The sequence below is a fragment of the Zingiber officinale genome, chromosome 8A (assembly GCF_018446385.1).
Source record: "Zingiber officinale cultivar Zhangliang chromosome 8A, Zo_v1.1, whole genome shotgun sequence".
Taxonomy (NCBI): domain Eukaryota; kingdom Viridiplantae; phylum Streptophyta; class Magnoliopsida; order Zingiberales; family Zingiberaceae; genus Zingiber; species Zingiber officinale.
This window is the reverse complement of record NC_056000.1, coordinates 31,233,167-31,305,255: the sequence shown is the minus strand read 5'-3', so window position 1 is coordinate 31,305,255 and position 72,089 is coordinate 31,233,167. Positions and strand designations below refer to the sequence as shown.

Genomic DNA, 72,089 nt, shown 5'->3' with positions numbered 1-72,089 from the left:
CCTCCAGCCGAGTCAGCAGATAAAACTTTATCTGAACTCGAAATAGTCATCTAGACTGGGTCGAAGGTGCCTCCAATGGCCTTGAGGGCGCCATGGACAAGTTGAGGGCGCCCTCAAGGCAATGAGGGCGCCTTCAAGACTGCAGGCAGCGCAGGCGCCTTCAGCACTTCGTCGAAGGCGCCTTCAGCTCGCTTTTCCAGCTCCTTTTGACTTCTTTTCTTCTTTCGAAGCTCCGATTACTTGGATTACGGCCAACCGAAATAAGGCTCACCTGAACCCAATTTTCGACCTTCTCCTCAAGCAGTCTTCCGACCCGGCTTCTCGTCCCTTGAACGCCGCGCACATTCTTCTCGTCCACCGGTGTATTCTTCCGCAGCTCTTTCATCCTTCGGACGCGCCGAGCCTGTCGGCTCCCTTCCCGTGTCGTCCTTCTCGCTGACTGCGTCTTCCGCTCGACTTCCTGTGCTCCTAAGCTCCTGCACATTTAGACACAGGAATCAAATAACAAATAGGACTTAACCTAACTTGGTTGATCACATTAAAATAACCAAGGGGTCCAATACTTATGACTTTTAGCTTTCATGTATGCCTTATATGAATGAAATGGAGTGAAAGTGAAGGAAATAAGTCAATCATACTTATTGATAATCGTCTGAACAATGAGAAGAGAAGGATGACCAAGTCGAGCATTCTAAGTTTGTTTATTTGTACATTCACCAATAAAAACTTTGATGGAAGAAGTTTGAAGATAGTAGAGACTTTTTTATGCCACCATGAAATAAGATAGTATTTGTTCTTATATCTTTTATAAGATAATGATTGTGATGAAATTCAAACATGATATTGTTGTCAAAACAAAATTGATGTGTGAAAAGTAAATTTTTGGTAATAGATGGAACATGAAAGATGTTGCACATGTGAAAAGTACGATTAGATAAATGAATATATATGTTTCCAAGATTAGCAATTTGTAAACCTGCAGCATCGCCTACTTGAACCGTATCTGAGCCATAATATGACATTACATCTGTAAAGATATTATAATCTGATGTGACATGATGTGTTGCTCTAGTGTCAATATACCATCTTGTAGATGAAAACTCTGTGGGTTTACCACAAGTAGGTAAAGATGAGAGGGCTTTAGGATATATTTGTGAAGCAGTTGATTGTCTTGAAGTTGCACCGTTGCCTACTTGTACAGCATCAAGACCATGATAGGAGGAAGCTTTTGTAAGAATGTCATAATCTGATGTAACGTGATGAGTTGCTCCAGAATTTAGATGTCATTTTCTAGCAAAATTTAAATCAAATCTCTTATAACATTGATGAGCAAAGTGACCATTCTTGAGACAAATCTGACAACGTCCTTGTCCTTGACCTTGTCCTCGTCATCGCCCACCTTGATTTCCTTGATTTTGTTGATGATGGATAGTACTATCAATCTTGTAAATCATATGTGCGGAAAGAATAAGAGAATCTAAGACCCTTTGAGATTGTAATTGTAGAAGTAACATGCAAAAAGAGCAAGATATGAAGGGTATCGGGTGACACTTGATCTATGCGAGTAGTTACGCAAGGAATAAAGCTGTCATATTGAGGCCTCAATCCTACAAGAACGTGTATTAGGAAATTTGGATCTGAAATTGGATGGCCAATCGCAACTAAATTATTGGCAATGGTCTTGATTAATTGCATATATTCATTGATAGACTTGTTTCCTCGTTGCACCGATTGTAATTGCATGCGAAGTTGAAGAACACATGATTGAGAGTGTGAAGCAAAGGTTCGAGCAAAAACTTCTCATATTTGACGAGACCTATCAAGCCCTACAATCGTAGGAAGTATAGGCTCACTAATATTTGAAATCAACCATGTCATAATTAGTTGGTCCTTCTTGCTCCATATAGCATAGTTTGAATCACCTTCTTGTGGTTTAAGAGAAGTACCATCAACAATTCTGAGTAGATCATGAACATGAAGTAGCAAAAGAAATTGTATCTTCCAAAGCATATAATTATTATTGTTAAGTTTGATAGGTAAATAAGATATGACATTCAAGATTAAGGAAGAGACTTGTATCGTAAAATGTGTTTCTATGATGGATGATGGAGAAGAAAGTTCTGACATTATATATAAAAAATAATGAATTGTGTAGTGATAACTTATCCGTGATGGATGGTGAAAAGAGGCAGGAGATTAGGAGCAAAGGAACAGCAAATTCCTTCTTTGGTCGGCAGCAACACTTGATCTAGAGGTAGGCTAGTAGCTATAGATTGTCGACATTGCACGAAGAGAAGGAGATTCTCTTGTTGGATGGCGGTGGCGGAAAGTTCGACAGTGAAAAATTAGAGAAGGAAAAAAGTAAGGAGAGAGAAAAGAAAGGTAATAACAAAAAAACAAGAGCAATGAAAAGTTAGGAGAGTGAAAGGAAAAAATTAATAAAAAAATAAGAGAAGGAAAAATAGGGAGAGAAAGTAAAAGTTGAGAGAAGAGAGAGAGAAAACTTGCAGCAGCGAAAGTTTGAACCGTTTCAAGAAATCCATAATTTCAGTGTCTCCAAGAGTAACGCGAAGGAAGAAGAACTTTGGCTCTGATATCATGTAAGAAGAAGAAGAAGAAGGCAAGAAAGAATGTGGGAGCAATAATAAATCTTATTGTTCATTGATATTTATTTTAAGGACAGTACAATATATAATGTTTAAGAAGTACTTGGTTAATTGACCAATTAATAAATAACAGAATTATTTTAAAAATTATTCTAATAATTATAACAAAATTATCCTAATACTAATTTGATTTGATTTGATGATTTGATTCGGTCAATCCTGGTTATTCTCTTTATGAGATATTTCGTTAAGGAACCTATTGAGAGAAGGGGAAAGCACAACCACCTCAAACCATGTGCTCCCGATTGAGATTTACAGGTCAAGCTTATGACTTAAAACAAACACTTCTTGGGAGACAATTAACCTAAATTTATTTTGCATTTTAGTATTTCAAGTTTCTCCAGGAGCAAGGTTTGTAACATATAAGCCTATGAGATCGAGCATATTTAATGAAAGGCTAAGAGTCACTGGCAAGAGAGTTAAGAAAGTATCTTGTTCTGCAAAAGCAAGATTTAAGAGATAAGGAACCTATTGAGAGAAAAGGAAAGTGCAACCACCTCAAACTATGCACTCTCGAATGAGATTTACAAGGGTCAAGCTTGTGACATAAAAATAAACGTTTTTTTTGGAGGCAATCAAAGTTTATTTTACATTTTAGTTTTTCAGTTTTCTTTTGTTTTGCAATTTGATGTTTAACACTTTGTTTTGATTTTTAGGTATGTCCCGAACACCCAGAGTACAAGGCCATATATTTATGAGGAATGAGCACCAATCACACCATGGTCCCTTTGCGCATATATCTCCAAGTCATTTCTATCCACTTCAATAAGTTTTCTATACCAATAACTCCTTCCTCTACATTATGAACAACACATGATTTAAGTTTGGGTGGGGGGACTTAATGTTTTTGCAGAACTATGCTCATATGCTTGGAAATTTATTTCTCCTATCTGGAGCAATAGGACATATAATCTACACTCATCAACAGTGTGCACTGTGAATGCTTTTAACCTCAGCGCTCGGTATACGTTGTTGATGTCTTATGACTTTTAATAATTTGTAGTTGTGTAGCGTGCGATGCGCACTCCAAAGAATATAATTATGTGTTACGAAAAGTCAAATTTATTATAATGAATCCACCTAGCGGATTGCCAAGTGGTGGTGTTGTATTTGGGGCATGAAGAACATCTTATCTCAAAGTTAGCAAAATGATTTGTGTGTTCATATTGCTGTTAGATTTCTAATGTGCATACTGTAACTTGATATTTTCTACAAACACAATTGAGAAAAGTTAACTTTTTTTTTTGTCTGTTCACTAATCTAAGCAAATATATACATTATTTGTAGGTCAAAGTGCTATTCACCCCTTGCACCATTCAATTTTATGATCAACGATTCCAACCAATTTAACTATGGTCCATTAACATATGAACCTCTGATGTGCAAATAAAGTAAAATGTTTAAATAAAACTATACTATTATGGATAATCAATGACTTTTTATATACCACATAAGTTGCTGCAATAATATTTCTATATGGTTAGCTTCAATCAAGTTTTTTAATGAGTTCAACAAAAAAAATTTAATGTGAGAATAATATTTTTGTTCGAGCAATAGTTTTTTTTTCCCGACGATCATATTCAATTAATTATTTTTCATTTGATTAGTGGCAAACAAAATAAAGTCATTAGAGCAGCTATTTGACAGTTTTAGCTTAGCAAGGGTATTCAAAAATATTATAAATTTTCTTATAACAAACTGATGACCTATAACCTCTTATCAATACTTTACCGATTAGAAGATGAATCATATAAGTTGATTGATTGATTTAGATAGATCCTACCTATTTAATAGGTGGAGTCTATCCAAATTAACCAATAAATATAATGGTTCATCCTCTGAACCGTAAAGTGTGGTCTAGAGGATCCACTCTTTTATTAAAAGACTTACAATCCAAGTTGAAGGCTTCAATTAATAAGTCAATAGTCATTTACATCTCTTTGTAATAGTAGATGAGATCTATCCAAATCAATCAATGATTATAGTGACTAATTCTCTATGAATATAGTGCCTCATTCTTTGGACTGTAAAGTTCAATCTAAAGGATTCACTCTCTTATTATTAAAGGACTTACAATCCAAGTTGAAGGCTTCAATTAATCAATCCATAGTCATTTACATCTCCTTATCATTACATTCTATTTGAGCGAAGTGATATCTCAAAAGTTTGGATTCTAAGAGGCTTGTTCCATTGCCTCGCAAGGAGCTCATTATAATGAATATATTGAGCGACTAACTTGACAAATATAAATTATGAAATAGGAGTAGATTCTCAGAAGCTAGCACCACAAATATATTATCTTCGACATTTTACATACGCAATTTTTGAGAATTATCAAACGGTGAATCTTACTTTGATTTTTATCAAATGATGCATTTTTTCAGAATATCTTTTCCATCTATTTTAGCTCTAAATTAAAATAAAAAAAATAATTTTTCTTATTTAAACCAAACTGAATCGAATCATATCAAAGTAAAAAAAATTAATAATTTAATTAGTTCATTAAGGACTTTTATGAGAAAGACACTTATGATCCTAAAGATTTTTTTTTAAATTTACGTTATTAAACTCATGATGATCCTCTAAATTTACCTATATATATATATATATATATATATATACAAGATTGATATGTTGCGCGTCTGTCCAGTGTGCGACTGTGCGCGACTTGCCTTCCTGAACCTCCTGATCGGTCTCTGGACCGATCAGGGAACCTCCTGATCGGTCCAGAGACCGATCAGGGAACCGATCATTTTCTGATCGGTCTACAGACCGATCAGGAGGTTCCCTGATCGGTCCAGAGACCAATCAGGAGGTTCCCGATCGGACTGGTGATCGATCAGGAAGGCAAGTCGCGCACTTTGCAGGCGCGCAACATATCAATTCTATATATATATATATATATACAAGATTGATATGCTGCGCGCCTGCCCAGTGCGCGACTGTGCGCGACTTGCCTTCCTGAACCTCCTGATCGGTCTCTGGACCGATCAGGGAACCTCCTGATCGGTCCAGAGACCGATCAGGGAACCGATCATTTTCTGATCGGTCTACAGACCGATCAGGAGGTTCCCTGATCGGTCCAGAGACTGATCAGGAGGTTCTCGATCGGACTGGTGACCGATCAGAAAGGCAAGTCGCGCACAGTCGCGCGCTTTGCAGGCGCGCAGCATATCAATCCTCTATATATATATATTAGAACTTTACTAAAAAAAATAAATACAAAAATACAAAAAAAACTTAATATTTTTTTAAATATCTAATTACAAAAAATAATGAAAAGTAAAACAAAATTAATAAAAATAAAAATAAAAATAAAAATTAATTATTTTATCAAGCACTTTCATAGATAAATCATTGACGACTAAAATTTATATCGTTTTGAAACTCTTAAATTATATTCATCGATGAGTTTTGACCCATTTTATCCTAAATTTACATCGTTACCCTCATGATAGTTCTCTAAATTATCCATATTTTTATTTTTATAACTTTAATAAAAAAAATAAAAAATTATAAAAGAACATTAATAAAAGTAAATAAAAATAAAAAATATTATATTTATGTTTAATTTTTTAAATTTTTAATAGCTAATTAGAAGAACGGGTGGCCTCCGGACATCCGTCCCCACCTAAACTATAATTTAGGAGATGATGAACTCAGAGAGGAGAGATCGTAATTAATTACGAACTGATCGCGACCACGATATAACTATAATTATAAATGATTCATTCTCCTGGTAGCCTCCGGCCATCCGTTCTCATCTAAATTATAATCTAGGAGATGATGAATTTAAAGAAATATCATAACTAATTATGATATGATCATGATAATGATACGATTATAATTATAAATGATTCATTCTCTGATTTATGTTTATCTCACAATTATTTCAATAAATTTTAAAATTACTTTTTAATAAATATTTTAGTGTACTCCCCGCAGAAGAGAAGGACGGGACAAATATCTCCTATAATTTATCTCTTTTCAAACAAAAAAAAAAAAAATATTGGGTCAGAAAGATTGCTATGATGAGCCCTCAACTCGATACGAATAACTGAATAACAGGCATTCAGGCAGACCTACCAATCAAGTGGGCCCCACCTACTTTGAACAAATTCAACGAATCATGGTCATCCATTCCCCACATCTGGCTCAGCAGCGGTCGTCATCACAGGAGCAGACGACGGCATGGGCAATTGAGTGACTCAGCATCATCTTATTGGCGACGCAGGATCCATCCCATGCTTAGCTTAGCCGCCACATCCTCTCTCGACTTCCGTTTGCATGCCTTGTCTATTTCGAGGAGAGAACGACGTTGGAAGAGTTAGCTAGCCACACACACACAACGCCACTTTAATTAATTTCCAAACACTTACTCACATGTCCTATTCATCACCCATCTACTCAAGCTTACTCAGCTTGGTCTGCAATCACGGAACAAGACAAGAACAATGAAGCCAAAATTGAATGGGCAGACAAAATTCTCCATAAAACATATTCAATTTCTTCAAATAGTTTTAAAGTTTGTCTCTACTAAATTAAATACAGCTAGATCACTCCTAAAATCTAATCACTTTATAATTTATTTCCTTCACATCATTTTAAAGAACATCTTAAATAAATGGGCAATCTTAAATGATTAAAATTTAATCGATCAAAATATATTTTATAAATTATTATTAAAGATATTTCATCTCTATATATTAATTATATACCTAATCAGATTCTATATATTTATAGTAAATAAACATAATTATTTATTACTGTATATTATGTGATCGCACCAATAATAAATATATCCCCCACTGATAATGCTTCTCTTTCTCTTGCTTGGCGCGCACGTTCATGCCTGACAATCCTACGCATAAAGGTTGGCGGGATTCACAAACCTCCTCGTCTTTACACGACCGAGTATTAATAATTTAGGGAATAAAAAATAAGGATGTTTTTTCTAAAATGGCTCGAGATTTAATATAATTTTTAAAGTACTCCTTTTAAAATTTTACTAATATTGAAGTGTCTCTTGCTAATTTTGTTAATATTAAACCATCGATGTCTGCCATTTAATGGTAATTATTCTAGAAGGACAAAGAAGGAAACATCATTTTAGATAAAAGGTAGCATATAAAAATTAAAAAATAAGTATTTTTAATATTAATAAAAATAAGAAACATTTAAAAATTGAGAAAATTTTATTATATCTCCTTATAATATTATGCTTTATTCTTCATCGTTTGTAAAAATAAAAAATAAATTATTTTTTTTTTAACCATAGTGTCATTTTTCTCCAAAATGCAAATAATGATTTCTTTGTAGTATGTCTTACGCACTTAATAATAATTGATCATAATATATTGGATAAAGAAGTCAGATATTTATAATATTTGTCATTCTTTTGCTGGAGATAATTAATAAAATGCGTATAATTAAAAAATACTACACGATCCAATTATATTATATAAGACTTCAATACTATTTCATATTAGATCAGTTTTAGCTAGACTTATTTCAAATTGTAATATTTTGACTAGAATAGTTACAATAATATTGAAAAAATTTAATCAATATTTTATAATTTTTCACTAGTATTGAAGTAATTTTAATGGGTGTTAAGTAATTTTAACTAATATTAAACCGTCATAATTAATATGAAAGTAATTTTGATTAATATTAAAGTAATTAAATTAAAATAATTTTAATTAATGATGATGTCCTTTTTTGTTGCTCGAGCTCTTCTCTTGAAGCTACAACCATATCATAAAAGTTCAAGATCTGATGCCCAGAGAAGTAAAGCAAGTTAAGGTTGACTAACATTATCAGTGAATGCAATGATAGGATGATAATTTAAGGTTGCTTGTTATTCATATTTTAGGGGTTTTACTATGAAAATGGGGTTTGTTTGATTTTTGTTATTCTAAATCTAACAAATGAAAAGAAAAATAAATAGGAAACTAATCTGATGTTTGAATGAAATCTAACTAAATGTCAATAATTAATTCACAACGTATTGTCACTCTACGCGTGAAATCTAATTATGAAATTAAATTCAACCAACATCAAACGAAATCTGTTCTAAGCTATAAAAAAATAGTAAATAAAAGGAACTAATTCCAATTCACAACCAACTATACAAACATCACACTCTTGTCATCACACAAGAGGCTAGAGTCGAAAACACCCAACTTCGGTCATCCAAAAAAAAAAGAACAAGTAAGTTCTAAACTCTGGAATCAATCCGAAGCAATCTTCACCGCAGAGACCTCTCCAATGATGAATGCAAGAATCAAATCAAAACTGAAAATGCTAAAACTGAAATCTGAAAATCTGAGTTGAAGGGATGAAATGGAATGTTGTGGATGAACGAAATGAGCTCAGAATCATCAAAGGAGCACCTCCAATGGTTGATGATGAGAGGCGGAATCACTGGATCGGAGGAACACCTCCAACAGTGGCGGAAATGGCAATGAGCTCAGAATTCAACAAACCCTCGTAGAGACCTCTCACCAGCGAGCTTCCAGATGATCAGGAAATGGTCTAGTAGTTGCCTTGAAACTCCCTCACTGACGTTGATGCTTGAGAAGTTGATTAGAGGTGGAATCGGGGGTTGCGAAGAAAAAGTCATGGATGAATAGTAACCAGTGCCACTGTTCATCCGTGAAAATCAAGATTTTATACCCTTGGCTGAACCAGTCTTAAACATGAGTTTAGGTTTGGTTAAGGGAGGATTTTAGGGATTTGGTGAGAGAGTTTGACTTGGGCTAAGCTCAAGAAGTAAGCTCATTTTGATGGGTTGGAATTAATTTGGTTGAGCTTCTTCATTAAGTTGGTTAAACCAAACTTGCTTGTGCCTTGGTCATGTGCCAATTTGGATCTACTTAAATGCCCTAGAAGATCAAATACAAATCATGAGAAATAATATCATGAATTAAGAGAAGAAATATAATTTAGCTCAAAACAATTCTCAATTTGTAACTAATTTAAAATGTGTTAATTAACAAATGCAATTAGCTCAAAATCATCCAATATTAACTAAAATGATATGTCAAATAAATGAGTTATCAATGTCGTCCCTTTAAGTCATTAGACCTTTATGATAAGTAATCCACTAATCAATCGTAAAATCAGTACAAATACAAGAAGGTGTAACAACCCTATACTTTCTTGAGAAATAAATGACTTAATTAAAACGTTACCCAACACGTGAAGAAGAAGATCTAGATTGAGTTATGGTGTTGGAGATAGTCTAATTGCAACAATCAGGTATAGTAGCGTCGTAGTGGAGTAGTAGCACGAAGTCAGAGCAATAAGATGGTCGAGAATAAGCGTAGAGAAGTGATGAATTAATGTTGGCTGAAGACATCTTTTTATACATCATTGGAGTCGCCTCCAATGGCGCTTATCCGATTTGAAGTATTCGACTCTTATATGCTCTAAGGTGCCTCCATCAACTCCGAGGCACCTCCAATGCGCTCCGTGGCACTTCCAATGTGCTTCAGGATGCCTTCACTTAGCGAACTTCTATCCTCAAAGTTTATCCGTGCAAGGGCACCTCCGCTGAGCTCTTAGGTCACTCCCTGTAGCTCCGAGGTGCCTTCCTACAGCTCCGAGGCACCTCAAGCAATGTTCATCTGAGGCTGAGTTATGCATTTTAGCTCCTACAAAACTCATTAGTCCAAATAACAAATGTACTCTACAAAACAGAGTTAGCATAATAGTAATAAGACAACATTATTAGTTAGGTCTTATCTTACTAAGACCAATATCTAGTCATGGTCTCAGCTTAGACTTCTAAAATGGATTCAAGTTGGACCAACGCCTATAGTTCTACTGGGGCTCGCCCTCACTAGATCACAAGCCTTCAGTGTTTACCTCACTTATCATTGCAAATTACTTGACCTTGACCCACCAAGACTTCATGTAGATACCTCATCTGGATTTCAGCTAGTTGTCAGGTTCCATGGACCTAACTAAACTTCCTACTAAATAACAACCTATTTGGTCTTCCCATGCCAGTTATTAGGTCTTCCAGACCTAAGTGGACTTTATCCTGGTGTCAGGTTTCATCAAATTTTTCAGTCCTGCACACTTAGTAACCGAGTTATAAAACTCAATATATAACTTTATCTATTTATTATTCATCAAAACCTGACTTTGACAATTTGTGCTAACTACACTAATAGAATGAAGTCTATACCAAAGGCTAGCACATAAGGTGTTACCACCATGAGTTTTGGGGTTCGAATCTCGGTAAAGTCGAGGTAAATACCTCCCTTATTTGCTAGTCACTATTCCAAAGGCTGGTAGCCGCCCGTGATTTACCTCCTCCGTGTTAATCCTAGGACAGGTTGGCGGGGGCGCTAGGGGCGAGCGTATTTACCTTTGCCACCACTAATAGAATGAAGTCTAATTAAATATATAGTGGCTACTGCTATCACTACAAAAAAAACCCTGATTTAGGGACAAATTTTGGCCACAAAAATAATTCATCATAAATTAGCAATGAAAATAGCAATGAAAAATTCATCGTGGCAATATAGCAAGAACGAATTTAGTAACAAAATAAATTTTCATTGCAAAAATAGCAACAAAACAATTTGTCACCAAGTTCATAGCTGATTTGCGACAAATATTTAGAATGAATATCATTTTTGTGGCTGATCAGCGGTGAATTTAGAGATAAACTATGGATTTGTTGGACACAAAAATTGTAGATGAATGCTAATTTAGTAAATTTAGCCGTGAATATTTACTCGTCGCAGAATCAAGGATAAATCCTAAATTTATCACTAAATCAGTGACGAATACTGGATTCGTCCCTAATTTAAAGTCCCAGATTCAGGGACGAATCATGAATTTATCCCTTAATAAGGGGACTAAAATCGATTTAGTAAATTTAGCAACAAATATTTTCTCATCGCTAAGTCAGGGATGAATTTAGGATTTGTCTCTAAATCAGGGACAAATCTTGGATTTGTTCATGAATCTGGGATGAATCAGGGACGAATCTAGAATTCACATTTGATTTCAGTGACAAATCCTGGATTCATCCCTGAATTAGCAATGAATCCTAGATTCATCACTAAATTTAGGGATTATTAATAGCTTGTGCCCTAATTTTGCTATTAATAACCCAAGGGGTGATAGTCCCATAGTGAAAGAGAGGCATTATGGTTGAAATTTAGAGAGAAAGGGGTGAGAATCTAGGGCCTAGATTGCAATAACCCAAGGGTTCTTATGTGAACCCTATTGCTTATAAAGGAATTGGTCGGGACACAATGTGTCCATATGGATCAGTCGGGAATTGCCACTTGTCTCTTTCGAAAACTCAAGTACAAGTGGCATTGCCACATGGGTTGCTTCACAAGCAAGCAAAGCTTGCCTTATTGACACATAGATGACTTGTGTGAAGTCATATGTGGCTTGTTGAGCATACCAAACGTTGCTTGTTGATCAACCAAAGCTTGGCTGGAGAGAACATGACACCTCAAGCAAGCTTTGGAAAGCTTACTTGCTCTCCAATGCTACTCTCCTATTTAGGAGTAGATGGAGCAAGTAAAGCAGTACAGAGATTGAAGAAGATTGAGAAGTGTAGTCTGTTCTGAAGCAATGCCTCCCTCTTGTTCTTGTTGTCGTACATTTGTTCGGTCAGCAAGTTTCTTTTCTTGCCGCCGTACATTTGTTCAATTGGTAAGTTTCTTCTATTGTTGTTGTGCACTTCTTTGCTCGACAGTACAGTGATAGCTATTAGGTATCACCTTAAATCACCAAGACAACCGGCGCTTGGTTGAGTTCGTGGTCTTGCCATTTTATCTTAGGAAATATACATCCACAGAAATCTATGAGCACCGTTAGAGGGGACGAAATTGTTTTAAGGAGACTGCGCTCTGCAGAACTCGGCATTCACTCAGCGTTGTGTTGTAGCTTTCAACATCCAATTGGCTACTCTCGGAAGCGTCGAAGCACCGACTCTGCTTCCATTCAGGTCGGGGAAGTCCCTTGACTCATCGCCAATTCTTGATGGAGCACTTGACAAGTTTTTACTCTGCTCGGCTCGTGCAACCACCAGCGGCATTTGGAAAGAGCTCGGGAGATCAGCTTACAACAACCGACGGTTTAAAATCATCTACTTAAGCCATCGTAACTATAAGTCACCCTGTGCATCTGTCACAAACTCAGAAGCATGAAACAGAACTTCTGAGACTCACAAAGATTGTAACAAGTTTATATCCAATAGCTTGCGCATTTGCATATAATTGTTCTTGTGAGGGTGTTTTGAATTGATGCAACCACCAATTGAGCGCGTTTTTTGCACTTATTTTTATCATTTAAATCTTCCCTCCCACACGCACTACAATCCAAGACCAAATCTTGGCAAAATTTTCCCTTCATTTTTATTCTCGTGCAAGATTTGTTTTGATAACCCATCAAGAATGCTATAGTATAACTCGACCACCCCTCTTCTCTAAAAAAGATTTTAATTATTGGAATGGTCGAATGGAGTACCACCGGAAGACTCGGTGGAGATGTGGATATATAGTGACCCAAACCGAGTTTACTATCCCCACCAATGGAGAAGGAGTACCACTCGATTGTGACAAGTGGGATAACTCAACGAAAAAAAAAGATCGAGGTAGATGCTAAAGCTACTCAAACCCTATACTGTGGTTTGATCAATGAGGAACTCAATCAGATCAGATCTTTCATAAACATGAAGGATTTATGGGAGAAGCTCATAGAACTACATGAATGGACTTTCGATAGAAAGGTAAGAAACATGAGTAAATCATTATATATATTGCCGCAAAGACTCTTGGGGTTTCTGTTTGAGGTTAAATTAATTAAGATGAGTTGGCGTATACCTTTTAGAATTAGAGAAATGCCACAGGAACAATGCCGTGAAATTGTCAAAGGATACCATTGACTCAAGTCATAATATGTTGAACCACTGTTGAGTTGGTCCGATTAAAGTAGTGAAGAAAACCCGACACTTAGCACCCTTTATATATTGATGTTGCAGAGTGACATTCTCAAAATGACACAAATGGTCTTCAGGATTACTAGAACCAATGTACTCGAGAATGTGTGGCAGTCAAAAATTCTGGGATAGTTTCTCCCTCAAGATGTCTTCTGAAAAGGACATTTATCTTGTAACCACTCTTCTAGCAGATAGTGGTCTAACAATGTTGGACCATTTTACCGAGTGTTTAGCTATCAAGGCGATAAGTCGTGGGCGTCAATAAGATAGGTTCATTACATGGTTGATTACTCGAGCGATAAACCGTGGGCATCGATAAGATGAGCTCATTATTGATTGGTTGTTTGTCAGGGCTGCTATATGCGGAAGAAGCCCTCTAAACTATGTGTCATAGGCACAACTATGGACACTCTCTCTACCGAGGCCACTTCCTTTTCCTTTTGAACATGAGGAGCTTTATCTCTTCACAGGGTCTTTTCAACAATGGTGGCTACCAAATGAGAGAGATGCTCACGGGACATTGGGTCTCTGATGCCCTCGATGATGTTAGGCAAAAGGGACAAGGATGATTCAGTTGAATTCTTTGATAGGTATTCTATCACCATTTTTGTAGTTCGAACCATCATAAGCTTTTGTAAGACTTTCCCATAGATAGAGCCAATTTGATGATGTCCTTTGCGGCTGCTAGGGAAGCTCCTCTCTCGAAGCTACATCCACCTCCTAAAAGTCCAAGATCTAGTGGTCTGAGAAGTAAAACATGTTAGGGTTGGTCGACGTTACCAGCGTGACCACTTTGAAACTCAAGTTAGCACTAAGTTGAGAAAATGAGAGACTCGCATATATACGGGAGAGAAAGAGAGAGCTGGAAAGAGAGCTTCATATAGGGTTGTAAACAAGCCGAGCTGAGCCGAGCTTTAGGGTGTTCAAGCTTGTTTGATAAGATAACCGAGCCGAGCCGAGCCGAGCTTAAAATGAACCAAGCTTTTGAAATGAGTGTTCAAGCTTGGCTTGGTTTATTTTTTATGATCTTGAGCTTGTTTGAAGTTTGGCTTAAGCTTGGTTCGTTTAGATGTTATCAAGCTCTCAATTCAAGCTTGGCTTAAGCTTGGTTCGAGCTTGGCTTGAGCTTGGTTCGAGCTTGGCTTGAGCTTGGTTTGAGCTTGATTCGTTTAGATGTTATTAAGCTCTCAATTCAAGCTTGGCTTGAGCTTGGTTCGAACTTGGCTTGAGCTTGGTTTGTTTAGATGTTATCAAGCTCTTAATTAAAGTTTGTTTGATTGTTTGAAACTTTTAATTGTTTGATTGGTTATTAAGATTGATAATTTAAATTTATTTATTTATTTTATTTTATTATTTATTTAGCATATTGAAAAGAGTTTTATTAATAAATATGGTTCGTGAACATTGTTCATGAACGTTGTTCACGAATGTTAACGAGCTGAACACTTATGTGTTCAAACTTGTTTGTTTAGCTTAACGAGCTGTTCAAGCTTGTTTGTTTAATTAATTTTATGTATATTGAACGAACATAAACAAGCTCTTACCGAGTCGAACACCAAGCTTGTTCACGAACTCTTAGTTCATTTACAACCCTAGCTTCATGGAGAAAAGTTGCCTCTACGTGCGAGAAGAAAACCATACCTCAACCTACCTACCTCGGCCGTTATACAGCTAGTGGAAAAGAATATCCACGTAAGAGGCCATGTGTTGGCACTCGTTCCCCTTGCAAGGCTGTTAAGGGAATGCCATTAGCCCTAAGGAGCTATTAGGGGGCAATCGTTAACCCGTGGAAGGTTGTTAGGGGGCAACTATTCTGAAAGGATGTTAAGGAATAACCATTAACATTAAGAGGTTGTTAGGGGACAATCATTAACCTTGAGAGGTTGTTAGGGAACAACCATTAGCCTTGAGAAGTTGTTAAGGGACAATTGTTGAGAAGAATCTCCATGCGGATGATGTATGTGTGCAGGATCTTCGAAAGGAAGTTGAGGTTGAATATGTTGGTCCCGACACGACCGAAAAGAGGTAAGTGAATTGCCTGTAAAATAAAAAAATAACCCTTTCCCGATCTTTCAACTTTGTTAGATAGCATAATTAAATTAACGCAATTGAACAACTAATAAAATAAAAGAGGCGAAAGAATTAATTGATTACAACATAGGTAATTGTTAATCTAAGGTAAATGAAAGCACTATAAAACCGAAGGCGGAAAAACTTTTTACACTCGTTGAATACTCAAAAATATGCTAGGAAATGAATATAGGAGTTGTTGAATATTTTCTAGATTTATGGGTCAGTTTATAGCCCCTAGAAAACTCTATCCGAAGTTGGAAGACGCCTTTAATAGGATCCAAGGCACATTCAATTCGAGAAATTTTATCGCCGAAGATAAAACTTTATATTCGGCTAACAGTCACTAGAAGACACCTTCTATAGGCTAAAAGACACCTTTGACATTGTTCATGAAAGGCGTCTTCCATAAGGCAGATCAACTCCTTAGCTGATCGTGTGGGTGATGCTTCGGCTATCTGGAGTTGAGCTCACTCAAACTCAACTCTGACCTTTTCCTCGAGCAGGCTTCCTCTCCGGTTTCTCGTCCCTCAAATGTCGCACATGTCCTTCTCGTCCACCGGTGTACTCTTTTGAAGCATCTCGTCCTTCGGATGTACCAAGCCCATCAGCTCCCTTCCCGTGTCACTCTTTTCATTAGTTGCGTCTTTTGCTTGACTTCTTGTGTTTCTAAACTCCTATACATACAAAAATCAAATACATAGGATCTAATTTAACCTGGTTGACTATATCAAAACTACTATGGGGTATTTACAGAATATCCAATTTCTTAATATTTCTTGAGCTCAAGGAGGATTATCACAGAATGCACTTTAAGAGCTCAAGGAAGAAAACTTGTGCGTTGAGAATATTCAGAAATGCCAGTTTAGAGACGAAGTTTTAGTGCTAGAGGAAATCCATTGCTCGGGGAATCCAAATACTCAGGGAAGCCAAGTGCTGGGGAAGCCACATGCTTGAAGACATCAAATGTTCAAGGAAAATGAGTGCTTGGGAAAGCAAGTGCTCGGGGAAATCAAAGTGCTTGAAGATATCAAATGTTCAAGGAAAACTAGTGCTTGGAAAAGCCAAGTGCTCATGGGAGTCAAGTACCGCTTAAAGACATCAGATGTTCAAGGAAAACAAGTACTCGAGGAAGATGTCTAAGATGCTCTGGGATGCTGGGTGTTTGAGAATTAAGTCGGGCCGATCAAGAAGTGAGACTGACCACTCAAAAAGTAATCAAGGTATCATCACATGTCGTCCTTCAAATCAAGTGTCCCGAGTTAGCATTTTCCCGTCCCCTCGGATGGATCTAGTGATTAGCACATGAGGTATTGTCATCATGAGGTCTGAGGTTCAAATTTCGGTAAAGCCGAGGTAAATATCTCCTTTATGTGCTAGTCACTATTCCAAAGACTAATAGTCACCCGTGATTTACTTCCTCCGTGTTGACCCTGAGATGGATTGGTGGAAGCGAACATATTCGCCTTTTGCCATCCGAGTTAGCCTTTTCCCACTTGCATCAATTAATAATAGAATAATTTTAATCATAATTATTATAATAGTGTTGAACTAATATAAATAAAATAAAGAAGTTCATTTTTCACATGAAAAATTAAAATAAAATATTCATTTATTTTTTAAAAAAATAAAGTACGTTTTTAATGCTAATAAAAATAAAATATGTCTTTAATTTCTGTCCTATTTTATTTATATTTTGCAAATCATAAGAGGTAAAATATAATATTCTAAACTATGAGAGTAAAATAGGAATGTAGGTAAACTATATTTGGCAAATGAAATTTCTCTACAAACTATTAGGCCAGTCTTTTCGTAGCACACCTTCAATCTATCGGCTGATCGATTAAATCATAGTTCAATCGATCGGTTGATTGATTGACTTCCCTTTGACTTTCTTAACTCAAGTCTAGGGTCTCCAATTCTAACATCTGGTCAACCGTGACATGTTGGAACTCCTCATGCCTAACATTCGATCAACCTTGACCTGCCGGGGCTTCTTCGCCAAGTATTCGGTCAACCCTTTGACCCACTTGAACTTTTCTCCTCGTGCCAAGTGTGCAATTAACCTTGAACCACTTAGACTTACCATCTCGTGCCAAGTGTCCGGTTCTCCATGATCCACTTGGACTTCCACCAGATGTCCTGTCACCCTTGACCCATCTGAATTTCTTCATGCCAAGTATCTGATCAATCCATTGACCTACTTGGGTTTCCCAGCACCAAGTGTCCAGTCAACCTTGACCTACCTGGATCTCCACGTTCCTGGCTTCACTCACCAGGTCTTTCTTTCTACCTAGCTTTACTCACTAGGACTTTCCTTCTGCCTAGCTTCACTCACTAGGGTTTTCCATCCGCTTGATTTCACTCACCAGGACTTTCACTTAGCTTCACTCACTAGGGTTTTCACCTGGCTTCATTCACAGGTTTTTTCTACTTCCTAGTTTCACTCACCAAGACTTTCCTTCTGCCTAGCTTCACTCACTAGGTCTTTCACCTAGCTTCACTCACTAGGATTTTCCAACTACCTAGCTTCACTCACTAGGTCTTTCACCTGCCTTCACTCACCAGGATTTTCCCTTGCCTAATCTCTAGTTAGGACTTTCTCAATCAAGTATCCAGTCAATCTTGACCTACTTGACTCTTCTTCATATCAAACTGGTCAGTCCTTGACCAAAGGAGAATTACACTAATAATCTCCCCAATCAGACGATTACATCTGCAATCTCCATGTATTGTTAAACATCGAAACTCAAACATCGAGACTCAAGCTTGAGCCAACTCAAGCTTAGCCAACCTGGTCAACCTTGACCCAGGGGATATTGCACCAACAGTTGGTATATTTTTACTACACTTAATTAATTGTACTTTAATTTGTAATATCTCGGATTGATAGTGAATTATCCAAAGTAAACACTCAACGAGTGTGAACCTTGGAGTATGAGTCGTCACAGGCTCCGAACCAAGTAAAACCAACTTATGTCATTGTTTTCTATTAATTGTTCTTATTTCGCTACAATTTACTCGATTATTTTAAAACAAACAAATTAGCCACGAGCGCTATTCACCCTCCCTCTAGCGCTTTTCAATCCTACAGTAAAACATGTTAGGATTGATCGACGTTACCAGCGTGACCACTTTAAAATTCAAGTTAATTAGCACTAAGTTGAGAAAATGAGAGACTCGTATATATACGGGAGAGAAAGAGAGTGCTGGAAAGAGAGCTTCATGGAGAAGAGTTGCCTCCACTCGCGAGAAGAAAATCGTTTGTCAACCTACCTACCTCGATCGTTATATAGCTAGTGGAAAAGAATCTCCACGTAAGAGGCCACGTGTTTGCCACTCGTTTCCCTGCAAGGCTGTTAAGGGACCATCGTTAGCCCTAATGAGATGTTAGGGGGCAATCGTTAACCCGTGGAAGGTTGTTAGGGGGCAACTGTTCTGAAAGGCTGTTAAGGAACAACCGTTAACATTGAGAGATTGTTAGGGGATAGTCGTTAACCTTGAGAGGTTGTTAGGGAGCAACCATTAGCCTTGAGAAGTTGTTAGGGGACGACTGTTGAGAAGAATCTCCACGTGGATAATGTATGTGCGCAGGATCATTGAAAGGAAGTTGAGGTTGAATATGTTGGTCCTAGTGCGGCTAATAAGAGGTGGGTGAATTGCCTGTAAAATAAAAAAAAATAACTCTTTCTTGATCTTTCAACTTCTTTAGTAGCACAATTAAATTCAAGCAATTGAACAACTAATAAAATAAAAGAGGCGAAAGAATTATTAGTTACAACATAGATAGTTGTTAATCTAAGACAAATGAAAGCACTATAAAGCCTCCTTTGTTGAAGGCAGAGAAATCACTTACACTTGTTGAATGCTCAGAAATATGCTAGGAAATGAATACAAGAGTTGTTTAATATTTCCTAACTTTAGGGGTCATTTTGAAGCTCATATAAAACTCTATCCGAAACTGGAAGGCGCCTTCAATAGGGTCAAAGGCACATTCAGTTAGTGAAATTTTGTCGCCGAAGATAAAACTTTATCTTCAGCTAACGGTCACTGGAAAGCACCTTCTATAGGCTGGAAGACAACTTTGACACTGTTCATGGAAGATGCCTTCCATAAGGCAGATCAACTCCTTAGCTGATCTCTTCGCGTGGGTGATGCTCCGGCTAACCGGAGTTAAGCTCACCCAAACTCAACTCTGACCTTCTCCTCGAGCAGACTTCCTCTCCAACTCCTCGTCCCTCAAATGTTGTACACGTCCTTCTCGTCCACCGATGCACTCTTCCGCAGCATCTCGTCCTTCGGATGCACCAAGCCCGTCGGCTCCCTTCTGATGTTACCCTTCTCGCTAGCTGCTTTTTCCGCTTGACTTTTTGTGTTTCTAAGCTCCTGCACACTTAGACATAAGGATCAAATATACATGACCTAACTTAATTTGGTTGACCACATCAAAGCTACTATGGGTATTTACATAATACCCAATTTATTAATATTTCATGAGCTCAAGGAGGATTATCACTGAATGCACTTTAAGACCTCAAGGAAGAAAACTGGTGCGTTGAGAATACTTAGTAATGCCAGTTTGGAGAGGAAGCTTTAGTGCTAGAGGAAATCAAGTGCTCTGGGAATCCAAATACCCAGGGAAGCCAAGTGCTGGGGGAAGCTGCATGCTTGAAGACATTAATGGTACGTTTGGTTCAAGTTATTATGTATAACCTTGGTTATGTGATTACCAGGTAATCAAATAACTAAGGTTATGGGAAATAAAATATAACCAAATGTTGTTTGATTCAATTTAGGTAATGCAACAAAAATTTGTTTGTTTAAAGATTTTAATGAATAATATAATTTAATATTTTATTATATTACCCTCAGTTACAAAACCAACTATACTTAACTCTATATTTTTTTACTTTTTCTTTTTCACATTTTTCTTTATTTATATATATATATATATATATATATATATATTATTTTGTCTATTTTTTTTATGTTTTTTAAGTTTTTTTTTATTTTTGTACTCTTTTTATTTTTAAGTTTTTTATTTATTTTTTTAAAAAAAATTATGTTTTTTACATTTTTTTATTTTTTAAATTTTTTAAGTTTTTTTAATTTTGTTAATTTTTTTTAATTTTTTACGTTTTTTGTTATTTTTTATTTTTTTTATGTTTTTACACTTTTTCTATTTTTTTTTTACCTTTTTTAATTATTTTTTACTTTTATTTTTTTCTAAAATTTTTTACGCTTTTTTATTTTTTTAATGCTTTTTTATTTTTTTTCTCATTTTTTAATGTTTTTTTTCTATTTTTTAAGTTTTTTTACCATTTTTTTATTTTTTTTTTATTTTTTATGGGTTTTTAAAATTTTAAATTTTATTATATATATATTCTTATTTTTTTTATGTTTTTCTTTTTTGTCACATTTTTCTCTTATCCGAGGGTATTTTGGATTAAAAAAAATCGTTAACTCCGAAATCAAGAAAAAACTCAGTTTTTCGAGGTTTTTTAATTCCTGGTTGCATGTTTTTTTTGCTGATGTATCGGACATGGAACATTACTCGGGAATAATCAATTATCTAAACCAAATAAAATTTTTGTTGATAATCTTGGATGAATAACTAAGGTTATCTAGAATAACCCCTAACTAAATGTACCCTAAATATTCAAGAAAAACGAGTGTTTGGGAAAGTCGAGTGCTTGAAGATATCAAATGTTCAAGGAAAACTAATGCTTGGAAAAGCCAAGTGCTCAGGGAAGTCAAGTACCGCTTGAAGACATAAATGTTCAAGGAAAACGGGTGCTCAAGTATGTCAGAGTTCTCTGGGATGCTGGTGTTCGAGAATTAGGTCAGGCCAGTCGAGAAGTGAGACTGACCACTCAAAAAATAACCAAAGTATCGTCACATGTCATCCTTCAAGTCGGACCGAGGAACAAAGTTTAATGAAATTTGATTAATTATACGATGACTACATCTATCAAATGTCCCGAATTAGCCTTCCAACTCTGCATCAATTAATATTAGAATAATTTTAATCATAATTACTATAATAGTGTTGAACTAATATAAATAAAGAAGCTCATTTTTCACATGAAAAATTAAAATAAAATATTCATTTATTTTTTAAAAAAAAATAAAATACGTTTTAATGATAATAAAAATAAAATATGTCTTTAATTTCTGTCCTATTTTATTTATATTTTGTAAATCATAAGAGGTAAAATATAATATTCTAAACTATGAGAGTAAAATAGGAATGTAGGTAAACTATATTTGGCAAATGAAATTTCTCTAGAAACTATTAACTTTTGAGGGGTCTTGGACGATTATCCAAAAATTAATAATGAGACGAGGACGCAGACATAAAATGAGATCACAAACCCACCACCCTTCCCTTTCCCCGTCCGCCAAGGCGCCAACGCATTCCCACGTCCCCTCCCTCCCTTTAATGGAAACATCAGCCCGCGGCATCGCCGCCACCGCCGGCCTAAGCCACGCCGACTATGTCGAATCCTCCCTACGCTCCCGCGCCGGCAAATCCTGGGAGGAACCATCTTTGCCCCCTCCCGCTACCGCCGCCTCCTGCCTCCGCTTGATGTGCAGCTACGGTGGCCGCATCGTCCCCCGCCCGAGCGATAAGACCCTATGTTACGTCTGCGGAGAGACCCGCATGGTGGTCGTGGACCGCCAGTCTTCTCTCTCAGAGCTTTCCGCCAAGCTATCCCAGAACCTTCTCAGCGGCCGCTCCTTCTCCCTCAAGTACCAGCTCCCCAACGAGGACCTCGACTCGCTCATCTCGGTCACTACGGACGAGGATCTCGACAACATGGCGGAGGAGTACGATCGAATCGTGGCCGCTACCTCCTCTGGCGCTGGGGGCGGTGCCACCGGCTCCTCCCGCCTCCGGCTGTTCCTCTTTCCATCCAAGACAGAGATGTCGCCTGCGTCCTCGATTGGGTCTCTCCTGGATGACTCCAAGTCGGAGACTTGGTTCGTTGACGCGCTCAATAGCGCCATGGGTGGAATGGGAATCGACGGACTCCCTCGCGGCCTGTCCTCCGACTCCGCCTCCATCAATTGCCTCCTCGGCCTCGAGGACGACTCCTCCCTGCACTCCCCAAGTGGCGCTACAGTCCCCAGCTGTGGCGGACAGGACCACATAGATCGGCCTGAACCGCTCGTGATCCCGCGCCAGAAATCTTCCAGCAAGCTGGCCCGACAAACCCAGGACGTTCGCTCCATCCCTGACACGGCGATGCTCGATACGACTTCCTCCTTCGGATCTGCTTCTTCCTCTCCTTCTCTCTCCAATCTCCCGTCCATCCACACCTGCCCTGACGACCGTCCTTCCGATCTGCGGATCGCCGGCTTCGAGGACAGTTTATCCCAAACGTTTCATTTGGCAGCTACCGCTGGACAGGACGACTGTAAGGAGCCAGCATATGCTCACTATCTCCAACCCCCACCATGGGTCCCCCTTTCCGCATCTTCCGCCGCCACCATGACCATCTCCCCCACCGAAAACCCTCGCAGAAATTTCTCCTCCGATGATGAAAAACACGATCCGGGTGTGATCTCTAACCTCCCTCAGCAACCAACAAAACCAAGTCCGTACGAAGCTCCCATCCCTGTTCCCGGTTCAAGGTATCGTTTCTTCTAGTCACTAATATACACAAGAGTTGTAATTTTCTTAGCCAGAAGAATTGCTCCTTCCGATCTCTCTTTCCAGGTTGCTATATTCGAATGCCACCGCCGATCAAAACCGTGAGCTGCCTGTTTCCTCGGATCCGAGCTATCAAGTTCCGATTCTGGTAAATGGTGTCGCCGGTTACCAATTGCCCCAAGTGCAACCAGAGCAATTCCAGCAGTCACAGCTCCATCCGCAATTCCATCAACAGCATCCACAGTACAGCTCAGCGAATCCCCATTTCATACCCCACCCTGCCGCCAGCAACGTCATTCCCGCTTCATCTTACTACCCGATCGCCTCCCACGCAATCCAGCAATCTGTCCAAACCCACACATACGACCCCCAGATTCCCATGTACTACTACCCCGTCCGGTCACCTGCGACCTACAATCTGGTGGATTCCAGTTCAATGCCTCCCCCAGCAAAACATGCTGTGTCGGTCCCTCGAGTCGCCGTGAAGCCGGAACTGGCCGCAACTTTGTATAGGGCCGCTGCGGCGTCCCCTGCAACTGGCGCATCACAAACACCACTAATTCACATGGCGGCCGATCAAACCCACCCGTTTGCCGGAGTTGGGTACCATGTGGTTCAGCATCCCAATCTTTCCCAGTCGTTTGCAACGATGATTAATTATGGCTATGAATTCGGCGGTGGCGATCGTGCCCGCCCACAGATGTATTACTCTCAGGCGACTACAGCCCCGGCATTATCTCCTCAGTGTCAGTCGGCGATCTCTTCTGGGGCACTTGCTGATGCCAAGGGAAACAGAGCATCATGAGTCTAGTTACTTCCAATTATGTGATCATATGTTCTGTTCAGTGTTCTTAGTTATTCCGGAGAAGTGAGAACTATCCACTGTATTTAGTGAATCAAGCGTGCGCCTGTTCTTATAGTAACAAGTAAAGTGGGTGTTAGGCAGAGTCCCCGGTGTTGAGTCATTGAGTCCATAAAAGCTTTGTGTAGATCAAAAACTTGTGTTGTTCTGGTACTTCATCTGTCAATAAACTTACATAGATTTGAATGCAGTTGAAGTCTCTATTCAGAGATCGTGGCCTTGTTAAAACTGTGTTTACAGCTAGAGAATTTTCCTTTATCAGAAGATCTTGTTGCAAAAAGAAAGAACAGCAATGGATTGAGGTCCCGGAGGGTCCTGCCCATTGGTGATACTGGAAGCAGCATTTGTACCATTGTCTGCTTTTATCATGTGATTGGCTGTGATGGATTTATCCTGAACAGTTGGGATTCCAAGATTCTGCGTTGGACAAGCTTTTGCTTTGCCAAGTATGATTGTTGGCTATGCGTCAACCTGTGCACAGAAGAAGAGAGCCCTAAGGCATCCAATTCCAGTCCAATGCTCTAGAGACCATGAACTTACCATGAATGACCGTTTTCATGTGGCTTAGCTTTGGATGCCATTCAGCTACACTGCAGAGGAAGAAGCCATTGGAAGTGCTTCTGGTCAAAGGTCGAGGCTTTAGTGCCTGGAAGCCTGACATGAAGTTTATGCGCCATTGCTCCGAACTGTCGAATCCAGCTACTATTTTTTATGGGCATGCATGCCTTCCTATTACAAACAGCCAGCCATACTTTTTAGCTTCTCCCTGGAGAAACAACATGGCCTTGGCCCACTGAAGCAGAACTCTTTATTTGTCCTCCTGCTAGAACAATGAGTGAGACGACATGCAAGAGTAGCTTGAGAGTCTGGAAAAAGGAAAGGCATTAATGCTTAACATTCGGCAATGTAGTAGTCTCTGCTTGCTGGCTGAGTGATACATAAGCTTTGTGCTTGCTGGGTGAGTGATACATAAGCTTTGTGCTTCTCTTTTCCGCAATTGCAGAGCAAATTGATGAATAAAATTCTTTGATTGCTGCACTTAGAAGGAAATGAATTGCACTTGAAACGAAGGGATGAAAGAATGAATGAAATTATCTAGTTAATTAAAATTGATTGTCTAATCGCGTTTAAATTGTTTAAAAATAACTTATCTTATAAATCATTGTACTTGATTATAAAATAATTATTTAATAGATCATTATACTTGCCCATACTATTGTTGGAAAAAGTTGAATGGAAACACGACTTGTGGGTTATAGTCCTACAACTAAAGAAAGCGAGGCTTTCCGGCGGATTTGGAACAAAGGGGGTGAGACTCCAGGGCCCAAAGGACATCAACCCATTGTTCGTAAAATCCGGTTAGGACACGATATGTTTGCGTAAGGCAACTTGTTGGCCAGTATACAAACCAAAGCCAAAGTCGTCTGCTTACTTGCACGCCACGTGACAGGCCACGTGGCAAGCTTGCAAGCCACTTGGCAAGCATGCAAGCCACAACGTGGCTTGCTTGCCGCCAACAGCAAGCCACGTTGTGGCTTGCTGGCAAGTTGAAGCCAACAGCAAGCCACATTGTGGCTTGCTGGCAAGCATGCAAGCCACAACGTGGCTTGTTGTGCTTGCAAGCTGATCCGGCGGTAAGAATAGGGGACCCACTTCCTGAAGGGTCCCAGCCTGAGGACGGATGGAGGACTGACTAAGCGGGTAATGGTCGCGTCAAGCAGTTGAGCAGGTCCGAGCGGAGCCAGAGATAACCCAGCCATGCTTGGGTTTCCGACGCCAAGGCGGGAGGACTGAATGGCCGAGCGGGTGTCTGCCCGGTTGGAACCGAAGGGCCGAGCGGGTGGTCCGTTCGGCCAGGATAAGGGCGAGGATACAAAGGTTAGCCGAGCGGCCTATTCGTTCGGCTCGGGATATGGGATGTCAGCAAAGGCATGTCTGATGATTATGCCGTACACAATATTTCACGATAGAGGGTCTTGCCGTCACATCATGGAGAGGTTGATACAGTAGCGGTATGACCTTATGGATGCCCTTCTGACAGACCCATACCTGGGCATGGTCGAAAGCAGGTGATTGCTTTGATTGGCGCGCCCAGGCTCCTTCGAGAGGTCTATATAAGGTCTCCATTTCTTCACCGGAGGTACACAAGTCTGGATCTCTGAAGCCACCTCTTTGTTATTCCTCGCCTGACTTGAGCGTCGGAGGACCGTCGCCGGGACACCCCTCCCGGCTCGGTTTTGTTGCAGGTTCGCCGGAGCACTCGAGGATCCAGCAGGGAGCGCCACATCCCCAGCGTTCGTTGACTCTTGGTTCGGACAGGATCAATTTGGCGCTATCTATGGGAACGCACCTGCATCCAAGCAGAGGCAATGGACGAGGCTGGAAGACTACATACCGTGGCACTCTCACAAGAAGAGTTTGACGCTATAGTCGAGGCGAGGGCAGCCAAGATAGTGGCGCAGCAAAAGGAGAAAGCATAGGCTGAGCGAGCGCAATAGCAAACCTCGGCTTCAGCAGGTCGGGCGGCGCAAGCAGACCGCCCGGAATATGTTTCAACAGGAGGGTTCCCTCAGGCACTCTTCCGTACTCCCCCAGAAATCGCGCCCGCTCACGGGAAGCAAGGATCTTCATCTGATGAGCCTCCCGTTCGGGATCATAGGAAGGGCAAAGCTCCCCGAGCGAACGCACCGCCCGAGCAGGTTCACCGACAGTTCTCTGAAGCCATACATCGGGATCCGCTACCAAAATACTATACACCACCGCCGATCGGAGCTTACAATGGGACGACCCGATCATTTGGGAAGTTTGACAAGATCGCCACCTTGCATCAGATCTCATGGCGTAAGTGCGAGTATTTCTCACCACTCTATCTGAATCCGCACATAGGTGGTTTCGGAGGTTCGCGGACAGCTCTATCACTAGTTTCCAGGAGTTCGAACAGCATTTCTTCATCACTTGCAGCCGACGTTATCAAAGGACAAGCATCAGCCGTTCACCATCAAACAAGAACCAAGAGAATCTCTCCAGGCGTATATACGATTTAATCAGGTAGCCGTGGACATCCCCACAGCCACCTCGGAGACAATGGTAAACGCCTTCACGCAAGGCCTCGTGGAAGGGACTTCTTCCGCGCGCTCCGAAAACCGCCCGAGACTACGACCACATGCTATACCGAATGAGTATATAAACGTGGAAGAGGCGGAGGTCGCCCGACGGAAGGAACTCATCCAACGTACGCCCATGCCGAACGGAGGCACCACGCCCATCGCCCACCAAGAGGACCAAGAGTTGAGGCATCCGGGCACATCATGCGAAGTCCCGTCCAAGAGGTAGCGGCCGAGCGGTCAAAGATGAAGGAAAAGAGGTATGGACCCCAATGTTTTGCTCTTTCCATAATATCGACTCCCATAACACCCGCGATGTCGGGGTCGCCTTCAATCACCCATCCCATACGACGGGGTGGCCCGCGTCGACCGCCGGCAGCGGCATCAAGAGTCCGATCGGCGAACATATAGGAGATCTCCCAAAGCTTCCCTCCAAGGCATGAAGATCGTTCTCGGTCCAATGAGCGACCTAGGCGATCCGCTCGGGAAGAGAACAAAAACAACACCTCCGGGGAGAAATCAATATTATTGGTGGGCCGACCGGAGGAGATTCACAGGGCAAGAAAGGCAAGCGCCCGACTCAGAATCCATGAGGTGGGTTGCAGCCAAGAAAAGGCGAGCGGGCCCGAGATCCGCCCAAGGATCTTGAGGGAGTTGAAGTGCCGCATGATGATGCCCTTATCATCAAAGCGGTGATAGCCAACTACACCATCCACCGTATCTTCATTGATACTGGCAGCTCGGTCAACATCATCTTCAGAAAAGCCTTTGATCAACTACAAATCAATCAAGCCGAGCTGCTGCCCATGACAACCCCCCTCTACGGGTTTACGGGCAACGAGGTTCTCCCGGTCGGACAGGTAAGACTGGCTATCTCCTTAGGGGAAGAACCGCTCCGGAGAACGAGGACAGCAAACTTTGTGGTGGTGGACTCCCTTTCATCCTACAACGTAATACTGGAGCGACCGGCGTTAAGCGAATTCCGAGCTGTTGTGTCGACGTTCTACCAGAAGATCAAATTCCCGGTCGAGGACAAAGTCGGTGAAGTACGAGGAGATCAGTTGGCCGCTCGGAAATGCTATGTGGAAATGGTCCGAGCCGAATCCAGCGCAGCGCGGAAGGCTCCACGGATCGAGGTACATGCCATAACCGAGAAACCTCCTGCTTTAATTTATGATGAAAAAGAGGAGGTTCAGATCCATCCGAGCCGATCGGAGGCTACAACATTTATTGCTGCCGACCTGGAGGACGAACAGAAAGAAGAAGTGGTCAAATGCCTCCGGATGAATCATGACATCTTCGCCTGGTCGACGCATGAGCTGCCCGGTGTCTCCCCCAGCATAGCCCAACATAAGCTTCACGTCCGGCCGGACGCTCGGCCGGTAAAACAAAGGAGAAGAGATTTCAGCGCCGAGCAGAATATTATCATTCGAGCGGAGGTAGAAAGACTCTTAGAGGTCGGCCACATACGGGAGGTTCAATTCCCGAGCTGCTTAGCAAATGTGGTGCTCGTCTCCAAGCCGGACAACAAATGGAGGGTGTGTATCGACTTCAGAGATCTGAACAAAGCTTGCCCGAAGGATTTCTACCCTCTACCCCGAATCGACCAGCTCGTAGATTCTACAGTCGGATGCGAGCTTATATGTATGCTGGACGCCTACCAAGGCTATCATCAAGTGCCGCTCGCCCCGGAGGATCAGGAAAAAGTTAGCTTCGTTACGCCGGACGGGACGTATTGCTATACGGTGATGCCATTCGGGCTGAAGAATGCCGGAGCAACATATCAAAGATTGATGAATAAAGTCTTCCGCGAGCAAATCGGACACAACCTGGAGGTCTATGTAGATGACATCCTCATCAAATCCTTCCGAGCGGCCACTTTATGCAAAGATATGGAAGAAACCTTCCGTACACTTAGAAAATATGGGGTCAAGCTAAATCCTCATAAGTGTTTGTTCGGCGCCAAAGGAGGACGTTTTTTGGGCTATATTGTAACCGAACGGGGTATTGAAGCTAATCCTAGCAAGGTGAAGGCTCTTCAGGACATGCTACCACCCAGAAACATAAGGGAAGTACAGAGGCTGACCGGTCGGATTACAGCGTTATCACGCTTCATCTCCAAGACTACCGACCGGAGCCTTCCGTTCTTCAAAATCCTCCGCAAAGCTACAAAGTTCCAATGGAATGAAGACTGCGATCGAGCTTTTGAAGAATTGAAGATGTACTTAAACTCCCTACCTGTGCTGGCCAAGCCAGCTGTTGGCGAACCGTTGTACATTTATTTATCCTCAACCGAGCAGGCAGTGGGATCGGCGTTAGTCTGGTCGGGAAGTGAGGAGCAACCTGTATATTTCCTTAGTCATATCTTGAAAGATGTTGAAACCCGCTACACCGGACTCGAGAAGTTGGCCTTTGCTCTGATCCTAGTCGCTCGGAGACTTCATCCTTATTTTCTGGCGCACACGATTATCGTCAAGACCAATAGCCCGTTGGGACGAGTGCTTTTAAATCCAGAAGCTTCCGGACGGCTCATCAAATGGACGACCGAGCTAAGCGAATTTGATATCCAATATCAGCCCCGCTCGGCTATCAAGGCACAAGCCTTAGCCGATTTTGTGACGGAGGTGCAAGACCCGGAACCCGAAGCTGTGTGGAAGGTGTTCGTGGATGGATCGTCCACTAGACACGGGAGCGGAATTGGCATAGTTTTGCTGTCCCAACAAGGAGAGCGGATGCAGCTCTCCGTCCGGCTAGATTATCGAGCGACCAACAACGAAGCAGAATATGAAGCCCTTATTGCTGGATTGCAGGCCGCTCGGCACGTTGGAGCCGTCCGGGTCATCCTCTATTCAGATTCCCAGTTGGCTGCTCAGCAAATCTCGGAGATTTTCGAGATAAATAGTACAAGGCTCAAGCTCTACGTGGAGGCTATCGAAAAACTTAAGCTCAACTTTAGGGAAGTGATTATTCAGAAGATCCCCCGGGCGGAGAATCAAGTGGCGGATGAATTGGCTAAGCTGGCAAGCGCGTTATCCCTGGTCGGCTATCAGAAGCCGATCGAGCAAGTATCTTTAGTAGCACATGTCGATCGGATGGAGGACATCACATACCCGAGCGACTGGAGGACAACTATTGTGGAGTTTTTGCGCTCGGGAGCTACCCCCTCCGACCGGGAAGAAGCTCATTTGCTGAAGAGAAGGGCTAGTCGGTTCACCCTCGTGGGAGATCAACTCTACAAGAAGGCCTTCTCCCGTCCGCTCCTAAAATGCGTCAGCTGGGAAGATGTCGAGTACATCCTTCGAGAAGTGCACCAAGGTTCGTGCGGTGGGCATCCAGGCGGACGGTCGTTAACCAGGAAGATTTTGCTAGCCGGGTATTTTTGGCCAACCCTTCAAAAGGATGCTGCCCGGACCGTTGCAAATTGTCTATCCTGTCAGAAGTATCACAGCATGTCCCACCGACCGGCAGATGAGATGAAAGCATCAACTGTGGCCTGCCCGTTCGACCAATGGGGGATGGACATCGTGGGACCCTTCCCCATGGCTACCGGGCAGCGGAAGTTCTTATTGGTGGCGGTCGACTACTTCTCAAAATGGGTAGAAGCTGAGCCACTTGCAAAAATATCCGAGCAGATGGTTAAAAAGTTCATATGGCAAAATATCATCTGCCGCTTTGGCATCCCAAGACGACTCGTCTCCGACAACGGACGTCAATTCACTGGGAAGCTGCTCGGGAAGTGGTGCGAAAGTTATGGCATCGAGCAACACTTCACATCGGTGGCATACCCTCAAAGTAACGGTCAAGCCGAAGTAACCAACCGAGAGATTCTCAGAATTTTACGGGCTCGGCTCGACCATGAAGGAGGCAACTGGGTAGAGCCCGGGCGTCCTATGGGCTCTCCGCACGACACCAAAGGAGGGAGTATGGAGGCGAAGCAGTCATCCCGATTGAAGTTGGGGTGGAGTCCGTTCGGGTACAAAATTATGATGAAAATAACGCCGAACGGAGGAACATGGAGCTAGACTTCGTCGAAGAGGAAAGAGCTAAAGCGTCCGTCCGGCTGATGGCGTACCGGCAACGTATGAAATAGAACTACAACCGGCGCGTGATCCCCAGAGCCTTTCAAGTAGGCGACCTAGTTTGGAAGAAAGTCAAGCCAGTTGGAGATGTCGGCAAGTTGGAAGCTCCCTGGGCAGGACCCTTTGAAGTGGTCGAGAAGCTCCGTTCGGGCGCTTATTACCTCAAGGATGCAGAAGGTCGGATGCTGGATCGGCCATGGAGTGCAAATCACCTTCAGCCATATAGAGCTGGGTGAGAGGTGCACTTTTGCTCTATTTTGTGTAAATTCAAAATAGCTGTACTCCTTTTATCGCAGGAAACAAATTATTCCCAAGGCATTCTGTGTTCATAGCCGAACGGTTAGTTATCCGAAGGCCCCGAGCTGCTCAGCCGGAGGTATATTGTACGAGCCAAAGGCTCAAGACCGAAGGCCCCGAGCTGCTCAGCCGGAGGTATATTGTACGAGCCAAAGGCTCAAGAGCGAAGGCCCCCGAGCCAATCGGCCGGGAGGTTTATATCCGAGCTGGGAGCTCAAGAGTGAAGGCCCCCGAGCCGATCGGCCGGGAGGTTTATATCTAAGCTGGGAGCTCGAGAGCGAAGGCCCCCGAGCCAAGCGGCCGGGAGGTTTATATCCGAGCCAAAAGCTCAATTCCGAAGACCCTGTGCCGTTCGGCCAGGTAAACATTGTCCAAATTAGGCTTAAAAGCCCGACGAGCTCCGTCGTTAAAGATCGAGAGCCGCGCCGACCGGCTATAAATATCCACGCCGACGAGCCTCGTCGTTAAAGATCGAGAGCCGCGCCGACCGGCTATAAATATCCGCGCCGACGAGCTCCGTCGTTAAAGATCGAGAGCCGCGCCGACCGGCTATAAATAATCGCGCCGACGAGCTCCGTCGTTAAAGATCGAGAGCCGCGCCGACCGGCTATAAATATCCACGCCGACGAGCTCCGTCGTTAAAGATCGAGAGACGGTCCGGCGTCTATAAACCCTCCGGAAACCGGAGACGAGCCGCCTATAAATCCTCAAGGTAAGACCGACGAGCTCCGTTAAAGATCGAGAGTCACGCCGACCGGCTATAAATATCCGCTACCGGCGAGCTCCGTCGTTAAAGATCGAGAGCCGCCGACCGCTATAAATATCCGCACCGACGAGCCCGTCGTTAAAGATCGAGAGCCGCCCCAAATAATCGCACCGACGAGCTCCGTCGTTAAAGATCGAGAGCCGCGCCGACCGGCTATAAATAACCGCGCCGACGAGCTCCGCGTTAAAGATCGAGTCGCGACCGACCGCTATAAATAACGCGCCAACGAGCTCCGCGTTAAAGATCGAGACGGTCCGGCCTATAAACCCTCCGCCGAAACCGGAGACGAGCCGCCTATAAATCCCTCGAGCGGAAGACCGACGAGCTCCGTCGTTAAAGATCGAGAGCCGCCCGACCGGCTATAAATAACCGCGCCGACGAGCTCCGTCGTTAAAGATCGAGAGCCGCGCCGACCGGCTATAAATATCCGCGCCGACGAGGTTCGTCATTAAAGATCGAGAGCCGCGCCGACCGGCTATAAATAACCGTGCCGACGAGCTCCGTCGTTAAAGATCGAGAGCCGCGCCGACCGGACTACCGACGAGCTCCGTCGTTAAAGATCGAGAGCCGCCGACCGGCTATAAATAACCTCACCGACGAGCTCCGTCGTTAAAGATCGAGAGCGCGCCGAGCTATAAATACCGTCGAGCTCCGACGTTAAAGATCGAGAGACGGTCCGCGTCTATAAACACTCAAGGGGGAAATCGAATAACAGGCGAAGTTAGAAATAAACTCTATGAGCCGGCGCCTATAAATATCCGAGCGGAATACCGACGAGCTCCGTCGTTAAAGATCGAGAGCCGCGCCGATCGGCTATAAATATCCGCGCCGACGAGCTCCGTCGTTAAAGATCGAGAGTCGCACCCGCGACTGTGAGCTTACTGGACGAAACTAAGGACGCCAAATAACGAGCGTTCGCAAGTACTAAATTGATTAAGTCCGATCGGCCATCAGTTTGCCAATACTTCGCATTCACTGAATGCAAACAGCATAGCCAAGCGCTAAACGACTTCGAGGAAAACAAGTCAACTGGTTAACCTGATCGGTCGTCTAGTGGGGAACACGTGGAGCTTAACTGACTCTACGGATAAGCACCAAACAGACAAAAAAAAGGGCACTGAAGGGCAAACAAAAATACAAGCAAAGGAACACAACTATGCCGAACGAAAATTTTACATCCGCGAAGCGGATGAAATACAGAAAGTACTTGGAAGAACTCGCCTCACTCCGGGTCCTCAAAATTAAAAAAGGCGTCCGGGATATCGTCAATCATAGCCGCCAGATCTGAAGAGGGAATGCTCAGGTCAGCAGGAAGGTGCCCTCCCTTCTTCCAGTACGCCGTGGTGACCTTGACCGCCTTGGCGAAAGTTGAGGAGACGTTGCCACCAAATTTTGCGCCGAACCGCTCCGAGTGGAGGTATTCTTGGCGCGCTGCTGCTAGGCGACTCGGCTCTCCCTTCTTGTACTTTCTGAGCGCCGCTCGGGAGGCAGTTAGTGAATCCTGGAGAACTTTTTGGTCCACCTCCGCTTTAGTGCGTTCAGCTGAGCGCCCATCCCGTTCGGCGGTTAATTGGGCTTCCAGGTTCTTAGATTGCTGATCTACGGCTCGGACTTTGACTTTCATCTTGTCCAGATCAGCGATCACCCGCTTCTTCCGGCTACTGGCGCGCTTCACGTCTGCGTCGCGTTTCTTCACCAGGCCTTCAAGTCGAGCCACCTCTGTAGCCAGATCGGCGGCCTTCTTCTGTTCGGCCTCACGGGCTTGTTTCTCCCGCTCGGCCGATGGACCCCCCGAGACTTGGAGTTTTTCCATGAGATCCTCCAGCTCGGCCAGCCGATGGCTAGTGGCGATTTGTTCCGCCCAATGCTGTAAGGGAAATAACAAAATCAAGAACTGAACAGTAGTATGGCACAAGAAGATAAACGAACCTACCTGAGTGGCTTGCTGCATATGGTTATCGCCGAGCTGCTTGGGCGTCATGAGGGCCACCCGAATCTGGGCGTCCTCGAAAAGTTTGGCGAGCGGACCCGTCAAGGTTATTTCATGAACGGGGCTTGATGGCCGATCGGCAGACAATAAATATTCCTCCGATGGGAATCGAAGGGTAGTCTTGATGGTCGGGTGGCCGGCCGGCACTTCCTCAGCCGCAGTCGCCTGGCCCGAGGACTCCCCTATGGTTGAAGTCTCGCCCAACCGTCGTAAGCGACGACGAGTCCGTGGAGGAGAGCCAGAGGGTTGTGCGGTGGGCGAGGCCACGGGGGTCCTGATCTGCGACGGCGTGCGATCTGGCGAAGCGATCTCGATCGGCGCCTGTGGTTCGCCCTCTGGGGTCGGCGGAAGGCTGGAGTCCCTTCGACGTTTCCGCCGAACTTCCAGTGGTGAATCCCCGGCCTGGGGGACTCCCAGCTCTGCTGGAGCAGAGGAAACTCTGTTTCAGGGGCGGACTGCGTCCCCCCCTCTCCTGTAGCTGCCGGGCGGCTGGGGATTAGACCCCGCTCGGCGAGTTCTTTTTTGGTAGCCGCCTCAATTTCCACGGCTTTCAATTTCAGATGATCAGTAGCCTTGGAGCGCCACATGACTTCAGCTGCAGTAGAAAAAATTAAAATCAGTTAGACAAAAAAGGCGAAGTGAGTAAAGAGTCCTTACCCATGCGGTAGGGAAGATTGGCCCGAACGGGAGATAATCCAAAAATGTACAACACCCCCTTGAGAAGCAACTGGTCGATTTTGTACCGCTGACCGGACAACCAGTTTGCCGCATGAAGGTAGGCTGGATTGCTTCTGAATTTGCCGAGCTCCGGCTGGGTCGGCACAGCGGTCTGCCATTTGGTTCTGAATGCTGGCCGCTCGGGAAGTCGTATATAGAAGAAGAACTCCTTCCAGTGCTTGTTGGAGGTCGGCATATTCTCAAAAAATTTGAAGCCTATTCTACTTTGGAAAATAAAAGTACCCAACTCGGATTGTTTGGGGTAGAAGAAGTAGTGGAATATTTTGGGGTCGAGTGGGATACTGTGCAGCTTAAAGAGGATGACCACCCCGCTCAGCAGCCTAAAGGAATTCGGCACAAGTTGGCCGAGCGGGATGCGGAAATAATTACAAACTTCCAAAATAAATGGATGGGTAGGAAATCTAAGGCCGCCCTGAAATTGGTCTAGAAAAAAATAAATAGTACCGATCGGCGGGTTATGGGGCCGGTCGGTCGGGTCGGCTACAACTATTTCATGGTCATCCGGGATCCCGTACGTCCGAACAAGACGCTGAGCACCCTCCTCGTCAAATTTACTCTCCATGGTCATATACCAGGGACCATGAACATCAACAGCGGGTACGGAAGTGCTCGCCATGACTAAAGTACCAAGAAAAAGAAAGAAGGAAGCCGAAAGAAACTCGGAAACGGAGGACAGATAAAAGTTCGCAAGCAAGGGGACGAAAGGAGTTCCCCGCGAAAGGGAAAGGCCGAACGAAAGGAAGGAAGAAGCTTACTGAGGGAAGATGGACGGAGAGGATCACCAGAAAGCCGAAAACCACCGAGAGGCAAGAACTAGGACAGCCGGAACGATGTAGCCGCGGGCACCTTCGACGGAGGACGCGCAATGAGACAGAATGCGGCGGAAGGGCGAAGACGAAGGCTTTATGCGAACGAGGCTGGTCGGCCTCGTCCGTTGGATGCAGGTCATGAGAGACGAGGTCATCATCTGACCGTCCATTTCAAAACAATCGGCGTCCCATCGTACGGATCATCACCGCCACGCGCGAAGAGCCACGTGGCTCTCTGTCACCAGGCGCAATTAATGCGCCCATACCGCGCATGCTTCGACTTAATGAAAAGGATTTGCGTGATTTTCGAGAAGATTTACACAAGCAAACATCCACGTTGAGCGCCAAGACATCCAAAACGAAGAGCCGAGTGGCTGAATTCGGCATAAGGGCCGAACGGCTCAAGGGATATTATAAGCGACGGTAAGGCGACGACCGCCCGCTCGGACACATAGTCCAGTCAGTCGGACTCACTGCCTCCTTCGACTAGACTTGAAGGAGAGGCAAGTGATCCGGCGGTAAGAATAGGGGACCCACTTCCTGAAGGGTCCCAGCCTGAGGACGGATGGAGGACTGACTAAGCGGGTGAGCGGTCCGAGCGGAGCCAGAGATAACCCAGCAAGGCTTGGGTTTCACGCCAAGGCAGGAGGACCGAATGGCCGAGCGGGTGTCTGCCCGGCTGGAACCGAAGGGCCGAGCGGGTGGTCCGTTCGGCCAGGATAAGGGCGAGGATACAAAGGTTAGCCGAGCGGCCTATTCGTTCGGCTCGGGATATGGGATGTCAGCAAAGGCATGTCTGATGATTATGCCGTACACAAGATTTCACGATAGAGGGTCTTGCCGTCACATCATGGAGAGGTTGATACAGTAGCGGTATGGCCTTATGGATGTCCTTCTGACAGACCCATACCTGGGCATGGTTGAAAGCAGGTGATTGCTTTGATTGGCGCGCCCAGGCTCCTTCGAGAGGTCTATATAAGGTCTCCATTTCTTCACCGGAGGTACACAAGTCTGGATCTTTGAAGCCACCTCTTTGTTATTCCTCGCCTGACTTGAGCATCGGAGGACCGTCGCCGGGACACCCCTCCCGGCTCGGTTTTGTTGCAGGTTCGCCGGAGCACTCGAGGATCCAGCAGGGAGCGCCACATCCCCAGCGTCTGTTGACTCCTGGTTCGGACAGGATCACAAGCCAAGCAAAACAAAGGTCTATATAAGACCTGAGAAGGGGAATGAAGAAAGACACAGAAACGAGAAAAGCTTCAGTGAGTTTTGTGAGAAAAGCTCCAGTGAGTTGTGTGAGAAAAGCACAAGTGTGCTTCCATTCCTCCTTGAATCCCCATGTTTCTTTTCCTTCTGTTGTACACTTATTTTGCTCAACAGAAATAGTGATAGTTTTCGGATCTAGTTCAAATCGTCACGACAACCAGTGCTCGGTTGTGCTCGTGATCCTGCCGTTTTATCCTGGGAAACAGACGTCCACCTGATCCTCTGAGCACCGCAGAGGGGTCGAATCTGTTTTAAGGAGACAGCGCTCTGCTGGACTCGGCATCCACTCTGAAGTCGTGTTGTAGCTCCCAACATCCTGTCAGCAACTCTCAGCGGCAACTTGGCGCCGCTCAACAACTCATGGTGTCCGCAACTCACCTACTCGGCGCGTGGCTCGGCTCGTTAGAGTCGACAGTTTGAGATTATCTGCTCAAACCTACTTAATTGTAAGTCCTTGTGCATCTGGCATCTGGTACGCACTCAGAAGCGTGAAACAGAGGTTCTGAGACGATCACATAAATTGTAACGGGTTTACACCCAACAAAACTTAAAACAGATTCGTTCTGTTACTATGGCGGCAGAAAATGTTGAGATGCAACAGGCTCAACATGTGCCGGCCTCCTCCGCCCCGATTGAGAATGTGCCAATCAATCATGGGGAAAAGCCAGAAAAATTCACAGGAGTGAATTTCAAGCGGTGGCAGCAGAAGATGTTCTTATACTTAACCACGCTAGGTCTGGCACGTATCTTAACCGAGGAAACTCCCAAGGCTGTTAAGGGTGTAGATGAGGTGAACACTCTCCTTCTGATCGACAAATGGAATAATTCTGAGTTCCTCTGTCGAAAATACATCCTTAACAATCTTGCCGACTCACTCTATCTTGTGTATTGTGAGATGAAAACAACAAAAGAACTGTGGGAATCTCTGGACAAGAAATATAAATCAGAGGATGCTGGGGCCAAAAAGTTTATTGTTGGTCGTTTCCTGGACTATAAGATGAGTGACTCGAAGTCTGTAATCAGTCAAGTCCAGGAGCTTCAAGTACTCTTACAAGAAATTCACTCAGAAGGTATGACTCTGAGCGAAACCTTCCAAGTGGCAGCTATCATCGAAAAGCTACCAACTGGCTGGAAGGACTTTAAGAATTATCTGAAGCACAAACGGAAGGAAATGAACCTGGAGGAACTTGTTGTTCACCTTCGTATAGAAGAAGACAACAAGAATTCAGAGAAAAAATTGCTCTCTCAAGCTACTATAAAAGCCAATGTTGTTGAGCACGGACAAAGCTCAAAATGAAAGCATCCAAAATCTTCCAAGACGCAACCCAAAGGACAAAACATGAAAAAGAAGTTCTTAGGGAAATGTTACAATTGTGATCGTATGGGTCACAAAGCTTCAGACTGTAAAAGGCCAAAGAAGAAAAAGCCTGAGGCCAACCTGGCAGGAGAATAGGATATGGATCTCTGCGCCGTGATCTCTGAGGTGAACCTAATAGGTTCCAATACTCGACAATGGTGGATTGATACTGGAGCCACCAGACATGTGTGCTGCAACAAAGAGCTGCTCCACAACTTCGAAGAAGTCACTGGAGATAAACTGTTCATGGGAAACTCAGCAACCTCGGACGTCATGGGCCAAGGAAAGGTGGTGCTGAAGATGACCTCGGGCAAAGACCTCACTCTGAACAATGTGCTGTATGTTTCGAAGATTCGGAAGAATCTAGTGTCCGGATCACTTCTGAGCAAGCATGGCTTTCGCATTGTTTTTGAATCGGACAGAGTTATATTGTCCAAGAACGGAGTGTTTATAGGAAGGGCTATGTATCTGATGGGTTGTTTAAGTTCAATGTAAGGACTATTAGGCCCAAGATAAATAAAAATGAAAGCTCTTCCACTTATATGCTTGAGTCTTCGTGTTTGTGGCATGGTAGACTAGGACATGTTAACTACGATGTATTGTGTAGATTAATAAACATGCAAAGCATACCTACATTCCACCTTGACCCAAAACACTAGTGTGAGATTTGTATTGAAGCGAAAATGACAAGGTCATCCTTTCAACATATTGAAAGAAGTAATGAACCACTTGACCTAATCCACACTGATGTGTGCGACCTAAAAAGTACGCCTACATGTGGTGGTAATAAATATTTTATCACTTTTGTAGATGATAACACAAAATACTGTTATGTGTATCTTCTCAAAAGTAAGGATGAAGCTATAGAGAAATTCGCTCTCTATAAAAATGAGGTTGAAAACCAGCGTAATAGAAAGATTAAGGTGGTTCGAAGTGACCGAGGCGGTGAATATGTATCACAATTCGCTGAGTTGTGTGTTGAACATGGGATCATACACGAAACAACAGCTCCTTATACTCCTCAGCAAAATGGAGTTGCTGAGCGAAAGAATCGAACTCTAAAGGAGATGATGAATGCTCTTCTATTAAGCTCTGGACTGCCAGAGTTCATGTGGGGAGAAGCTGTGTTAACAGCTAATTACCTTTTAAATAAGGTACCCCAGAAGAAAATAGATAAGAGTCCTTATGAGTTGTGGAATGGAAGACAACCGTCCTACAAATATTTACGAATGTGGGAGTGTCTTGCCAAAGTGTTGGTACCTGATCCGAAAAGGATTAAGATAGGACCAAAGACTGTTGATTGCATATTTATTGGATATGCACAAAACAGCGCTGCGTATAGATTTTGTGTGTCTGAGTCACACATACCGGAGATACACAAGAATTCGATAATCAAATCGAGAAATGCCTCGTTCTTTGAGCATGTATTTCCTTTTAAGACCCGAGAGGATGCTAGCTCCTCAAAACGGGCATATGAAACACAAGACGAAGAAAAAGATGATGAACCAATTGAGGTTGAGCTTAGACGAAGTAAACGAGCTCGAGTAGAAAAATCCTACGGATCGGATTTTATCACTTTCATGCTGAAAAGTGAGCCCCGGAGTTACTCAGAAGCAGTAAGCTCGTCTGATGGACCTCACTGAAAAGAGGCAATTACATCTGAGATAGAATCTATCTTGCAAAATCACACTTGGGAACTCGTGGATCTTCCTCCGGGAAGTAAACCATTAGGTTACAAGTGGATCTTCAAGAAGAAAATGAAATTAGATGACACAATCGATAAATACAAGGCCAGATTGGTAATCAAAGGATACCGACAACGAGAAGGCCTTGATTACTTCGATACATACTCTCCTGTATCTAGAATAACTTCTATTAGAGTATTGTTAGCTATCGCTGCTCTATGGAATCTCGAAATATATCAAATGGATGTAAAGACAACCTTTCTAAACGAGGATTTAGAAGAGAAAATCTATATGGACCAACCTGAGGGATTTTCTGTGTCAGGACAGAAAAGCAAGGTCTGTAAATTGGTGAAGTCATTATATGGTTTGAAACAAGCACCAAAGCAGTGACATAAGACATTTGATAATGCCATGAAGGAATGTGGCTTCAAGATCAATGAATGTGATAAATGTGTCTACATGAGAACCACAGAGAGTGACTATGTCATCTTGTGCCTCTATGTAGATGACATACTTATCATTGGGAGTAATGATAAGATAATCGAATCCATTAAAGATATATTGAACTCAAAATTTGACATGAAAGACATGGGTCTGGCTGATATAATTCTAGGAATAAAAATTCTTAGAATGACAGAAAGACTTGTTCTTAGTCAGTTCCATTACGTGGACCAGATTCTTGAGAAATTCACCAAGGGTGAGACTGCGTTGGCACGAACGACAATAGCTACGAGTTAATATCTATCGAAAAATCGAGGTGAAAGTATCTTTCAGATAGAGTACTCTCGAGTGATTGGTAGTTTGATGTACTTGATGAGTTGTACACGACCAGATTTAGCCTACGCAGTAAGCAAACTAAGTAGATATACAAGTAATCCCGGTGTTGAGCATTGGAAAGGGATAACAAGAGTACTGAGGTACTTGAGGTATACTCGTGAATATGGACTGCACTACACACGATATCCTGTTGTGATCAAAGGATACAGCGATGCAAGTTGGATATCTGATATAAAAGATTCTAAGTCTACAAGTGGATATGTCTTCACTCTAGCTGGTGCAGCCATTTCCTGGAAATCTTCTAAGCAAACCGTAATAACCAGATCCACAATAGAATCTGACTTTGTAGCTCTTGACAAATGCGGTGAAGAGGCTGAATGGCTACGACAATTCTTAGAAGATATTCCACGATGGCAAAAACCTGTGCCGGCGATTTGCATACATTGCGATAGTCAATTAACAATCGGTCGGGCACAGAGCCATCTGTATAATGGTAAGTCTAGACATATACGTCGTAGACATAATACCATTAGACAACTACTCTCAACTGGAGTTATCACTGTTGACTATGTGAAGTCAAAAGATAACCTAGTGGATCCACTAACCAAGGGGTTAAATCGAGAGTTAGTTGCAAGCTCATCACAGGGAATGGGCCTGATGCTGTTGTCAGCAATCAGTACAGAGGACACCCAACCTATGCTGATTGGAGATCCCAAGAACTAGGTTCAAAGGGACAACTACTTTACACTTACTAGACACACTGTAGGGGGAGCCCAATGAAACAGTGACTAGATCAGGATAAGCCGATGGACTTTTAATGATCAAAAAGAGTAGATGGTAACTCTTGAGAGATCACCTATGTGAGAAAGAAGTGGGGCCGCTTCGAAGAGAATTGGAGGCACAATTCTGAGAGCTTCTCACAGGACCAGGCGTGTTCATGGCCAAGAACGAACACACTCATAAGACCTGAGCTATATCAGGGAGAGTCTTGGGTAAGATCTGTCCATGCTTACACCAACGACCGAACAGTTCAAAGACATCATGTCTACTATTCAGCCAGTGAGCAAATAGAGTTTACAAAGGAAGGTTCAAAGGGTAACACCTACCTATCCTATACTCGACTCAACTGTCGAAGACTATCACAAATCCTTGTTTTCATTCATGTGGGGGATTGTTGGAAAAAGTTGAATGGAAATGCGACTTGTGGGTTATAGTCCCACAACGAAAGAAAGCGAGGCTTTCGGGCTGATTTGGAACAAAAGGGGGGGGGGGGGGAGACTCCAGGGCCCGAAGGACATCAACCCATTGCTCGTAAAATCCGGTCAGGACACGATATGTCTGCGTAATGCAACTTGTTGGCCAGTATGCAAGCCAAAGCCAAAGTCGCCTGCTTACTTGCACGCCACGTGACAGGCCACGTGGCAAGTTTGCAAGCAAGCCACAACACGTGGCAAGCTTGCAAGCCACTTGACAAGCATGCAAGCCACAACGTGGCTTGCTTGCCGCCAACAGCAAGCCACGTTGTGGCTTGCTGGTAAGTGGAAGCCAATAGCAAGCATGCAAGCCACAACGTGGCTTGCTGTGCTTGCAAGCCAAGCAAAACAAAGGTCTATATAAGACCTGAGAAGGGGAATGAAGAAAGACACAGAAACGAGAAAAGCTTCAGTGAGTTTTGTGAGAAAAGCTCCAGTGAGTTGTGTGAGAAAAGCACAAGTGTGCTTCCATTCCTCCTTGAATCCCCTTGTTTCTTTCCCTTCTGTTGTGCACTTCTTTTGCTCAACAAAAATAGTGATAGTTTTCGGATCTAGTTCAGATCGTTATGACAACCAGTGCTCGGTTGTGCTCGTGATCCTGCCGTTTTATCCTGGGAAACAGACGCCCACATGATCCTCTGAGCACCGCGGAGGGGTCGAATCTGTTTTAAGGAGACAGTGCTCTGCTGGACTCGGCATCAACTCTGAAGTCGTGTTGTAGCTCCCGACATCCTGTCAGCAACTCTCAGCGGCAACTTGGCGCCACTCAACAACTCATGGTGTCCGCAACTCACCTACTCGGCGCGTGGCTCGGCTCGTTAGAGTCGACAGTTTGAGATTATCTGCTCAAACCTACTTAATTGTAAGTCCTTGTGCATCTGGCATCTGGTACGCACTCAGAAGCGTGAAACAGAGCTTCTGAGACGATCACACATATTGTAACGGGTTTACACCCAACAACTATTTACTATATAGTCTATCATCAGAATCCATCCCCGTGAGGTCTCTCCTATAGGATGTGCTTAGCGCAAGCTCTAATATTTGACTTCTTAAATTATTGTGGAAGTCAATAATGGAAATCTATCACAACCATTTGAGACTATCTATTAAGGATGAGGGATTGAGAGAATGTTGGATATAGGTGAATGGAGAAAAGGTGGAAGAGAAAAGAAGTTCTATTGTGAATGAGATTTTAATCTCACATTGAGAGTTTTAAGACATTAATTCACATGCATTAATGATGTGAACAAATGAATGGGGAGAGACTCTTGTTGGAATCCCAAGGTTGTTTTAATGTGATCAACAAGTTAAATTAGGTCTTGTCGTGTTTTAACATTGTGTCTATGTGTGCAGGAGTTTAGGAGCACAAGGAGTCGAGCAAAAGACGCAGCTAACGAGAAGGACGACACGGAAGAGAGCCGACGGGCTCGGTGTGTCTGAGGTATGAGGTGCTGCGGAAGAGTACACGGGCGGACGAGAAGGAGGCGAGCGGCGTTTCCGAGGGACGAGAAGTCGAAGCGAAAGGTTGCTCGAGAAGGCCGAAATTGGGTTCGGGTGAGCTTTATTTCAGTTGGCTGAAATCACCCAAACGAGCGGAGCCGGAGCGGAAGACTCGGACCGAGGCGAGTAACACTGGAGCAGAGGGCCAGGACCAAAAGTCAACAAAGTTAACCTTAGTGATCTGGGCGCCCAGAACCATTCCGGGTGCCCGGACCAGTCCGAGCGCCCGGAGCGATTCTGGGTGCTCGGAGTTGGATTTTGACCGGATCACGATCAAACATGATCCGTTGCGAATGGGATAAAATTTTATCCCCTCCCAAACACTTGGAACCCTTCCAGGCGGCCCTACCAAGGCTATAAATACAGTCTTGGTCCAGAAGCTCTATATCATCTGAAGAATTAGCAATCCAACACTTGTGTGCTTTCATTTCTATTTTAGCTTCTGTTTTTTGTACTTTCACTGCTGTAAGAGGCTTCTCCACTTGAAGGAGATATTCTAGTACGCGTTTCATTCCTTGGATTAACAACCTCCTTGATCGTAACCAAGTCAAGTATGTGAGCCTCTTTCTATTTATTACTTTCTGTTTATTTAATTTATGCAAGTGTTTATTTGAAAGTTCGTGAAGGGTTGTTCTTTTTGTTAGGCTATTCAACCCCCCTTCTAGCCGATCCAACGGTCCCAACAATTCTCTCTCAGACAGGGGTGCAAATCCAAGACTTGGATTTTGCCACATGGATTCTTTTTATTGAGCATGGTCTTGAGCGCCTCTTCGACCGCTTGGCCACTACCCACTCGAGCTACTCTGCCTCTAGGCTCCCCAGCCTTCTACTGTTAGGATGATCTATCTAGTTTGCCCACTTAGCTGCACTACCACTCGATTGCTTGATCAGTTGTTCTGCTATGCTCGCTCGGTTGCTTTGCTTTCTCGGCTGCTCTATCACTCAGGCCACCTTACCTTCTACTGTAAGGCTGCTCAGCCTGGTTATCTCCTTCTGCAACTCGGTCAGTCGGTCGATCGGTCGCTTGTCTTGATTAGCTACTCTATCGCTCGGGTTACTCTGTCTTTAAGAAGCCCTACCTTTCCCTGCTCGGTTACTCTGCCCGATCAATCTCAGACTGATCTACTGCTAGACCGCACTACTTACAGCTACCCTATTCTGCTCAGTCAAGTACTCGCCTACTCGGCATGATTTACCGTTCTACCCGTTTGGACGATTTTCCCGCTCGGCTGATCTGCTAGCTCTTGGCTATTTTGCTCACTCAGCCACTCTGCAATCAACACTTGTTAGAATTCGACAGATAAGTTGAATTTATTTCAGTATAATTTAAATTCGTCTAATTTTCTAAAATCTCCAACAGAGAATTAGCTAAAAATAAATAAATGCACTTCGATAATGATCTTTAGGGAGAGTTTAAGAGGCTTGTTACTAGAGTCATAGTCTCAACTGTGGTTTGTCCCACAATTTTTACTATTTATTATCTAACATTAACCATATGAGATGGTGAACAATGTGCCAATGACCTTTAGTTCGACTATCAAGAATCATTGGGCTAGGCAAAGTACACAATAAGCTTGTAATTTCTTCAGATGTACTAGTGACAAGAAGCCATATGGGCGAAGACCATATGGAAGCAGTACCTGCAAACGAATTATGCCTCCAACCTACGGATGTTGACACGCTAGAGGCTGCCTACACGAGATAGGCAATACTATTTGGAGGATAGGAGATGCACATTCTATTCTGTGGACTAGAGGAGGAGACGAAAGAGCATGTGTTCTTTAGAGGTTGACGAGGATCAGGTGGTGGCTACACATACGGCATGAGATGAACACATATAAGAGGATGCTAAGAGTCTTCAGACTAAGCTACCGAGGGAGTAGCAGCTTGGTGAATGCTCGGCACCTTGCCATATCATTCACAATTCACCTTCTAAAGCAGACAAAGAATATGAACATGTTTAGGTAGGGAACATGTTTGAATAATTCACCTTGTAAATGATAGATGAATTGTGATGATGTGTAAATATTTAATTTAAATTATATATTCTAAATAAATATTAATGATAATTTTAAATATATTCATAAATTATTATAATGATATTTATTAATATCATTATAAAATAGTTAAAGTGATATTTATTAATGTCCTTAAAATATGATTTTTCTTGACATTTTAGATTGTCATTATATTTTTATATTGTGATAGTTTTAAAATATTGTATAATGACATCATAAAATATAAGGAATGGGAGAAGGATCTGGGAGAAGGATCTAAGTAGATATTATTTTATAGGATGTTTTCGATGATGTCATTAAAATTTTTAATGTAAGGACATTTATTATAGATCTTTTTTCTTATAGTAGATCCCTGGACATTTACTAGGATCTAATACTTCGTCAAATAGCTGTCCTAAGATATCATTGTCATATCACTACAAGTGGACTGTGGATATGAATGTTCATGTTGGATGAAGTAAAACGTCAAAGGAACCATCTGAACACTTGTTGATTACCCCATATACTACTGGTCATCATTAACTCAAACCTCATTTGTGTTTTTATGGACTCAAAAAGAACATACGACTTTCCTAATGAACCATTATATCCATAAACTTAAACTACAAATTCTAAAAAGATGAGTAAGTTTCTCAATGTTGATGATTCTAAGCCACCCGAGTCTTCTCAGGAAACTACTGCGATACTGAAGGAATGACACTGAGGAGAAGCAATACCTCATAGTTGATCGCACTAATTCGGTGGGCAAAAAATGCTGCAAGTCCTTAAAAGGGTTGGTCATCCAAGAAGACTTGATCAGAGCAGTTAGAACTCATAGACACAACAAATAAATCACCTGAAGAAGTCAAAGAAAGGCTAAGGAATTAAAGGCAACCAATAAATCACCCAAGCGAAGTTGGAGAATGGCCAGCAATTAAATTTTTATCTACAGAACTAAACATGTTGCAGCAGGTATCTGCTGAACTTTAGTGCATTTTTGGAATGACTTGTTTTTCAGTGAGCAAATATTTCTTTTAAAGGTTATATCTTTTCCAGAAATTATGCACCTGTAAAAGTACAATATTGAAATAAAAAAAAAAACAGAGAGTGAAGTTAAAATAATTGTAATCTATGTGTCAGTTTGAATTTTAGACTAAAAACACTATAAAAAAATAATGGAAGATAAAGAGAGAAAAATGTCTACTTAAAATCCTCTTAATGTTCCTTGCGTACGTAGCGATTTTATTTTCTAGTCTTCTAATTCTGCGAAAACATTGATTTTAAATTGTCAACCATTTGACTTCTCATTAGCTGCAGAACAGAGGGAATAAATAAACAACTCATTGACTCTGGAAAAATTACCAAGTCACCTGCTCCTGAGAACCAGTTACTTCCTTCTACTCAATATCTCCTGAACCAGTTACTTAAGAATTGTTTTCATCTACATAGGAACTGATCAATCCATTGGCTGCAATTCCAATACCCCAAGCTGCTAAAATAATATTCCCTGAAATGGAAGAAGCCGTCAAAGTATCCACAAGGCAGCTGGTATATTCTCTGCACCAACGTGCCACATTGTTTATTGGCAAACTTTCTTGGCCTTTGCATAATCCATCTTGCCTCTTCGTGGTGCTCAACGGCCAGCCACAAGCTTGAACCGTCCGTAATGAAAGATTTGGCCAAATCTATTCCTGTCTCAGTTTCTTCACCAGATTTGCAGGCTGTAGGCGTGTCAAACGGAGCTCCTCTTCATGGTAGATTCCGTGCAGATTCCGCACCATCCACCAAACCCGCCCAGACCGTCGGATGGGCACGTGTCGGGGATCTGACCACTTCTGGGTCTGTAGCTCTCGTCCGGTTCCTTCGACCTTATCCCGTCTGACGTCAGCGCGAGCCCACCGTTTAATTGTGGCGGAATCGCACTGGGAATATTCAAAGCACCAGCCGCCCTCCCGTTCTTTCTCAATGTGACGCCCGCTATTTACGAAACGCTACCACTCGGAACAGTGGCGCGAGTCCGACTTACTTAATGTCCCTCCTATTCGAGAGCGTCAAGCAGGGAAACAGTCCGTTACACTCGATCGTAACCGCTTTGTTAGTATCGTAACGGATTGGGGCGTTTTAACTTGTACGCGACGCCTCGGCTTTGATTCCTTTCCCTCTTCCGGAGTCCCATCTCTCGTTTCTTCTTTTCCTCTTCCATCCTTCTCTCTCCCAAAGCGTTTCTTGTCTTCTTATGTGATACAGCCTCTTCTCGGTTTCTCCTCATCAATTTGATGAACAAAGCGAAGTCCGATACTTCTTCCATTGATTCCTCTTGTATCTTTGTGTTTGCCGTATGATCACGAGGTGTTTGACCTCGGCTCCCGACCAAGCCATGGATTTTTCTTGCAGTGACTACGTCCGCGCGCTTGAGGAGGAGCGCAAGAAGATACAAGTGTTCCGTAGAGAGTTGCCTCTTTGTATGCAACTCGTCACTCAAGGTGATTTAGTTACGTGCGATCGGGAGTTCGACAGGTCGACGTATATACTGTCGCATCAATTTCTTAAATAATGTAGTGCTTATTTTGTTTACAGCCATCGAAAGCTTCAGGCAAAGGATGGATGATAGGCCTGTGCTGGAGGAGTTCATTCCGTTGAAGCCGAGCTCGTCATCGTCCTCGAAAGAGAGATTTACAGATGCTCAGAAGAGCATGCCACCGCCGGCGACCGGATCGTCTGAGAAGCTGGATTGGCTTAAGTCGGTCCAGCTGTGGAATCAGAGTGCAGAAACAGAGGCCGTGAGAATATATCTCGCCTGCTTGATTAATTTTGTGCTCGTTGTGGTATGATTGTGACTAATTGTCGATCGATGTGTATTATTCGTGATTAGGAGCCTCCTCCTCCTCCTCCTATGAAGCCGATAGCAGTCGGTGCTAACGGAGGAGCATTTCATCCTTTTGTAAGAGAAAATAAAGTTGCTGCAGCGGCAAGCTCAAATGCTAGCAAAGGAGACGTTTGTGGTGGAGGAGGTGATGGTGGCAGCGATGACAAGAAGGAAGGTCAGTCTCAGTCTCAGTCTCATAAGAAGACAAGACGGTGTTGGTCGCCGGAGCTCCACCGCCGGTTTCTCCATGCCCTCGAGCAGCTCGGTGGCGCTCAAGGTACGTAGTGTTCATAAAAATCAAACCTTTGATAGTTATCTTTCACATTTATCCATAACTATAGTAGAAAAAAATCACCATCGATTAAGTTTACAGTTGCAACGCCAAAGCAAATCAAGGAGCTAATGAAGGTGGATGGCCTGACCAACGACGAAGTTAAGAGCCATTTACAGGTATCTTTAATCAAAGTTTAATATTTCTCCCAGTCGAGCTCGAGCAGAGACAAAACTGTGATCTAGCTTCGGAATATTCCGATGAATCTTATCGCGATTCTTTACATTGCAAATCTTTGCACTTTTATCAATTGGATCGACTATAACATGATTGAATAATATAAAAACCCTTAATTTTGTTCGTACTCGTCTGCATCGGCCACAATATTATTGATGGACACAATTCTTTTTCATCAGAAAAGTCATTGGAGATGTCTGACACTGATTCCGGTAGTGTCAGTTTTCCCAGTTTTACTGCTACGCTAGATATGTTATCTCTTCCCCCAAATTGTCTCTTCATCTGATTTAACTAGCTTCCTCAGCTAAATAGTTGAGAGTTAGGGGCGGATATAACGCGATGATCTACTTACCAAGTGGAAGAAACTCAAAAACTGCTTTATCTTTTATTAAAATATTCGCTCCACAAACTGCTTCACTTTTGTCAATGTATTGCACTGCTCTCCCTCTTGGACAGAGACCCAACTGCAGTTAGATTTCCCAATGCTTTTTTGCAGAAATATCGACTATACCACCAGAGGCAGAGCCCTGAAGCTAAAGGCACCGATAGCATCCATCATGTTCCACAGTTTGTGTTAATGAGAGGCGTATGGGTTCCACCTCAGGACTCCCCAGCAGCAGTAGAAATTCCTGGTTCTGGTTCACCTACTCCTCGTGTTTACACCCCTGTGGCTGCACTGGCATCAGACTTAAGATTCAAGCAGCAGAAGCCTAGCATGGCACAAACAAGAGGAAAAAATAATGACGACGACGACGATGATGGTGCATCCAACTCTTCCTCTTCACAGACGACAACAGCCTCACCTCAGCGTAACTGAGACCTTACTCTATTATTTTGAATTTTTTTTTCTCTGCCATAACACTCACTCTCCTTCCTATGGAATAAAATCGACAGGATAAATGTATGTGAAACAGTTTGATTTGAGATTGATTACTTAGGGTTTTTGCTGACACACTTCAGGTTATACTTATAGCTTTACACTTTTTACATTGTTTTTAGACGATAAGATTTAGAATTGCCGTTGTAAGATTGTTGAGTAGCTGTTTAATTATTTATTTATTTTATTCCTTCGTATGAGGTTAATTTTAACTTGGAGACTTTAGGGAGATATCCCTTCACATGGTATGAAATGGAATGGACTGCTTGGAGAAGGATGGAAGCCAATGACAGTATCTTATCTTATCATATCATGACAAAGATATCCAATAATTGGCTGCTTTTTAGGATAATTTTCGGATTATGTTGTCTCTTATCCTTTGTGTACGCCTCTTGCTGGAATAATGTTGTAGCAAATGCTTGCCGACAAACATTACTTAATCTAGGCATCTAATTCTTTAAATTTAATAATTTTGAAAGTGATTGGTTTGGCTTACGAAACTTTTGATTTGTCATTAAGATAAATTCAGAAAGTATAGATGGATCTCTATAGATGATGTAAAATATCACGAGCAGTTCAAATATTATGGGCCGATCTATTATGTCCTGTATGAATTTTGAACCTTGTTGTATGAGAACTCATGCTATCTTTTATCATCGCACTATGTCGCTGGGGCACCCCATCATTATATTATTACAATGATAAATGGATCTTTGAATGATTAATATAAGCTAGTGGCCAATATAATTTATAATAATTATTACTAACAAGAAGAATAAACAAGAAGCTGGTTTGCAAGTATGAAGGTCTTTCGTTGGGGGGATAAGAGGGAAGAGGAAGAGACTATTATAATCGTACAATCTTTTATTCAATAATGATGCAACTAATCCCATAGATAGATTCAATGCTCATTCTTATTCTTTTAGACGACTTTTATATAAAATTGTTTTGGAATGAACGCAATAAATTATTGAATTTTGTATACCTATTAATTTATATAGTAAAATAATTCACTATTAACATTTGATATGGTGATAAAGGGGATCCACCAAATTTGAGTCAAGGACCAAGACAGCAGTCGACATGGATGTTAAAATTAGAGAAGTCAACTTCAGAGGACCAATGGACCCACCAAAAGTGGGTCGAGCGGTATTCGACGTCAACTGTCGATCGGGTTTGAAGTGTCCGGTCGGTTAACAGGTCCATTGGGGCAGATTGCTCGTTCGAACGAGATCAGTACATGACAAAGACATCCAATAATTGACTACTTTTTAGGATAATTTTCGGATTATGTTGTCTCTTATCCTTTGTGTACGCCTCTTGTGTACAAGGTTAATTTTCGAAATATTAGGTTTTGATTGTTAGATGTAGATCTTGTATGTGTACAGTTCTGCATACCACACTTTATAAGCACATTTTCAATATATGTATGTTGTGAAAGTCCAATAATGCCTCTTGAACGATCATAATAGATCTATATGTCTAAAATAAAGAATGCTTCACCAAGATCTTTCATTTTAAAATTATCAGGTAAAAATGACTTGGTTTGATGCAGCATATCCTTATTATTGCTCGTAAGCAATATATCATCCACATACAAAATAAGTATAACAAACTTGCTCTCATTGAACTTGAAATATATGCGCTAATCGACGGGGTTCTCTTTAAATCCAAATGAGATAACCACTTGATCAACCACTGACAGGATGCCTATTTTAAACCATAAATGGACTTCTTTAATCTACATACTAGGTGTTTTGAATCTTTAGACTAAAAGTTCTCTGGTTGCATCATATATATAGACTCCTCCATATCTCCATTGAGGAATACAGTCTTTATGTCCATTTAATATAGCTCCAAATTATAATAAGCTACAGTGTCATAATTATCCTAAAGGAGTCTTTCATCGACATGGGTGAGAAAGTCTCCTATGCACAACTTACAATTTAGCCTACTAATTAGAGATAATAACCAACAATCTCCCACTTGGGCTATTTGTAAGTTGTATATGAAATACAAGTAAAACTTTAGTTGATATCAAATTTTATAGATATAGAATACCCCTGTAAACAATCTGGTCCATTAACTTCATTGGTATAGGATTAAAGAGGTCATAGCTAATATATATGATCGTAACAAGTCCCAACAGTAATCACAATACCAATGTCATTAATGACATAGATCAAGATGTAGATGTGTAGAGTGGAAATTATATGAAATGTGATAAGTGCATGTCAATTTTCAACTAGTCCTAAGATGACCTCAAATGAGGTCATATCATATTTGCGAAATATTTTATGCTAAACTGTAATAGCAAATCATGATCAACTTTATGATTCCAAAAAGAATATGTATCATATTTACAAATACCAAATGCTAAACAGCAGTAGTAAATAATGATATCACAGTCAGAGTGTTAAACAAACATATAAATTCCCATTAATGTTTTGAACTTTAAACACGTATAATAATCAAAACAAAATGTTTATCTTTATTATCAAATATAGAATAATAAAATAAATACAGACTCCCGCTAGATGAGTTCTTCTTCTATAAGAAGGACTCTTATATCCACAGCATGTGCATGAAACATCTTAGGCACCAAGCCTTTAGTGAGAGGATCAGCCAACATGGAATTTGTGCTAATGTGCTCTACCATAATCTGACTACTTTGAACTCTTTTTTTAACCGCTAGAAACTTGATGTCGATGTGCTTGGACTTCAACGAACTAATGTTGTTTTCGGCATAAAGTTCTGCGACTTTATTATCACAGTAAATCCTCAATGGCCTGTTAATGTCATCAACAATCTGTAATGCTGTTGATCCGGCGGTAAGAACAGGGACCCCCCCCCTCTGAGGACCTTTGGATGCGGCTAGAGAGGGGGGGTGTGAATAGCCGACCCCAAATTCTCGTTTCTTCCTACAATTTGAGTTAGCGCAGCGGAAATACAAGATAGAAACGAAACAGGAGAAGATCAAACCTCAAACGCGACGATATAACGAGGTTCGGAGATGATACTCCTACTCCTCGGCTTGTCCGTAAGGTGGACGAATCCTATCAATCCGTCGGTGGATGAGACCCCGGAAAATCGGCTAATGAAAACTCCTTCTGGGTGGAGAAACCTCGCCACAATTTCTCTTGCAACAGCAAGATCAGAGTACAAGAAATACAACAAGAAGCCAATAACAATATGAATGTAAAAACACTCTACCAAGTTTTGCTTGCCTTCTCGTCGACTGTTGATGAAGCAGCAACTTCACAGATGCCAACCACAGCAGCAACTGATGTTGGAAACCCAGCCGAGGGAAGCTCACACGAAGCTTCAGCAGGGAGAGCTCAACAAAGCTCAGATCGCATGAGCAAGAAGAACAAGAAGAACCAGAGAGAATTCTTCAAAAGCAGCAGCCTCTTCACTGTAGTTGCCCTCTTATACGAATGAACCTGTGAAAAAGAAGACAGAAGAAATCTAGCCGTTGTGTCTCAACGGCTAGACCTGGACCGATCAGGCTCCATGCTGATCGGTCCAGGGCTGATCTGATAGGTCGGGGGACCGATCAGGCCCTACGCTGATCGGTCCCCAGACCGATCCCAACTCTCTCACAGAGAGTTGGTAGCGATCCTGATCGATCTGTGGACCGATCAGGCCCTAGGCTGATCGGTCCCTAGACCGATCCCAACTCTCACAGAGAGTTGGTTGACAAAGCCCTGATCGGTCTGTGGACCGATCAGGCCATTCCTTCTCCCAATCTGTTTGGTTACTGATCGGTCACCAGATCGATCAGATGACCCAGTGTATCACTGGATCGGTCAGCAGACCGATCCAATTTCCCAGCCTTAAACCCTAAAGCCTTCCTGATCTAGAGAACGAGCTACCGAGCCCTCTCTGACCTAGTCCGGAGAACGAGCTACCGAGCCCTCTCCGACTTCCACGTCCGGTCCAGAGAACGAGCTACCGAGCCCTCTCTGACCTAGTCCGGAGAACGAGCTACCGAGCCCTCTCCGACTTCCACGTCCGGTCCAGAGAACGAGCTACCGAGCCCTCTCTGACCTAGTCCAGAGAACGAGCTACCGAGCCCTCTCCAACTTCGTCCGGTCCAGAGAACGAGCTACCGAGCCCTCTCTGACCTAGTCCGGAGAACGAGCTACCGAGCCCTCTCCAACTTCGTCTGGTCCAAAGAACGAGCTACCGAGCCCTCTCTGACCTAGTCCGGAGAATGAGCTACCGAGCCCTCTCCAACTTCGTCCGGTCCAGAGAACGAGCTACCGAGCCCTCTCTGACCTCCCATGCCAAGCTTCCATACTTGGACTTTCCCCGTGCCAAGCTCCCTGCTTGGACTTTTCCCATGCCAAGCTCCTTGCTTGGACTTTTCCGTGCCAAGTCTCCATACTTGGACTTTTCCCGTGCCAAGCTCCCTGCTTGGACTTTTCCGTGCCAAGTGTCCATACTTGGACTTTTCCCGTGCCAAGCTCCCTGCTTGGATCTTTCCGTGCCAAGTCTCCATACTTGGACTTTTCCTGAATCAGGTCAACACAAGTCGGGTCAACCAGGTCAACCTTGACCAAAGGTTGCATCTACAATCCCCCAAGTTCCTATTCTTGTCAAACATCAAAATATAACTTCTCTATTCTTGTCAAACATCAAAATATACCTCGAGTCAGGTCAACTCGAGTCGGGTCACCCAGGTCAACCATGACCTAAGGTTGCACCAACAAACGCCACGTGGAGGTCAATGTGACCGACGTCCGATCGGAGAAGGGGAGACCGGTCGGCCGAACGGGGTCCCAGCTGAACCAAAGACGACCCGGCGGAACTGAGGATTCCGACGCTCAGATTGAACAGAGTCATATGGCCGAGCGGATAGCCCGTTAAGCCGAAGGCATAAAGTAGCATACTGCAAGCAGTCCCCACAGAGCACATTACCGGAAATCTCCTAAGTGGACCAGTACATATGACTGGTCGGACGTGAGGTGAATGCCGACCGGCCGGAAACCCGGCATGGAGTAAGGAGAAAAGGACAAGGAACATCTTCTGACAGCGGGCATGCTCTATGACCAGGCCATACTCCAAACCTTACGGCAGAGGGTTCCGCTGTCCCATCAAAGACGTGCTTGGACTGTAGCAATAGGGTGTCAGGTAAGCTTTCTGACAAGCCCTTACTGAGGTATTGGCTGAGGACACATATTTGCCTCGGTATGGGTGCATGAGCTCCTTCCCAGCTCTATATAAGGAGCCTCGCACTTCACCGTAGGTACGCATTCTAGGATTTTTGGAGCCACTTCTTTGTTGTCTGCTTGCCTGACTTGACCGTCGGAGGGTCGTCACCGGGAACCCCTTCCCGGCCCGACTTCCCTGCAGGTTCGCCGGAGGACCGTACGATCAGCTGGGGATCTACGTCAACAACGCGGAGAGCGCCACGTGCCCAGCGTCCGTTGATTTAGCGTTCGGACAGGATCAATTTGGCGCCGTATGTGGGAACGCTCCTGTATCCGATCGGAAGCAATGGACGAAGCTGGACGACCGCACTCGGTGATGCTCTCCACAGAAGAACTCGACGCTCTGATCAAAACACAAGCAGCAAAGCTTGTGGAACAACAAAGGCAGAAGTCGCAGGCCGAGCGGATTGAGCAGCAAGCAACATCGGCATCGGGAGGCCGAGCGGAAGCACCGCAGGCCACAGTTCCATTTCATCGGGCCCTATTCCGCACTCCTCCTGAAGCCACAACAGTTAATCGTGATCGAGGATCTTCATCGGATGAAGTACCGAGACGAGACAGCAGAAAAGGCAAGGCTCCCCGAGCGGATGCCTCGCCCGAATGGATCAACCGTCAATTCTCAGAGTCCATCCTGCGGGACCCTCTGCCAAAGCACTATGTACCTCCGGCGATCGGTGAATACAACGGAACTACCGACCCGGACGATCATTTGGGTAAGTTCGATAACACCGCTACTCTTCATCAATACACAGATGGAGTGAAGTGTCGGATTTTCCTTACCACCCTCTCGGGATCGGCTCAACGGTGGTTTCGGAGGCTTCCGAATGGATCCATCATAAGTTTCAAAGACTTCCGAACGGCCTTCCTCCACCATTTTGCAAGCAGTCGGCGCTACCAGAAGACTAGCGTCAGCTTATTCGCCATCAAGCAAGAACCCAGAGAGTCGCTCAGAGCTTACATCCAGCGATTCAACCAGGTGGCCATGGACATTCCGACGGCCACCTCCGAGACAATGATGAACACATTCATGCAAGGCCTCGTGGACGGGGACTTTTTCCGCTCACTCATTCGGAAGTCGCCCCGGGACTACGACCATATGCTGCACCTGGCCAACGAATACATCAATGTGGAGGAAGCCCAAGTGTCCCGAAGGAAGGAAATTCCAACCGAGCGGGCTCCCATTGCCGAGCGGAAGCAGCACATTGCTCATCAGCCGCCCAGAGGACCGTAAGTTGAAGCAGCTCGCCCCCTGCAACATGTAAGATCCCACGCCATTCAAGAAGTGTCTGCCGAGCGGCCCAAGCCTAAAAAGAAATGGACGCCTATGTTCTGCTCATTCCACCGGACGGACACGCACAATACAAGAGATTATCGAAGCCTTCCCCTGATCGCTCACCCCGTTCCCCAGAGTGGCGGTCGTCGATCGCCATCATCAGACAGGCGACAGAGACCTCGGGAAGCCGATCGGATGATGTCCGACAGGCGACAAAGACAGACTCCCGAGCGGCACCATACTCCGAGGCGTGAGGACAACCCCCGGAGGCCTAGGGAGCAGCCTAGGCCGTCGGCTCGGGAAGAAGAAAATAGAAACAACACCTCCCGAGGCGAAATCAACATTATTGCTGGCAGGCCGACCGGAGGCGACTCCAACAGGGCAAGGAAGGCGAGCGTCAGACAGCTGTAGATCCATGCGGACGGCTGTAGCCAGGAAAAGGCAAGCGGACCCGAAATCAGCTTCGGGCCCCAGGATTTGGAAGGAGTCGAAGTGCCGCATGACGACACTCTCCTCATCAAAGCGGTAATAGCCAACTACACTATTCACCACATTTTTATTGATACAGGAAGCTCGGTCAATATCATATTTAAAAAGGCCTTCGACCAATTACAAATTGATCGAGCCGAGCTGCTGCCCATGACAACCCCCCTCTATGGGTTTACGGGCAATGAAGTTCTGCCGGTCGGACAGATCCAGCTGGCGATTTCGTTGGGAGTGGAGCCGCTCAGAAGGACGCGGACTGTAAACTTCGTCATTGTCGACTCTCCGTCGGCATACAACGTAATATTGGGAAGACCGGCGCTCAGTGAATTCCGAGCGGTTGTCTCCACTTTCCACCAGAAGATCAAGTTCCCGGTCGAAGACAAAGTGAGAAATATGAGGAGATCAGCTAGCAGCTCGGCGATGCTATGTCGAGATTATTTGTGGAAATTATTTGTCGAAGACAAAGGCCAGAGCCCGAAGCTATGTGGAAATTATTTGTGGACGAATCGTCCACTCGTCTCAGGAGCGGAATTGGCGTGTTATTAATTTCTCCTCAAGAAGAAAAGATGCACTTATCCGCCCGGCTGGATTATAGAGCTACAAATAACGAAGCGGAGTATGAAGCCCTTATAGCAGGCTTGCAGGCCGCCCGGCATGTGGGGGCCTGTCGGGTGACGCTGCATTCAGATTCACAGCTTGCCGCGCAGCAGCTCTTAGGTACTTTTGAAATTAACAACGCTCGGCTCAAACTCTACGCAGAAGCCTTCGAAAAGCTCAAGGCCAATTTCAGAGAGGTCATTATCCAGAAGATACCCCGAGCGAAAAACTAGGCGGCAGATGAGTTGGCCAAAATAGCAAGTTCAATAACGTCGGTCGTCATCCAACAGCCAATTGAACAAGTATCTTTGGTGGCACATGTCGACCGGATAGAGGGCCTCGCGTTTTTGAGCGACTGGAGGACAACCATCATAGAATTTCTGCGCTCGGGTGCGACACCGTCCGATCGGGATCCTACCCAACTATTAAGAAGGAGAGCCGGTCGGTTCCCACTCATTGGAGACCAACTCTACAAGAAGGCTTTCTCTCGCCCGCTATTAAAATGCGTGAGCTCGGAAGACGCGGCGTACATCCTCCAAGAAGTGCACCAAGGATCGTGCGGAGGGCATCCGGGCGGACGATCACTGGCTAAGAAGATCCTGCTGGCCGGATACTTTTGGCCAACCCTGCAAGCGAATGCCGCTCGGACCTTCGCGACGCGCCTTTCTTGCCAGAAATATCACAACTTCTCCCACCGACCGGCGGAGGAAATGAAAGCAGCTACCGTCTCATGTCCATTCGACCAGTGGGGGATGGATATTGTGGGCCCATTTCCTATGGCCACCGGTCAGCGAAAGTTTCTGTTGGAGCAATCTAGGTGCCCTAAGTTTTGATGTTTGGGCAAAGGTTTAAGTTAGGTTTATTGTTGTATTTGATATGCATTGTGAGTGTGCAGGATACAGGTACAACAAGGAAAGTCCAAGGGTGAGTCTTGGCGGTGAAAGTCCAAGCACGTAGTCTTGGCAACGTAAGTCCAAGTGTGATCTTGGCAAAGGAGGAAAGTCCAAGGATGAGTCTTGGCGGTGTAAGTCCAAGCATGTAGTCTTGGCAACGTAAGTCCAAGTGTGACTTGGCAATGGATGAAGTCCCGGAGGCGCGACCTCTTGGCAAAGGAAGACCCGACAACAATGACAAGGCCGATGGAAGCTCCAGAAGGCAAGACGTGAAGGATGGGGAGGCATCCGAGGGACGCAAGGCTGATGGAGGAGGCTAGGTCTAGGTTGGTCGGGCGAGAACGAGTGCTGAGTGAATGTACTCGAGGTAAAATCCTAGAATTAGGGTTTACTGTAGCAGTACTGTAGCGTTACTGTAGCAGTCGACTGGTGACTGTAGCAGTCGACTGATGTACTGTAGCAGAGCCGTTGAGATAGCCGTTGGGCTGGCACCAGTCGACTGGTGCAAGGACCAGTCGACTGGTAACGGGCAAATCAGGTTCTGATTTGTTCCAAGCTCTATAAGAAGGAGCTTGGTATGACCGGCCAAGGTGACGAAATTAGACTTGGTTAAGGTCTAATTAGTAGTCTACAAGTGCTCAAGAGTTTTCCTTGTGTCCAAGAGGTCTTGGTGAGTTTGTGGTGAGGTTTCTCCACCCACAAGGAGTTTGAGCTAGCCGGAGGTCTTCCGGGGAGTAATCCACCGACGGATAGGGATCGTCCACCTTACGGACACGCCGTGGAGTAGGAGCTTTATCTCCGAACCACGTAAATGATCGTGTAGCTTGGTTTGCATTCTTTCTTGTCTTGTATTTTGTTTAGCTTGTTTATTTTTGTATTATTCCGCTGCGCAAGCTAACAACGTAGGAAGAGAACGATTTGGGTGAGCCGCTATTCACCCCCTCTAGCGGACGTCAAGGTCCCAACAATTGGTATCAGAGCGAGGGCGCTCTTCTACGGACTAACCGCCAAGAGAGCAAGAAGCTAGAGGAAGAAGAAGATGGAGTCCGAAGGACCACTCGGATGGGATATCCGAATTCCACCTCCGTACGACAAAGAAGACTTCAATTATTGGAGGAAGCGGTTAGAGACATGGTTCCAAATGGATTGGAACCAATGGGTTGTCTTGAGTGACCCATTTGAAGCTCCTACGGACAAGAAGGGTAAATGCCTCCGACCTCGGCATTGGACCGAAGAGCAACGAGAGCAATCGGAGGCAGACAAGGAGGTAACGAGAATTTTGAATAATTTACTACCTTCTAATATTTTGTTGAGTGTAGGTGAAACCACAAATGCAAGTGATCTTTGGAAAAAGATCATTGCCTATCATGAAGACCCTATAAAAATCCAAGAAGTGGAAGAGCCCAAGGAAAATGGCTCATTGGTCCAAGAAGAGAAGGACCAATCCGATGTTGACAAGAGGTCAACATTCGAGGAGGAAAAGGAAGAGGAGGAAGAGAAAGAGAAGGAAGAGGTGGAAGAGGAGAGATCTTCCACATCCTCAAGAGATGAAGAAGTGGAAGAGTCCACATCTTCAAGTGAAGAGGAAGAAGAGAAATCCGAGGAAGAGGAGATCTTGGAAGTTCAACCCTCTAGTTCAACTACCAAGAAGAGCACAAAGGACCACATCAAATGTTTTGAGTGTGGTAAGATGGGGCACTACAAGAGTAGGTGTCCTTCACTCAAGAAGGTAAACCCTAAACTCACTAAAGTTAATTTAGAAACTAATGTGAGTTGTAGGAAGAAGAAGAAGGAGAAGAAGCACATTAGGTGCTTTACATGTGGTGAGTGGGGTCACTACCACACAAAGTGCCCAAGGAGAGGAGAGCTCAAGAAATTGACGCACTTGAAGAAGTGGGAGAAGAAGGGAGCTTCCAAGGTAAAAACCAAGGTATCATTTAATGAATCCATTCCGTTGACATATGATAAAAAGCATGCTAGAAATAACTCTTATCATCTTAATGCTATTTATCATGAGAATAGGAGGCATGATAACCTTAAGGATAAATATATTCCTCCTTATGCTAGATTTACCACACCTAAGGTTAGGAAGGTAAATAACAACTTAGGCAATAACACCAAGGATTTTAGATATATGCCTAAAAATAGAAATGCTCAAGGATTCAATGAAAAACCAAAATCTAGAGATTTATGGGGAGAAAATCAAGTCTTGAGGACAAGACTTGATAATTTAGAAATGACCTTAACAAGAATGGAAAATATTCTTAGGGGTCAAAATGAGCATAACCTAAGAAAAGCTAGACAAGAGCCATCCAATGACTATAGAGGTTTGGGATACAAACCTAAAACCAAGAAGGATGTGACTTCTTTTCATAGGATTCCATATAGTTATGGGACCAACCCTAGGTTTAGAGGTCAAGTTAAAGATACTAGGGAAGGAATCCCTAAGAGTATTTTTGGCAAGACCAATGTGACTAAGGCTCCAAAAAGGCCTAATAAAGTCACAAATAAGGTTACAAAGGGAGTTAACCCTAGAAGTGACCTAGTGGAAGTGACCAAGGCTTCTAAGAAGCCAAGAAAGGTCGTTAGGAAGGTATCTAGGGAAGTCATCCCTAGTGAGTACCTAGAGCATCCAAGGAGCACCAATAGGTATTGGGTTCCTAGGAACATATTCTCTACACCCTAGATGGGTTTAGAGAGTGTCAACTCCAATTGGAAAGGTAGTTAACCCAACATTGGGAAAGTTGACACTTGAGAGCATTTTCAAAGTGATTGTTAACCTTTGAAAATGAAAAGGATGATAAGTGTTACCCTTTGAAAGAGTAAAATGTGTCAAAATTTGAGGAGTTAAATCTAATTTAAATTGACACACTAGAGAGAAGCAAAAGTGATGCCAAATTTAGAATTCGACATTTTCTTATGGAATTAAGGGAAATGTAAACCTTAATCCAAATTGTCACTCTTGGAAAAGAGTAACATGTGGCAAATCTTAAGGAATTATGTTTGAATTAAATTGGCGCAATGTGGAAAAACATAAGAAATACCAAATTGGGATTTTGGTATCTTCTTAGAGTAATTAAAGAAAAATCTAGGTCATAATGTAAGATGTTCACTCTTTGGAAGAGTGAAATGTGTCAAACTTTGAGGTTTTGAACTTAATTTAAATTGACACATTTAGAAAAGGATAAGAAATGCCAAGTTGGAGTTTTGATATTTTCTTAAAAGGTAAAAGGCAAATCTAAGTTTTAATTTGATTTCATTTACTCTTGGAAAGAGTAAAATGTACCATACTTTGAGAAATTTGTTTAAGTTAAAATGGCACAAATTTAGAAAGGAAAAATAAATGTCAAAATTGGGTTTTGGCATTTTCATGGAAAATCATGGGCAATTTAGGGTTAAATTTTGAGTTAGCTAGGGTTAAGAATACTTAGATAGGTAATCTAGGTAAATTTTATTTATGCTAACTTGCCATATTTTGTTTGCCTATCATATGTCATGACATCATATTTATATTTAGCATTCATATTTTATTATGAAAAATATAAAAATACCATGTCATGTCATGTCATACATACATCATGTAGCTATAGCTTGCTTTTCATTTTGAAAATTGCTTATTTTGATGTATGCCATGTAACATCATGCATTACTTTAATTCCCTTGTTATTTAAGGACAAATGGCATCTATTATAAATGGTAAATATCCCAACAAGAGGGATTATATCAAGTGGCATCCTAGATGGATGATCATGATTTTTACAATGCCTAGATAGAGATGCATGATCCCTTAGTTTAGGGCAAGACCAAATATACATCTCACAAAGAACTATAAGGTGACTTGTATGTGTTTTAATACACGTTAGATACAAGTGAGATGTTAAGATGGTGAACTAAACTCAAGATGTTGATCTAGTGCATCTTGTTGAGTTTTAGGTTCATCAAAACACATAGTTATGTGTCTTCCAATCATTGGGAAAGCTAATGTACAAGTCATGTGCATTGAGCTCAAAGAACGTGGTTGGATATTGGTTTTAAAAATGATTTCAAAATACTTTTGAAAAACCTTGGTGAAGACTATCTTTTGATAGTAATCATCATTGGAAAGTTAGACACAAACTAAGAGAAAACATTGAAATTTTCAAGAGTTTTCAAATTTGTGTCAATCTTTGAAAATAGGAAGTATTTTCATAGAAAACTATTTTTCCTTGATAAAGTATACTCTAAATAATGTCTACATGAGTTTTCATGATGAAAACAAGTATGGTTTGGTTAAGAAAAACCAAAGTGAAGTTTCGGTTGAGGTTAGTTTCATTATTGAATTTTTAACCTCAAAACTTCAAGTTTTGATTTTCCTAATTATTTAGGAACCCCAAGTCATTGTTGGTGCAATGATAGAAGTTTAACCATGTTTTTAGGAGGAGTTACTCTTTTAAAACATAAAAATCTTTTCCAAGACCAAAAGGACGTCAAATGTTAAGGTATCACATGACATTGGTATGGGAGGTGTTACCAAGGACAAGGGAGAGTCATCCAAGGCCAATAAGAAGGAATATGCTAGGGTAGTATATAATTATAGCAAGGATGAGGTGTCCAAGATTAAGGACAAGAAGAAATTAATCAAAGACAAGGTGTCTAAGGTTAAGAAGGAGAGTTTAGTAGGCCAAGTGTCACCCGAGGTGCATCGAAGTGACCTAGCTATAGTGAATGAGTCACCAAGGGAGGTGACTAAGGTTAAGATTCCTAAGGTTAGGAAGAGCCTTTGGGACCCATGGTAGATGGGTTATCAAATGTGCCAAGTGGTTAGGAGACGAACTTAAGTCTCTAACATAGTGGGTTGACACAATTGAGTTGAGTTTCATGCATAGAAATATGAATTGGGTTCATATTGCATGAAAATTAGTTTTTGATGTATAGATGCCATATAAACTAATGCTAGTGGTGCATTATGGTTTAGTATGGGCAGTTACATCAAGAGGAAGCCAAAACTAGGACTTTAAGTCAAGGTTCAATTGAACTTTTTAGCTAGTTTTGTGTTTTGTGTCAATCTTAGGATCTGTGATAAATATATTTTTATATATATTTTTCCCAAGTAGACAAGGTTAAAATAGACCTCTCCACAAAATTTGAGATTTTTTGGAGGTCTGTAGAATTTCTGGTGCATTTCTGAAGTTGGTCAGAAAAGGCTGATTTTTTCAGAAATAGGGTGCCAGTCGACTAGTGCAGATACCAATCGACTGGTAACAGTGTTTTTGAGCACAGAATGTCTCTGTAAGCTCATTTTTATGAGGGCAGTCGACTGGTGCCAAGACCAGTCGACTGGTAACAGTAGATTTCGACCACAGAATGCTTCTGTAAGGTTCTGTCGAAGGGGGCAGTCGACTGGTACCTAGTTCAGTCGACTGATACCAGCCTAAAAGTGTTTTTCAACGTTGTTCTTGACCGTGTCAACTCGTTTAAATGTATGAGATCCATGGGGGATAAATACATGAGTTTAGGGTCAATTTGGATGACATGTTTTCAACAATTGGGATATTGTTGGAGCTCTTTTTGATGTATGGCAAAGGGGGAGAAGTCTAGGTTTAAGTGGGAAACCTATACACCTTTGTAAGAAATCCTAACTCGAGGGAGAGCTTAGGTGAAGGGGGAGCGATTGTTTAGGCAAAGGGGGAGAAGTTTACCTTTGCGAGAAATCCTAACTCAAGGGAGAGCTTAGGTGAAGGGGGAGCCTAGGGATTTAGGTTTCATTATTTATGCATGAGTTGATTTGCATATTTATTTGCATATGTATTGCATTTATGTTTCCCTAACTTAAACAGGTTGCCAAACATCAAAAAGGGGGAGATTGTTGGAGCAATCTAGGTGCCCTAAGTTTTGATGTTTGGGCAAAGGTTTAAGTTAGGTTTATTGTTGTATTTGATATGCATTGTGAGTGTGCAGGATACAGGTACAACAAGGAAAGTCCAAGGGTGAGTCTTGGCGGTGAAAGTCCAAGCACGTAGTCTTGGCAACGTAAGTCCAAGTGTGATCTTGGCAAAGGAGGAAAGTCCAAGGATGAGTCTTGGCGGTGTAAGTCCAAGCATGTAGTCTTGGCAACGTAAGTCCAAGTGTGACTTGGCAATGGATAAAGTCCCGGAGGCGCGACCTCTTGGCAAAGGAAGACCCGACAACAATGACAATGCTGATGGAAGCTCCAAAAGGCAAGACGTGAAGGATGGGGAGGCATCCGAGGGACGCAAGGCTGATGGAGGAGGCTAGAAGGCTAGGTCTAGGTTGGTCGGGGCGAGAACGAGTGCTGAGTGAATGTACTCGAGGCAAAATCCTAGAATTAGGGTTTACTGTAGCGTTACTGTAGCAGTACTGTAGCGTTACTGTAGCAGTACTGTAGCAGTCGACTGATGACTGTAGCAGTCGACTGATGTACTGTAGCAGAGCCGTTGAGATAGCCGTTGGGCTGGCACCAGTCGACTGGTGCAAGGACCAGTCGACTGGTAACGGGCAAATCAGGTTCTGATTTGTTCCAAACTCTATAAGAAGGAGCTTGGTATGGTCGGCCAATGTGACGAAATTAGACTTGGTTAAGGTCTAATTAGTAGTGTACAAGTGCTCAAGAGTTTTCCTTGTGTCCAAGAGGTCTTGGTGAGTTTGTGGTGAGGTTTCTCCACCCACAAGGAGTTTGAGCTAGCCGGAGGTCTTCCGGGGAGTAATCCACCGACGGATAGGGATCGTCCACCTTACGGACACGCCGTGGAGTAGGAGCTTTATCTCCGAACCACGTAAATGATCGTGTAGCTTGGTTTGCATTCTTTCTTGTCTTGTATTTTGTTTAGCTTGTTTATTTTTGTATTATTCCGCTGCGCAAGCTAACAACGTAGGAAGCGAACGATTTGGGTGAGCCGCTATTCACCCCCCTCTAGCGGACGTCAAGGTCCCAACAGTTTCTGCTGGTGGCTGTCGACTATTTTTTCAAATGGGTGGAGGCCGAGCCACTGGTCAGGATCACCGAGCAGATGGTCAAAAAGTTTATATGGCAACACATCATCTGCCGGTTCAGCATCCCCCATCGACTTGTTTCCGATAACAGGCGGCAGTTCGCAGGAAAGTTGCTCGAAGATTGGTGCAAAAGCTACGGCATCGAGCAACACTTCACGTCCGTGGCATATCCCCAAAGCAATGGTCAAGCCGAAGTAGCCAACCGGGAAATTCTTCGCATTCTGTGAGCTCGACTCGACCATTTGGGAGGAAGCTGGGTGGATGAAGTGTCAGGCGTCTTATGGGCCATCCGAACGATCCCAAAGGAGGGAACGGGCGTCACGCCTTTCCACTTGGTGTATGGCGGCGAAGCGGTTATTCCTGTCGAAGTCGGTGTCGAGTCCATCCGGATCCAGAATTATGATGATGATAATAATGCCGAGCGGAGGAACATGGAGCTTGATCTGGTCGACGAAGAGCGAGCCAAGGCATCCGTCCTGCTGATGGCGTACCGACAACGAATGAAGCAAAACTACAACCGACGCGTAATCCCCAAAGCATTCCAGATTGGCGACCTTGTCTGGAAGAAAGTAAAGTCGGTCGGCGACGTTGGCAAGCTGGAGGCTCCTTGGGCGGGCCCCTTCAAAGTCATCGAGAAGCTCCGCTCGGGTGCTTACTATTTGGAGGATGAAGACGGACGGCGGCTGGACCGACCATGGAGCACGAATCATCTCCAGCCGTACCGAGCTGGATAAGAGGTGCGCTAAATTTAATTTTATATATGTTGTGGGTCGTCCATGTCCTTGTAATGCAGGAAGCAAAATGATAAAACGATGGCAAATAGCTTCGTCGAACGACAGTGTCAAAATTAGCCTTGAAGACCGTCGAGCTCCGACGTTAAAAATTGAGAGACGAGCCGGCGTCTGTAAACCCCCCGAGCGGAAGACCGTCGAGCTCCGACGTTAAAAATCGAGAGACGAGCCGGCGTCTATAAATCCCCCGAGCGGAAGACCGTCGAGCTCCGACGTTAAAAATCGAGAGACGAGCCGGCGTCTATAAATCATCCGAGCGGAAGGCCGTCGAGCTCCGACGTTAAAAATCGAGAGACGAGCCGGCGTCTATAAATCATCCAAGCGGAAGACCGTCGAGCTCCGACATTAAAAATCGAGAGACGAGCCGGCGTCTATAAATCGTCCGAGCGGAAGAAGGCAATAAAAAAGACTTTGCGAACAAGTATCCAAGGGTATTCACCATTGATAACCGTTTGACCGCCTCTACGTTCCGCTCAGCCCAGTACACGAAGGTACTTCAATATCCTCGAACATCTTCTATCTAAGCAGAACATATTCAGCCGAGCGAACATGTTCAGCCGAGCGAATAAATCCCTTTCGAACATGAGAGGTATGATAAGAGGCGAGCGAACAGCACACATATTGACTAGCAAAAGGACAAAGCAAGCAAAAGGAAATTATATTAAAGAAACTAAGGCCGAGCGACCAAATTACAAAAAGGGTAGTCTTCGCCCGAGCAGCCGAATTACATCTAAATTTCTTATTCAAGATAATCGTACAGATCCTTCGGGATATTGTCAAGAAGAGCCACTTGATCTGCGGCCGGGATGACGGCGGACTCGGGAAGTTGCCCCTTGGACTTCAAATATGTCATCGTGGCTGTCATAGCAAGGTCGAACGCAGTATACATCCGCTCGCAAACCTTCTCTGAAAATTCAGGCGAGCGGATGTACTTCTGTCTCAGGGCGGTGACCCGATTTGGCTCGGCCTCCTGATATTCTTTGAAGGCCGCTTGGGAGGCGGCAAGGGATTCCTACAGTGTTTTCAGCTCGTCCTTATGCTTGATGGCGTCGGCCGAGCGGCCCGCCTTCTCTCCATCGAGCTGCTCCATCAACTCCTTTACTTTCTGCTCCAATCCCCGAGCCTCGACATTCTTTTTCTCGAGATCGGAGATGACCGTGTTTTTCTGAGTGGTGGCCAGGGTTATCTTTTGGTCGAGCGACTTGACTTGCCGCTCGAGCTTGGCCAAAGTGTAGGCCTGATCGGCCGTCTTCTTCTGCTCGGCCGCCCACAAATCTTGAGTCTTTTTTAGCTCTTTCTGCAACTCAGCATACGAGGGGCCTTGTGAGCCGGATGGACCGCCTGCAGCCTTCAGTTGTCTCAATTCCTCGTCCACCATCGCCAGGCGGTTGGAGACAGCTATCTCCTCCACCCATCTCCGACGAAAAAGAAAGAAAATAGAAGTTGTTAGTGGCCGGTCGGAAAGAACGCATACAAAACTACGAAGAAAACGAACTTACCCCCATGGCCTCTTGCATGTGGCTGTTGGCCAAATTGCGGAGGGGGATCATCGCGACGCGCGCCCGAGCGTCGGCCCACATCTCGGCTAGGGGCCCTTTCAGGGTGATCGTGTGCTCGGGCGCGGTTGGGCGATCGGCCTCGGGTAGCAATTCTTCGGTCGGAAGGTGAAGTGTAACCCGGATAGTGCGGCCTTGACCGGGAGTCGTCCGAACGGATGATGGTAGAGGATCGGAGGCAGGTGCCGAAAATTGGGATAAAATGGCTGAGCGTTGGACTTGACGGGGAGCAAGCGGAAGGACGCTGATTGGAACGGCCTCAAGAGGGTCCGCTGACGCGTCCAACTGAGAAGGGGTATGGTCGGAGGAAATAGCCTCGACCTCTGGAGCCTTGCCGCGAGCGGTTGCAGTAACCCGCTCGGATGGTTGGACCACGGACGCAGCCGATCGGAGTGGAGTCTCCACTCGGCGCCTCTTTTGTCCAGGTTGTTCCTCTTCCCGAGCAGAACCTTCCTCTTGGACAGTTGGTCCTCCGCTGGGGGTGGCTCTGCTTGCCACGTTCTGCTGAGAGGCCTGAGCGGCAGACTCTTCATGAGTCCCACTCTCCCCCTCATGCGAGCCGACCGGTTGGATGTCGAGCGTCTCCATTTCTTTGGCTGCCGCGGCTTTGAGCGCCGCCGCCCTTCTCTTCCACCCTTCTCTTCAGAATACCAGCCATGACCGACTCCATGACAATATTCGCTGCAACGGAAAAAGAAGAAAATCAGTTAGCAATCAAGGCAAATGTTCCAAGTAAAATTCTTACCGAAGCCGCTTGGGAGGGGGGTTCTGGTCGGACTCAGGCCGAATATGTACATAACCCCTTCCGGAAGGAACTTGTTGATGTCAAACCGCAGGCCGGCGAGCATGTTGGCGACGTGGAGATAATCCGGCCGGGTCTTGAATCTTTTGAGCTCTGGGGAGGTTGGTGGTCCGATCTGCCACTTCGTCAAGAAGGGGGCCCGCTCGGGAAGGCGAATGTAGAAATAGAACTCCTTCCAATGCTTATTGGAAGAAGGTAGTTTATTGAAGAAGACCAAGCCGGGCCGAGCCTGGAACTTGTAAGTGCCCGGCTCGGGTTGTTTAGGATAATAGAAGTAATAGAAGACCTCCGGGCAGAGGGGAATGTTATGGATTTTAAAGAGGACGACAACACCGCATAGAAGGCGGAAGGTGTTGGGAACTAGGCTTCCGAGCGGAATGCCGAAAAAGTTACAGACGTCAATGATAAACGGATGAATCGAAAATCGCAGACCGGCCGTGAACTGGTCGTGGAAAACACAAAAAGCTCCGCGTGGCAGTTTGTGTGGTCGAGTGGAGTCTGTGGGTAGGATGATTTCAAGGTTGGAAGGAATGTCAAAACTATTAATCAGGGCATCGGCGTCGCGCCGATCGAAGCGCGACTCCATGGTATAGTACCATGGGCCGAGGGGTTGGTCTTCGGGTTGAGAGGAATGAGCCATTGTCCGAACGGACGAAATTGAAAGAAAATGAAAGGATAAAAGGAAGAAGATGGCAACGAAACAGTGCCCCGAGGAAGAAAACTTGGGAAAGAAGTGCAAAGAAAATGCTAGAACCAAAGAGAGAAAGGAGAAGAACCTTACAATGAAGAAGAAGATCGAGGGAAGAGCGCCGGAGATCGCCGGAAACAGAAGCGTGAGATCGCCGGGAGTCTGGAACGCCAGAGGAAGCAGTGAACTCGCGCAGACGCAGATGCGGTGAAGGGGAGAAAGCGAAGATTTTATAGGGCGAGCCCGAGCGGCCTCCGCCGTTGGATCCAGGTCACGAGAATCGGAGCACGAATCGCGCCGTTCATTTCGAACCGCCTCGATCCCGTCAGAACACCACGTCGCCGCCGTACGATGACGGCAGCACTGCCACGCGACATTCAACCACTGGAGCGCATTTAATGAGCGCGTGCTAAGCCTTAATGATGGAGATTGGCGGAAAAGTCGAAGAGATGCTGAATAATATTAGCGTTGACTGACGTTTTGGCTGCCCCTTGTTTTCGAGCGGATAGTAGTTTCAGTACACCGCTCGGCCCAACTAATGGTCCAGTCAGTCGGACTAATCGCCTCCTTCGACTAGACTTGAAGGGGAGGCAAGTGATCCGGCAGTAAGAACAGGGACCCCCCCCTCTAAGGGAAGTCAACGCCACGTGGAGGTCAATGTGCCCGACGTCCGATCGGAGAAGGGGAGACCGGTCGGTCGAACGGGGTCCCAGCTGAACCAAAGACGACCCGACGGAACTGAGGATTCCGACGCTCAGATTGAACAGAGTCATATGGCCGAGCGGATAGCCCGTTAGGCCGAAGGCATAAAGTAGCATACTGCAAGCAGTCCCCGCAGAGCACATTACCGGAAATCTCCTAAGTGGACCAGTACATATGATCGGTCGGACGTGAGGTGAATGCCGACCGGCCGGAAACCCGGCATGGAGTAAGGAGAAAAGGACAAGGAACATCTTCTGACAGCGGGCATTCTCTATGACCAGGCCATACTTCAAACCTTACGGCAGAGGGTTCCGCTGTCCCATCAAAGACATGCTTGGACTGTAGCAGTAGGGTGTCAGGTAAGCTTTCTGACAAGCCCTTACTGAGGTATGGGATGAGGACACGTATTTGCCTCGGTATGGGTGCATGAGCTCCTTCCCAGCTCTATATAATGAGCCTCGCACTTCACCGTAGGTACGCATTCTAGGATTTTTGGAGCCACTTCTTTGTTGTCTGCTTTCCTGACTTGACCGTCGGAGGGTCGTCGCCGGGAACCCCTTCCCGGCCCGACTTCCTTGCAGGTTCGCCGGAGGACCGTACGATCAGCCGGGGATCTACGTCAGCAACGCGGAGAGCGTCATGTGCCCAGCGTCCGTTGATTCAGCGTTCAGACAGGATCAGCTGTGATGAAGTTCCGTAGCTAAATCCTGTGATTGGATGCTTCATAGCATGCTACCAACTCTGTCTCAATAGTAGAAGTGGCTATTAGTGTCTGCTTGATGCTCTTCCAAGATATAACCCCTCCAGCAATCATGAAGATATAGCCCAAAGTAAACCTCCTATTATCCAAGCATCCAGCAAAATCGGAGTCTGAATATCCAATCACCTCCAGGTGATCCGATCTCCGATACATGAGCATATGTCTTTTAGTTCTTTACAAATACTGTATCACTCTCTTTATCACTTCCCAGTGTGATGGTTCTAGGTTACTTACATATCTGCCTAACATCCCCATTATAAATGTTATATCTGGTCGAGTACAAACTTGTGCATATATGAGACTTCCCATTGCTGATGTATATGGGAATTGTTCCATCTTTTTTATTTCAAGTTCAAGTCGTGGACACTACTGCAAGCTGAACTTGTCACCTCTTGACACAGGTGTATCACCAGGCGTACAGTTCTACATACCATACTTTATAAGCACATTTTTAATATATGCCTATTGTGAAAGTCCAATAATGCCTCTTGAACGATCACGATAGATCTGTATGCCTAAAACAAAGGATGCTTCACCAAGATCTTTTATTTTAAAATTACCAGATAGAAATGACTTAGTTTGATGCAGCATACCCTTATTATTGCTCGTAAGCAATATATCGTCTACATACAAAATAAGTATAATAAACTTGCTCCCACTGAACTTGACATATATGCACTGATCGATGGGATTCTCTTTAAATCCAAATGAGGTAACCACTTGATCAAATTTTCGGTACCACTGATAGGATGCCTATTTTAAACCATAAATGGACTTCTTTAATCTACATACTAAGTGTTTTGAATCTTCAGACTAAAAGTTCTCTGGTTACACCATATATATAGACCCCTCTATATCTCCATTGAGGAATGCAGTCTTTATGTCTATTTAATGTAGCTCCAAATTATAATGAGCTACAAATGTCATGATTACTCTAAGAGAGTCTTTCGTCGACATGGGTGAGAAAGTCTCCATGTAATCAATGTCTTCTTTCTGAGTTAAATCCCTTGACAACAAGATTAGCCTTATACTATCCGATATTGCCCCTTGAATCCCGCTTGGTTTTAAATATCCATTTACAACCAACGGGCTTCTTTTCTTCAGGCAATTTGACAAGTTCTTAAACGTCATTGTCTGCTATAGACTTCAACTCTTCTTACATGACGTTAATCCACCTTCAGTGTTAGAGCATTGTTTGACTTTTGGAAAGATGTAGGATCATCTTCTAACTCT

General features: G+C 43.8%; 2 protein-coding genes and 1 long non-coding RNA gene across 8 annotated transcripts; 2 read left to right on the top strand and 1 right to left on the bottom strand.

Annotated features, from left to right (window-relative positions):
- Positions 1-22,038: 22,038 nt before the first annotated feature.
- LOC122008299 lies at positions 22,039-24,461 on the top strand. The gene is made up of 2 exons (XM_042564002.1): positions 22,039-23,352; positions 23,438-24,461. Exons 1-2 carry the CDS (start codon positions 22,052-22,054, stop codon positions 24,174-24,176), a joined length of 2,040 nt encoding a protein of 679 aa, XP_042419936.1. The 5' UTR covers positions 22,039-22,051; the 3' UTR covers positions 24,177-24,461.
- A 137-nt stretch (positions 24,462-24,598) lies between these two features.
- Positions 24,599-47,402, bottom strand: LOC122008300. The gene is made up of 3 exons (XR_006119258.1): positions 47,214-47,402; positions 46,589-46,707; positions 24,599-25,266 (listed from the first exon to the last, which is right to left on the bottom strand). It is a non-coding gene; the product is annotated as an uncharacterized LOC122008300 (long non-coding RNA).
- Positions 47,403-47,931: 529 nt separating this feature from the next.
- On the top strand, positions 47,932-51,297 carry LOC122008298 (transcription factor NIGT1-like). 6 transcript variants are annotated; one of them, XM_042563999.1, is made up of 7 exons: positions 47,932-48,141; positions 48,246-48,334; positions 48,429-48,631; positions 48,724-48,994; positions 49,091-49,167; positions 49,722-50,034; positions 51,143-51,297. In XM_042563999.1, the coding sequence occupies exons 1-7, from the start codon at positions 48,128-48,130 to the stop codon at positions 51,280-51,282; spliced, it is 1,107 nt and encodes a 368-aa protein (XP_042419933.1). In that variant the 5' UTR covers positions 47,932-48,127; the 3' UTR covers positions 51,283-51,297. The 6 variants fall into 6 exon arrangements, 4 of the variants coding, with proteins under 4 accessions (XP_042419933.1, XP_042419932.1, XP_042419935.1 ...); XR_006119257.1 differs by lacking the exon at positions 51,143-51,297 and adding exons at positions 50,120-50,185; positions 50,329-50,572 and having other exon boundaries at positions 47,989-48,334; XM_042563998.1 differs by having other exon boundaries at positions 47,941-48,334.
- Positions 51,298-72,089: the final 20,792 nt, after the last annotated feature.

Coding starts and splice junctions, on each gene's coding strand:
- LOC122008299 (XM_042564002.1), top strand. CDS start 22,052: ATGAGACGAGGACGCAGACATAAAATGAGATCACAAACCCACCACCCT. Junction 23,353..23,437: donor ATCCCTGTTCCCGGTTCAAG/GTATCGTTTCTT, acceptor CTCTCTTTCCAG/GTTGCTATATTCGAATGCCA.
- LOC122008298 (XM_042563998.1), top strand. CDS start 48,190: ATGATCACGAGGTGTTTGACCTCGGCTCCCGACCAAGCCATGGATTTT. Junction 48,995..49,090: donor GCAGCTCGGTGGCGCTCAAG/GTACGTAGTGTT, acceptor TTAAGTTTACAG/TTGCAACGCCAAAGCAAATC. Junction 50,035..51,142: donor GACAACAGCCTCACCTCAGC/GTAACTGAGACC, acceptor ATGGTGATAAAG/GGGATCCACCAAATTTGAGT.